Consider the following 72,089-nt stretch of genomic DNA (forward strand, 5'->3'; position numbering starts at 1 on the left):
CAATGTCAACATCAATACGGTTTTGGGTCGCTCAAAGCATGGCACATGCTCTTCTCCCAAGGCTTCCAACCAGGCCAAGGCTTGGGAAGTCAAGGGCAAGGCAGAACAGAGGCAATTTCTGAATCACTCCAAGCCAAAACTGAAAACGGGGATCGAAGAGGTATCGGGTGTTCTCTCACTTTATTTCAAAGCCGGATGAAGCCTTCATGCTATCTGGGCTTTGTATCTGGAAGCATTCAAAGCCTCGATCCTCTCGATGGTCGTCCTTCAAAATGATCAAAGATGATCCTTGATTCCCTAACGGTCAGGAATTCCTCTTCCATATCTCTGCACACATAAGAAATGGGAATTGAAGACCTTTTTTATGACCTGGATTTAAAGGTATGCACAATTGGCTCTAACACAACCAAGCGTGCTCATCCACCGATACAAACCCAGGAACGGAACTGGTCGATCATTCCTCTATCTCGAGAATCGCTGGAAGCATATCAGCGGCACCTTCAAGTCCCAGTGCCAAAAAATGGATAGGCACAGGATGGCCATCTAACCACCTTGCACGTCCAATCCCCAATATTTCTCTCGCGAGTCCCTTAAGGGACACCCCTTGCAATATTTCAAAATCCGTTGAAAATTCAAAACCTGATAAGACTGATAATAATGAAAAAGAATTTTAAAAAATGACGAACATTCAAGATAGCTAAATAATAGTGCACAATATTCAAGATGACGAATTGGACGACCAAGATGAAGATCAAGAGAGTCAAGAGTCTGATGAAATCCCTCAACCTAAGGAACTCACTTTCCATATTAAACAACTCAAGAAGAGGCTCGATGGTGACCCAACAACTATCATCAACGAGACAACCGACGTAAACCTAGGAACTGAGAAGAACCCAACGTTAACCAAGATTTGAACCTCCCTATCTCCTGAGGAACGTCTAAAAATAGACCCACTCAAGTACCTATTGGAAAGACCTGTCCTTAACGGACGTTTGGCAAAGTGGAGAATGCTATTGAGCAAGTTTGAGACCAACTATGTCACTCAAAAATCGATCAAAGGATAAGTCATTGCTGACCACTTAACTAAACACGCATTGTAAGATAATACTCCCATCAACACGGATCTCCTTGATGAGAATCTCTCACAACTGAGGACTCAATTTAGGAGCTATACTTCGACGGTGCAAATAATGAATAGGGGTCTAGTATAGGTATCATACTATGTTCACTCGAGAATATTTTATTGCCAACAGCCATTAGATTGAATTCCCATGTACCAATAACATTGTTGAATATGAAGCCTTGATAGCCGGGCTCAAGAGCGCCATGAGAATGAAAAGCTAGCAAATACGAGTGATTGATGACTCCTTACTCATCATAAACCAAGGTTAAGGGATTTGGAAGGTGAAAGAAGTAAAACTCAAACCCTATCAAGCAAAGGTAGAAAACATGATCTCATATTTTAAGAACATCATCTTTCAACATGTAACTAGGGAAAATACTCAGTTCATCGACACCCTTGCGACCCTTGCGTCAATGGTTGATATTCCTCCAGAATTCACCACATTACCATTCTACATCAAGAACAAACATGACCCTTCCCCTCCAAGTATCGAAGAAGAAATAGAACAAGAAAATGAGAACGATGGGAAAGTGTCTATTCGTGGCTTCAGATGTACTAGTTAAGGAAAAACCATGGTTCCACGATGTTCTGTCCCAGCTAAAAGATAGGTTATATCCCGAATGAGCCACTAAAAAGGATAAAGAAGCCCTTCGAAGGTTTTCTATGGGATTCTTAGTAAGAGGTGATCTCCTGTTCAAGAAATCCTTCGATGACATCATTCTAAGGTGTCTCGATCAGTCAAAAATCAACTAAGTACTGATAGAATTGCATAATGAAGGAGGTCATTCTGTAGCAGCCGCCTTAGCTCAGAAAATCAGGCGTCAAAGCTATTATTGGACCACCATGACCGAAGAATATTGGAAGTTCATTAAGAGGTGTCCCAAATGTCAACTTTATGGAGACCTCATCCATGCACCGTCCGTACCACTCAACTTAACACTGCCCGTATGGCCCTTTGCCATGTGGGGTCTTGATATCATCGGACTGATCTCACCGAAAGCCTGAAACGGCCACCGTTTTATATTATCAGCTACAGAATATTTCACCAAATGGGTAGAGGTCTCAGCACTTGTCAAAATTGAAGGAGAAGATGTTGCCCGTTTCATAAAGAACAACATAGTATTCAGATTTGGTGTTCCTGAGTCAATCATTACTGACAATGGAACCAACTTTAAAAATGGAAGGGCCACTAAGGTGTGCAAAAAGTTCAGGATAACACAAAAATTCTCCACACCTTACTATCCTCAAAGAAACGGACAAGCAGAGGCCACAAACAAAGGATTTCTCAAAATTATAGACAGAATAATAGAAGGTGGCAAAGATTGGCTCGAAAAGCTAAATGACACGTTATGGGCCTATCGGACAACTGAGAAGACTCCTATTAACATGACCCTATATTCATTAGTGCATGGTATGGATGCAGTGCTACCCATTGAAGTAGAGATACCATCTCTCCAAGTGCTTATTCACAAAAATTCAGATGAGGAACAATTCAAAGAAAGGGACATGGTACTCAAGAAAATCTTCCACACTCTTACAAATCCACACCCTTTAGGTAAGTTCAAAACTAATTGGGAGGGGCCATTCGTGGTTACCCGAGTTCACACAGGCAATTCTTACAAGATAAAAAATCTCAAAAAATATCTCAGGGGTACGAACTCAACGACCCCATTAATGCAATGTAACTCAGAAAATACTACTTATAACAGGCTAAAAAACGTGGTGAAAATCTTAAAAGGCGTCACAAAAAAAAAAAAATGGATGTGGTGAAAACCTGAAACGGCATCACGGGTAAAAAAAAGAAAAAGAATAAAAAATCTCCAAGAAGGAGCTTCCGATTCAAAACACTCAAGTACAAACAAGTACTTGCAAGTTCCAATAATACTGCACAAGCAGACCCTGAGGACGAAGACTCCTCCTGAACCCTACAGGTTCCCAACAGAAGCAACTTAGAAAGATGTGGGAGGGTGACATGAATGAAAAATCGAAGTGACTTCGACTAGCCCGGGAAGAGCGTCAAGACTTCTCCAAGTTAGAAGCCCAACAATAATCTAGAAAACTCTTCATGGACCCACAAAACATAGGATGAAAGCTCCAAAGGTAGAAAGATAACTTCGAAACTTTTGAGTTCTCATGATCCCACAAGGAAATCCTTTCATCATCTTTGGGTAAAACATAATAAAGAAAATGACCACCAAAGGGGCCACAAGTGGCAAAATTGTAAGGCCCATCCCTTTTGAAAATGCTTTTAAATTGACTTTTAAATCATCCATTTTCAAAAGTTTAGAAAGGACTTCCTCCATCACTACAAGAGGTTCAACTGTTAAGTCATCTGGCCTTGTTCTCAAAGCCAACTTCCTATGCCTGTTATAAAGGCTTGAAACTAGCCAGACACTCCATGGTTGTATGAGTACAACTACCAATTACCACATATCAGAGATGAGTGAACCTTGCTAATGACGAAATTGGCTAGTCTAGGAGAACTTTTCTCTCGACTAGATCCCCTAAGGCAAAATGGGGCAAGCTCATACCTATGTGTGCATATGATGACCCAATAGCTGGGAATCCGGGATTAAAACCCTACAACTAAGGGTTGAGTTTGTAAAAATTCAGTTTGAAAAGTGTGTGCAAAGAAACTGTTCTATTATGCTGCTATGAATCAAATATACATGTAGAGATGAACAAGAACCCCCCAACAAGAGCAGCAACAGGAGAAAACATAAAAAAAATGAAAGGATTCCACAATCCCAGAAGACCAATCAAATGGGAAATAAAATTCCGATTTTATTCATCCATTGACAATAGGATTATTACATGCATTTACACAATCAACTATGGTCCCGAGACCGAAATTTCTACTGTCTTAACAGACGTCAACGAAAATAAAACTCTTGTAAAGTAATGGTGATTATGAGATCAACTAATTCATACCAAAAAAAAATAAAGAAAAAGAAAATATTTGGCTATTCAGTCTTCGGCTTTGAATCAACATCCTTCTCCTTGAGTTCTACTACGAGGGCCATCCATCGAGCCAATTCAACTTCAGTCTCTTCCAAGCTGATGTCAGACATGTCCTCATTGGATTTGATTCGTTTATTTGAGGAAGAGGCATTGTCTTCTCGAGAAAGCAAGGAATCCTAAGTAGGAGCAGAAAGTTCGCCATGAAGTCTCAAAGATCTGGGGCATAGTGGAAGAGGGTAGGCACGTACCCACCAAGTATCATAGTTGGAAGTAGTCGTGGGCTTGTATTGCTTGACCAACCCCTCACTAGAAGAAGACTTCTTCCCCTTCCATGACAAACCTGCCTTAATAAGAAGCGTGGAAGAGTGTCGTCGAAGCAGAAAGATAGGGCGATGATCGATCACTGCCCTAGGAGAAGTATAATTCTAAATATGACGAAACTGGCGAAGCACCCTCTGAGGGAAATACCCCTCTGTGAAGAATTGCCCTGCTAAAATGAGATGTGAACATCCCATAGCATGCAGAAACAGAGGCGCTTTCTCAAGACCCTTGATCACCCAATCGAATGATGATAACTCATCAACAATCCTGCGATACTGGTTAACGTCACGACACCTGGTGGTATCATTGACATATGTCAGTCCCAGAGCAGCAGATGTAGATGTCGTTGATCGAGGTGGATGGACAACAACGATAGGTTCATAGGCCCAAATCTATAGAAAACATGAACCAAAATCACCCCAACGGGTCAAGCAACAGAAACCCTGGACCCCGGAACCATTCGGGGCAGATTGACCTGGGTGACACTGGTGGTGCCACCTAGCCTATGTGGGCGACACTGGCGGTGACACTGTCGGTGTCACCCAAACCAACTCTCGGTTCAGTCCGAGCCTTTTTCGATGACTTCTTATGGTAAAAATATGAGATCCATGGGAAAAAACCAGATCAAAAAAACTGAGTTGAAAGGGCACAATAAAATAAAATTGAGTTTGAAAATATACCTACAAAATCAGGATATTGCCCTCAATGAATCGATCACCTCAGGTGACCCGGTCGTAAAGACCTAGGTAAATGCCTGCCAACATGACCGTAACAATGGTGTAACCCGCTCTCTCCCAAAAGGCAAGGGATAAAGGAATAAGGGAACTTCGAACCGTCTTACGACCGCTTGGAAAAAGAGTATATCCCAATAGAACGAAAAGGATAATGTGGATCTGTTCGGCGACTCGAGACTGTTCTCGATTCCTGACCAGCAACTCCATATCGATCCACTGACCATGTGAAGAGTAGGTAGGGCCCAACAGTCGTGCACCCATAATGGAATGATCGTCGGTGGTAGCAGAAGGTTGATACGCAATCTCGGCTAAGCTCAAGCCAGAAACCCTAGCAATTCGTCCAAAGTTGGCGTTGTCTTGCCCATAGGAATGAAGAAGGTGTTCGTCTGATAGTTGAACCTCTCAGCAAGAGTGGAAAGTTCACATGGCAACAGGCCATGTTCCAGATGCCTTTCATCGAAACTGAAGCCAAAAAGGCCATGAGCTCGGGCCATTGCCGAGTAGAAAGAAACCAATCCTGAACCAGGGCCCGATAACAAGAAAGTCGTTAACACGTCGAGGAACTTTACCCGATCGACGACCCTGTGAGATATGAGAGGGCAGACCTTCAGGGAATGCTTAACCCTAGAAAACAGAGGAAGAACCTCCTCCTCCCTTCCATTGTCGCCCGCTGAGTAACCTTCCCCTTGCCCTTGGAGATCACGTTGTCCTTTCTAGGAGCCATGAAAACCTAAGGATGAGTGCTAGAAAAACTAGTAAGATTAGATGGAAGATGACAAAGAAGGGAGAAGATGAAGATGGGAGGAAGAAAAAAGAGATTGAAAGATGAGAGAAGAATGAGCAAGGGGATGGTTTTTATAGAAAAAAAAAGAATCTGACCTAAAACTCTTTTTGATGCTATCCACTTCGGCCAACAGAGGGTTTAGATAACTCTAAAACCTTCCAAACTGATAAATATCACTTTTGGAGGTCGGTGGTCTGGGCGACACGCCTGGTGTCGCCCAATTCCATACTTAAGCTAGGCAACACTGCTAGTGTCGCCCACAAAATATTTGAAAAACAACCCCTTCTTCATCCCAGCATGTTCAAAATAAAAAAAATAAAAATAAAAAATTACCTGGGGGCCTAATGTCGCCCAGCCTGTGAGAGCGCCACTAGATGTGTCACCCGAGTGACACCACTGGTGTCGCCCAAATATATTTGTCCAAACCTTCTTTTTCTCAATTCCCAGCATTTCCATTAAAAAAAAAAAACAAATTTGTATGGGCGACCCCAGGCGTGTCGCCCAATTCTCTTTTACAAAAACGTTTTTTTTTAATCCTCATCAACACACATATAAAAAAACAAACAAACAAACAAACAAAAAAAAGGTGGGCGACACCACAAGTGCCGTCCGGGAGACATGGCTAGTGCCGCCCGAGAGACACGGCTAGTGTCGCCCAAAACGTTTTTGTCCAAAAGTGCCCCAGCTCATTTTTTAGGTCTTTTGGGGATTAAATTTGGTTTTATCATGCGTTTTATGACTGTTTTCAAACTTTTATTAATTTTCAAAAAATTTCACACGCTCTTTGTGGTATTAATGTAAACTGCCAAGCAATTTTCCAAAAAATAAAAAATTCAAAAAATTCAAAAAGAAAACGCTCCTCGGTCGCACGAGCCTAACTACCAACCAATTTTCCAAAAATAATAATTTTCTAAAATAAAAAATAATAATAAAAAAGAAAATGCTCCTCGGTGGCATGAGCCTAAACTGCCAACCAAAGCCAATTCAAAAAACGTCAAACCCGTGTGACATAAAAGAGCCGAGATAGGAAAAATGTCAAACTTGTGCGACGTAAAAGAGTGGAGACAAGAAAAAAAAAAAAGTGAAACTCGTGTGACATACAAGAGCCTAGACAGGTACCGTCTAGCCCTCTATGATGCATAAGGTTGGGTGTATCCAGGGTACAACCACCCTGTTCAATGGAAAAAAATCAAATTGAGCCAAGACATGTACTGTCTAGCCCGATATGATGCAAAACGTCGAGTATATCCAAGGCACAACCACCCTGTTCAATAGAAAAATGTCAAACTCGTACGACATAAAAGAGCCTAGACAGGTACCGTCCAACCCCGTATGACGCAAAAGGTCGGGTATATCTAGGGCGCAACCACCCTATTCAATAGAAAAACGTCAAAATTGTGTGACATAAAAGAGCCGAGACAGGTACCGTCTAGCCCCATATGATGCAAAAGGTCGGGTGTATCCAGGGCATAACCCGCCTGTTCAATGGAAAAACATCAAACTCTTGCGATGTAAAAGAGCAAAGGCAGGTACCATCTAGCCCCGTATGACGTGAAACGTCGGGTGTATTTTATGTAGCCCTTTATGTCATGAAAGGTCAGGTGTATTTCGTCTATCCCCGTATGACGTGAAAGGTCGGGTGTATTTTGTCTATCTCTATATGACGTAAAAGGGTGGGTCAAGTGTATTCTGTTTATCCCCGTATTGATGTAAAATGGTCGGGTGTATGGTCCATCACTACATGACACTAAACTGCTTAGAAGGCTCTACGGTTGCAGGAGTTAAAACTTCTTACCAACCTTGTTTTGTGAAATATCTTCCTCTTTTAAAAATTTTAGCTATATGTCTTGTGTTTTAAAAAACTTTAATTTCTTTGTTAAAATCAGTGTTTGTAAAATCGAACCGGAACTATTAATCGGTCATGAGGCTGGGAGCGGTTCGAATCGAATTTGGACTAACCGGATTGCTACATCGGACTAATCGGTCAAGTAGATTTTTCTAAAAAAAAAATGGGTCAAAACCCCCCAAAAAATATTTAACAAAAATATAGAAAAGCTTAGATTAAGTATACACTATCATATTACATACATTTATCTTATAAAAAATATTTTGAAACAACTTTGTATATAATTTAATATTTGAATATTATGGAGATATGCAAGACAATTTATAATTTCATATAAATTCAATTGATGAAGTTTCAAAGTCCAACTAACAATGGATGATAACAATATATGCTTCTATATTGTTTTAATGTTGATGTTGAAAAATGTTGTTTTAATGTTGAAAAACCCTTTAATACGGTTTAGAATTGGGTTTGAGAGCGTGTTTTTTTGTAGCATGATGATCCCAGTTTTTCGAAGGGTTGTGAGTCAAGGTAGTAAGTGTTGCTTCAAATGGCCAAATCACATATTTTAAAAAAATATAGCCAAGTCGATTTTGAAATGGCCAAACCTCATTTACTCAGTAACCTTTTCAGTTGGGTTTTAACATGAAAACAAAATATATTATATAAGATGGAAACTTTAAAATGTCGAATTAAGATGCATATTAAAAAACAAAAAAAACAGTTTAATTTTTTATCCATTTCAACATGTGGAAACATGAGAGATGAGTAAAACACTTTTTTGGTTTCTACCTCTTTTCTTCGTAGAGGCTAATAAACAAATTGAAGGAGTATGAAGTTGCAACAAATGATAGATTGTAACAAATAAAAAAAGAAATTAGAAGAAAATGTCACAACTAATAAGAAGTTGAGAACACAGACAACAGTAATATGCACCAAAAAGCCTTAAAAAGAAATAAATTTTTTTCTCATATTCATCACAAAAAAAAACATTTTTATAACAATATATATATATAAAATTAAATCAATCCAACAAGCTCACCAAAAATATATAACATTAAAAAGGAAGAAATATTTTTTTCTCATATTCATCACAAAAAAACATATTTTTGTAAATAAATAAACTAATATCATAAAAAATGATCCAAAAAGATCACAAAAAATATATAAAAATTTTAAAAAATTTATATATTCTTTTTTTCTCATATTCATCACAAATAACATATTTTTATAAAAACAAAATGTAATTTTATTAAAAAACAAATTTTTTTTACGAACCCTAAAATCGAGGCAAGAACAAAGAAACTTTAAAGTAAAAATCAACCCCAAATCTTTCATTTTTTGAGCAAATTGACATGGGGATATAATAGATACTTTAATTAAGATTCAAATGCCCCAAATTTCATGAAGATTCATTCACTATTGAGATCTTTATTCAAAAAATTATGGATTTTTCACTTCACAAAAATTTCATGAAAAAAACGCAACAAAAAAAAATCAATATAAAAATATTTAATCAATAATAAATAAAAATAACTAGTTTATTTGATACATGAGGCCTTTATGAACAAACTTCAGTGATGAATTTGACAAAAATCAATCAATTGATCGATCAGAAGTCAATTTGTTTGGATAAAAAACAGTTCTCCAAGCAGCAGTACTTCGGGCCCAAAAAAACCTCAAATCTTCATCGTTTTGGAAATTTTGAAATATGTGAAAGTTGAATTCTTCAACAATGAATCAAAGCCCTCCATTTTTAGGAAAATCTATGGGGTATTGAAGCTACAATTGATAGAATGGCAGAAATTTCTAATTTTCAAAAATCCCCATTTCAATCTGCCAAGAACTCTTTGTTTTTGGAATTTTGATTAAATAATCGACTATTTATAGAAACTTTCTAGTGTATAACATCAATAGTTGACCGAAAAAAACAAAAAATTTACAAAAAAAAGCTGTAAAATCTTTTTCTGTGAAAAATAACGAGCCTGTATCAAATAACGGTCGTTATTTTATGCATTGAAAATGCCGTTATATCGGGTGTTAAAACGGTAAACCAGCCTAGTTAGGAAAAACTGGCCGGTTTAGACTAAAAGACCACCGGTTTGATCTCAAACCGGTTGGTTTTATTGCCAATTGTTTTTGGAGAGTGTCGTCTTATGAGGTGTGCCATAAAACCGGCCCTAACTGGACTCGCCACCCCACCGGTAGCAATCTAATCGGCCTGTTTCGGTTCTAACCGACCTGTTTTGTGAACACTAGTTAACATCGTAACCTGTCCCTGCTCCAGGTTCTATTTCAAATCTCTCCCTACTTTCAAAATTTCTAAAACGACTTTTAAAACAAACGATCTTGGACCCCCGTATGTGATGATTACCACGTTGCCGTGATTGCTGTGTTGCTGCCTCGTCTCTCTCTTGGGAATCGAACAGACAAGTCTCTTCCTATAGAAATCATTTTCTTATAGACAGCCTTAGGAAACCCTAAGAAAATCAAAGCAGATGTCAAGCTTAAAAAATTTCAAATCGTGAAACCCTTGAAGTTAAGTGGCATGGCCAGAAAATCCAACTCGAGTTTCAAGCTTATGTAACTCACCGACATCTCAAGCCAAAAACCCTAGGAGGAAAAATACCCTAGGTAAGTGAGCTTGGTGAGCGCAATGACTTAGAGGGATTAGTTGGTGTACCCTCTAACCACGTGACCTTAGGAAGAAATTTAAAATGTTTGTTTTATCTTTTGACGTTCACCTGCCCTTTGAAGGACATAGAATGCCAAATTGTTTAGTTCTTTGCTACTCACCTATCCCTCGAAGGACAGGGATTGCCAAAGAGGGGCAACTGTAGACACCCCATTTTAAATCTAGCAAATTCTATGGTTTTCTAAACCCTTAGGACCACATTATCTTAGTAAACCCAAATTCATAGTTCACACAGCCTACCCTATGGCCCAGAACAAGTTCGCTTACCCGGAACCCTACAGAAGTCCTGTTGTGACTCAGAATCCTGCATACACCCTGTTTTACCAAACAAATCATTAAAAATAGTAAAAAAATCTTTTTTGACCCAAATGTTCTCTGAAAGCTTCACAAGAGGCTGAGGAACACACCCAAAGTGCGAAAACTCAATTTCGACCAAATTTTATTTGGGCGACACTACCATTGCCGCCTGGGCGACACCACTGGTGTCGCTCAAACCCTTTTGGCCCAAGTTAGACTTTTTCTTCCCAGAATGGTTTTCTTGTCTTTTTGGAGGTTTTCATCAAATGTTTTTGGGCGACACCACCAATGTCACCCAAATCCGTACCCCCAAAATTGACTTTTTTTTAGATAGGGATTGGTTGGTTACGAGAGTATATCCTTTCTAACAGATCCTTGGCCTTCTAAAGTCTCTTTTTCATGGCATTCAAAGGGATCTCTAGACGGCTTCAGAAGATTACAACCCTAGGAAAGAGTTAGCTGAGAAAACCCTAACCCTAACCCTAAGCTTGAGAAAACCTAACCCTAACCCTAAGTCTGAGAAACCTAGACTTAGGGCACAACAACCCTAGATCTAAACTATCTTTAGGGCACAACAGCCCTTCTACACTAGAGATCTGCTTGTCAACATCCGAATCAGAGAGGCAAAGAGGACGTTGGTGCTAATACGAGTGAGCCCTCAAAGGCCCAGGAGTCCCGAGCCGTCCAGCCCGGTTTGGTATCGTTATTTAATCACTTATTGCTTTTCTTTCGTACTGTTTGGTTTAGTTTTATTTTATTTTAATTTGTTCATTTGTTTTAAAATCGTATTTTAGTATCTTGGATCATGTTGGCTCTGCCACAGATTTGAGAGCAGATATGCTCGTTTCCTGGCAGATATGGCCTCATATCTAAATTCGATTCGTCTCACTTTCTCTACTACTGCATTTTCATCAGTTTAAGGTGTCAAGATCCCACAGATGTTCGTCGGAAGTTTGTTAGATTTTGCATCGTAAACAATTATGAATCAACAATTTGTGCACATAAAAGATTTAAATAAAGTAAATTAAAGATGAAAAAGTAAATTGTAGATGTACGTATTCCTTGGAGATAGGCCATTACCAACAGGTTCTGCCGTTCGAAATTTCATAGATCTCTGTTCAGGCTCTATTGCAGAGGTAATGTATACAACAATACTCGAAGACTCCCCTCCCAATATGAAAGATACATCTATATCATCACTTACATCAATCAATTCAAGGCTACTAGATAGGCTTGTGTTGTAGCACATAATAATCAATTTATTTGGATCACACAATTCCAAAATAACTTTTTAGTTCCTCCAAAGAACTATTTCCATTATACTTTGTAACCTTCAATTTTCCCCTTTTATAAACAACACATCCGTCCTTTAGATTCATCTCAAATGACTCCTCATATCGAAATACTAGTTGCACTCCCTCGGTAACCATCGTCAATGCTACTATACTCATGTTATAAAATATCAATACAACGAGGAATACAAAAAAATTGCATATATCTAACTAATTTAGGGTTCATAAAATGTGAGTTTTACATAATAGATCAAAATAGTGTACTACTGAAAAAGTCAATTACTCAATAAACAACAAAAAACAACAATTATTAATATAAACACAAAAGAAACAACACATATTAAGACAAACACAATTTAAACAACAAATATTAATACAAACAAATAAGTTGAACAATATTTACCCAAAACATCAAATACAATATAGTGTACTACTATATATATCAACATAAAGTTTATAAATAGATTGTTCAATAAACTACCCAAAACAACAATATTAATACGAACAACTTATAATTATGCAAATAAACGACTTCAACAATATTTACCAAAAAATATTAATTAATCAACAATAAACAATAAATAGTAATACAAAAAATATAATAGTAATACAAATAGTCATTTTGGAAATAAATATAATACATACAAAAATATAATATTGTATTAATTGTGACAAAATTCATCAACAGTATTAGGCAAGAGTAAGAAAGGAACCAATCATGACCAGATAGAGAGCCAAACTCTTCAACTTTGTGAGATGTTGTATTGTATTGGGGGACAAAAACGTTTGTAGGATAGTGTATTAGGGGGACACGAGTTTTTAATAACCCTAAAATGTCAACAAAGAGCCTCCTTTATGTTTTTATGTTTTGTTTATTCGCTGGAAAATTATCGTTTTTTCAAAAAACCTAAATTTTAAAATTTTTGGTTATTGAACAACCTAAATTCTAGCTATTTCGGTCGTTAAAAAACCGAAAACTTTAAATTTTCCATCGAATTCAGTTGTTTAACAACCAAAAAATTGTAAAACTCTTTTTTAAAAAGATTTCTTTATGAAGTAAACAAAAATGGATATTCTAGTAATAACGAAAAATATTTGGTATTTTGATAATAACGAAAGTATAACGGATATATATGTAATTTTTTCCTTTCTTTTAATTGTGAATGGATCCTTTTTTTTGCACAATATTTTTAAGCAAGTGACCGAACTTCTATTAAATAGTGAAGGGACCATTTTCTTTGCGCTACTTTTTTGGGTACAGTGGCCAACTACTTTTAAAGGTAGTGATGGACAATATCTTTATCTGTAATTCAAAAAAAAAAGAGGAAGGAAAGATTGTGACCTCCTCTACAATTTAGAAATAAATTTGGTTTAATTTGAGTTATTTTTGAAGAGTCTACTAGACTAGGACTTTAAGGTGTCCGTTTTAGGTTTCTGAGTATCAAATTGGTATTCGGTTCAGTTCATTAGGCTCAAGGGTATCTAGCATGGCTATCTAATGGATAGGTTTTGGGTGACTTGGAACAATTCTAAGTGTCAAGAGTCACTATGGCTCACTGGACATAGCGTGGTCCTTAGATCTTAAAACCAAGTATTTATTGGTCCCGTAAGACTAGTTTATATATCTCTTTCTATGAAACAATGAATGGATTTGTTTGAACCTAAAATTCTCGTACTACCATCTAACATCAATCAATCATAATAAAAATGATTTAGAACACAAAAAAAATGTTACAAATTAGTTCCGGAGACTTTAGATCATACATTTAACAAAGGGCTATATCAAAATCAATTTCTTTGTCTTTTAGAAAATTGATAAACGTTGAATCAAGGCTATTTTCAAAATTTTCATCACTTAAGGAGTTTCTCTACCGGACCAATTTGGTCCTGAAGGGCCACCACATATTCCCCTTCCAAGGGAAAAGATTTCGGTGGACCCACAAGACTAAATCATACATTAGGTCTAGCGACCAGATGCTTGGTTGCTTTCTTTGGGGAATCTCAAGCTTTGTTCGTCTCAAATATCAAATTCGAAAAGGAAAAGGAAATTGATTTGGAGCTCAACAAATACTCCAGATTCTACATTTAATGGAGGATTAAGTCGAAGGATATAAGAAAAAATTAGTTTTCTTTTTGACGTTGATCAGAGAGTAAATCAAAGATGTTCTAAAAAAATTCAAAATAATAGAAAATCCTTTGAATAAGGTTTTTGCCTCAAAGAAAAAATGTACGTTTTTGTGATTCATCATTACTTCGACTCAGAAGTCCCTAAGGTGCTTTGCCCCTGAGACAATATGCATAATTGTTGTAGTTGATCTTTATTTCTACTCGGAAGGGGCTCTTAAAAATCTCCGGTCTGAACTCGAATTGGAAATTTTGAATTGGATTTCGTGGGTAAGCGTTTCGGTTTTATAAAACCCAATTAATCAGTTGGTTTCCATCAGATTTATTTATGTAATTTTATTTGTTTCGTTGTTATTTGACTCAGAGGATAAACCAATCCTGATCAGTTCAATGGAGGGCTGATCCACGACAGATGCTAATTCAAGGTTTTAAAAGAATGCTCCTATTATTAATACATGGGAACTTAGGTGGAACTCAGCAGCCGGGACATAGAGAGAGAGAGGTGGCAATGGACCCAAACCAGATCCAGAACCAGAGGGGTAGACCCGATCCGGGTGCAGTTATGGGTCCAAAAATTGGACGTGGCGGGTCGAGTCCGGGTCCGGTAATATTTTTTGGGCCCCAATACATGAAATACATTTAAATATATAGATATTTTAAGTTTTGGATCGGGTTCCACACTATAATTTGGGTCTGGGACCAGGTCAGGTGAATTTGGGTTGAACCCTAGTTTTAGGAATGATGTTGAGAACTCATTCAAGAAAGGAAAAGTGTTTGGTAAGTCGGCCGACTCACTCTATGCTTATGCGGTCTCCCTAGAAAATATATCTCAAAGATGTATTTTCGATTCAAAATTTTAGAGTTTAATAATCTCAACCATGACAATGATCTAAATTTAAAATTTTTTTTCAAAAATATAAATGTTATTTTTTTAATTCCTTTTTTCACCGTCCATTTTAACTTCTAGTGGATGTAAAATTTTGGGAAAATTTATAGATGGATTGGAAAAAAGGTCGTTAGTAACGGTTCCGACAAAATATGGGCTGATATTACCAAGAAGGACGGAGTCCCCGATTGTTTTTTGACATCTTTTCCCCGGTTTGATGTTTCTAACATTGGACCTCAATTAACTCCTTCCCCTTAAAAGCCCCGAGATCCTGTTAAGTTGTCTTCGTTTATTTATTTATTTTTATTTTTATTTTTTTATGTTTTAGCCTCAGTCTGATATTTGAAACATCAGACCGATATTGGAGTTAAAAACCCCTAAATCTTCCCACCTTTCTCGCTCAAGGTAAATTTCATTCTCTCTATGAGAAATCCTTTCGTGTCTCTCTCTCTGAAAACTTCCCTCTCTCTCTCTCTATCCCTACAACATCTTCATCTCTCTCTCCATCAGATTGGATTGTACCCCCCGTCACGACAGGATCGTTATTACTCATATAAATTAGGTACATTTACAATCCGTTTTTTATTTTTTCTATTTTTTTTTGCATGAACGTACCATATATTTTAGGGTTTTGCCATTTCAGTCTATTCTTCCTCAAATTTGTATCAAAGGTACATATTTTTATATGAATGTGCAACAAAAATTGATTAAGGGTTTTTTTATTTTTCATTCTCTTAAATTTTCGATCTTTATTGATTACTAGAAATGAAGGTCTTAACGATTATTTTGTCTGTTTATTATGTTCCATTAATTTTGTTGGGAGTTGCCATTGTTATCCTATAGAATAGGTTGAGTTTCACAAAAAAGGAAATCTGACGATAAAGAAAAGTTTGTTCATCTGATTCTTTTTTTTTTCATTGCATTTGGTTTGTAGATTAAAGTGTTAATTCTTTATATAATGAACATACATGGTCAAGTAGAAAACTAGAGCTCTATAGGGTTTCTATCTGTGTTTGCTCAATCTTTTTATTTAATACAAATCAATTGAATCAATATCATTGTGTTTCATGTGCATATGAGAATTGGGAGTTGCTAAAAGTTTCTATCTTTAGTTTTGTTCCTCATTGAATCAATGATATGATGTTTCTTAGATTTTTTGACATTTGTGTGCTCTATGTATAGAATCATCGAAAATTGTAATATTGATCAGTGGTTCACTAGATTTATCAGCTCTATCATTTCCTTTGAGTATTTTAACTCTATAAGGTCATCATTTGACCCATCGCAATGGCTACAAGTGGAGTGAGGTTGTTATGTCGTTACGGCGGCTTCTTCGATAGAAGGTTAAATGATGGATGAATGTTCTACAAGGGCAAGAATGTGAAAGCTATTTTGTATACTGGGAGTTACTCATTGGAGCAGTTAAAGATGAATATGGCGTCTATTGCGTGTTGCGACCCTAGCAATTTGACAATTATGTATGTATATTAGTAGAAGTAAATGAAGATGCAGATGTAATATGTATGTTGTTGGTGGCTTCCTATGTTCATGTATGTGTTGCGAACCAACTATCCAAAGCAACACAGAGGGAACATCAACCAGTGGTATCGGGCATAGCTCCATCATGTGGGCCATCAACAAGGATTTGGTAATATTCATGGCATATATGTTAAAAAAGAACTTCCTTTTTCAACTGCCCCATTCAACCAGTGCCCGTCCCCATTGTCGAAAATGTAATGCATGCAAGTGATGCAGACTCTGAGAGTGAGAGACACATCAGACCTATTCCCAATGATATACATCTATCGGAATCTCCATGCAGTTCAGTCCACTCGCATATTCAACTTTATGTAGGACAAGAATTCAAGGATGTCAAGCTACTCCGTAATCATTTAGTAGATTAATGCATATATAAAAATTTTATTATGAGGTACTTGAATAATGACCAAGATCGTTTAGTTGTGATTTGTATCGGGAAGGAGTGCAAATGGAAAGTACAATGCTTTAGAATTTCCACCAAAAACTATTTTAAGGTGAGAGAGTTGATAGATAACCACACTTGTATGGGTCCAATGGGAAGGGTTCACCAGCCATTAGCTCGAAGCTAGTGGGTAATGAGGAAAAGTAAACCCTAGTTAACTGACTAGATAAATATGAGACCTAAAGATATTATGAATGACGTTCAACGAGAATATGGTGTGTTGTTGTCATATATGCAAGTGTGGAGAGGGAAAGAGGTTGTGACGTAAATGATTCTGAGGTCACATAAGCAGTCATATACAGAGCTACCCCTATATATGGAGAAGCTACAAGTCACCAACCTCCAAACTGTAAGCTACATATCTACATATCATGACCATAAATTCCAACATATGTTTTTGTGTTTTAATCCTTGCTTCCATTGATTTTTGTATGGTTGTAGGCCTCTCATTGGTTTGAATGGGACGTTTCTGAAGGGAACATATAAGAGGACTCTGTTGAGCGCTATTGGTGCAGATGCTGATGGTGGCATGTTCCCAACAGCATTCATTGTGCTAGATAATGAGGGCAAAAATACTTTGATATGGTTTCTTAAATGCCTGAAAGAGTTGCTCAATACACTACAAGACTTGCATCGTTTGACTATTGTTTCAGATCACATAAAGGGCTATTACAAGCATTAGAATGCATCTTCCTTGACTTTTATCCAAGGTTGTGTGCGTCATTTGTCACAGAACTTCCTGAATAGATTTAAGAACATTACGTTAGTGACGATCTTATGAAAGACAGCCCGTGCACTAAGGGTAGAAGAGTTCGAGGAAGAGATGTTAAGAATGCAAAAAGCTGATCCTCAAGCATATGCGTAGTTAAATGCACAACCACGTCAATGTTGGACGAACATATATTTCGCTGAGGACAGATACAATCACATCAGGTCCAAGATTGCTGAGAATTTCAATGCTTTGATATTACCTTTCCATGATAAGCCGATTATTGCATTGTTTGAGGTAGTGGTTTAAAAAAGGGATTGGGCACCTCAAAAACCCATACTGATCGGTGAATCAGCGATCCGGATCGGGAATCGGCCTAATCGGTCAGATTAAAACTTAAAACAAATTCCAAAAAATTATTAAAATTCATTATAAATGTTGTTTTTCAGGAATCCCATAAGAAATGGGGGTACTCCATTAAGAATTTTCATTTTTTTACGTGAATATGATAATATTGATATGTTCTTTCCCTGCATGAACAACATAGAATTTAATTTACATCACCCAAATGGATAAGCATAGAATTATCATGGATTAAGTATATCATCATACATGGACTACAATAAAGCATACAATTCGTAACATACAACCTAAAAATAAAATGACAGACGACGTCGTTCTTCATCATAGTCATGCTGGTGCCATTGATTGAATTCGCGTGACAATTCATTGACTCGTTCTAAAAACGAATAAGAAACACTTGTTGTATAACCTTTTTTTTTACAAGAAACTTATATTTTTTTACAATAAAATTTTGTTTTTGACAAGAAAAAGAAATTTTGATGTATTAAATTCTTCCTTTTTTTTTTTTAACAAGAACCTTATGTTTTTTTTACAATAAGCTTTCATTTTTTGACAAGAAAAAAAAAATTTGTTGTATTACCTTTTTCTTTTTTTTTTGACAAGAGCCTTTTTTTTTTTTTTTACAAGAAATATATTTTTAAAAAAAAAAATTTTATATTTTTGTAAAAGGAATTTATTTTGCAAAAAGGAAAAACATTTATTTGTTGGTGAAGGAATGCTAGCACATGGGCAGAAATTGATATCGTGACGTCCATCGCACTAAAACAACATGCTAACCACCACATCAAACGTTAAGTTATGATTCAAAGAGGCCACTTAATAATTATATCATATTTTTTTTTGAGCTATTATATTAGCGCAATTGTTCCACTACGAACCCATGTACAAATTTGGTAAGGATAAATAGTATTCTGCTACCAAAGCCAGTCGCTCGTGAAACATACAAAGCAATGTGGGTCGGTTCGTGATAGAGGAGCACGTGCGTTTGACAATGGATGCCCATTGTAACTCGAAAAGTTACAAAAATGCCCCTTGTCACTCATGATGTCATGCGTGTGCACAAAATCGAGCGAGTCATTACGTCATCTGGCCACTGAACCGGGTGAGTCGTTACGTCATCCGATGATTCACTGTACAGAATCATCGGTTCTTCTCTAGAACCGGGGGATTCTCGATTTTACAAAAGAATCGACACCGGATGATTGATTCGAAGAATCGAACGAGTTATTACGTCATCCGGCCACAGAACCGGGCGAGTCATTATGTCATCCAACGCTTCACTGTACATAATCGTCGGTTCTTCTCTAGAACCGTGGGATTCCTGATTTTACAAAAGAATCGACACCGGATGACCGATTCCCGGTTCGAATTGGTCGATTTCGTACCGACTAGACGATTTTTAAAACATTGGTATGAGGGCATTAAGATGAAGCTAATAAAGACTTTTACAGAGAGATTGATGGCAATAGAAAAATAGAATGGCATTTTAGTGCCGACTACACAAAAAGAGGTAGATATGCGAATTAGAAAGTACGAGGTGGTTGAGGAAAGGAGGTATGCTGTAGATCTCAATCAGTGGACTTGTACATGCATGGAGTGGAAGATTAGTGGCTTACCTTGCAGTCATGCAATTTGTGCTATCAACCACTACCACCTTCTAGTAACTGCATTTTGCCAGTCATTTTTCTCTGTAGTTTCTTACAAGATTGCTTATTCAGGCGTGTTCCTATCGGTACCAAACGATGTTCCTTTGTCTGGAGTTATTGATAGGATGGTGCTCTCCCTAAGACAATGTGACCCCCTGGTAGACCAAAGAAGCAACGAATCATGATAGAAGAAATATTTATCAAAGCTTACTTCTGCAACTATTGTGGTGCTAAGGGCCACAATAGGAGGTCATGCAAAGAACCAATTGATGATTGTATACCTCCTACATCTGAGCAAGCCACTGAGCATGGCAATAACTTCCTTGATATACCTGAGGAAGAGAGACACTTCATTGGTACACCTGAACAAGAATGAGGGTAGTGATATACCTAAGGAAGAGCGAGAATTTTCTGATGCCCCTGAAGAACAAATAGACTTCACTGATACATCGGATAATGACAGCGACTTTTCTGATAATGCAATTGAGCTCGGGAACTTTTGATCGAAGCTTTTTTTGTATCAACAAATAATCTTCTTGAACATCATGTTCGAATTTCATTTCTCCATAGATGAATGTAATGAGGTTGAACTATTTGAACATGAATGAATACAAATAAATCTTGTTTCAAGCCAAACATTCATGCTCTTCGTAACACTAGACGTATATATTACTTGCAATATATATATATATATATATATATATATATATATATATATATATCTATTTTGAACAGGATGTAGGTTCGATGTTAGAAACATCAGACCAACTTCTGTTCTAAAAAAAAATGAAAAGAAAGTGGTCCTATGTTTCTAACATTGGACTGTGTTCTGTTAAAAAAAACTTTAACTTTTTTTAACAGAATACAGTCCAATGTTTGAACATCAAACATCGTTCTATTAAAAAAAACTTCAAAATTTCTTTGAACAAAATGTGTTCCGATGTTAGAAACATCAGACCGACTTCTGCACTAAAAAAATGAAAAGAAAGCAATAAGATGTTTGTTACATCGGACTGCGTAAGTAAAAAAAAAAAATCAAACTTTTTTGAAGAGAACACGGTCCATTATTTGTAACATCGAGTCGACTTCTATTCTTAAAAAAATGAGTAGAATGCGGTTTGATTTTTGTAACATCGGACCGGCTTCTATTCAAATAAAACTTCAATTATTTTTTTTATAGAATGTTGTTTGATATTTTTAACATCTGACCCGCTTCTGTTATAAAAAGAAATGAACAAAATGTAGTCAGATGTTTGTAACATTGGATCGGCTTCTGTTCTAAAAAACATGAACAAAATGCGGTCCACATTTTGTTAAACAAAAAAAAAAAAAAAAAAAATTTGTAGTTGTGAAATCACATATTACTGGCCATTGATTTATTGCTCCTTCTACATTGGTGAAATGCCATCATATTTTTTATACCCATCCAAAAATCGTATATTGAATATTTATTCTGTAGAAATGCAAAACGATAGCAGCATGCTATTATTATGCATTGCATTATAAGAACATGCAAACAAATATTCCATTAATTTTAAACTTTAGATGATTTTCATCATCGCTTGAACATAATAGAATATTTCAAATTTACAACATTTTTTGTACAGGCCCAAACAAAAGCAGACAACATAAAGAGTCCTATGATAGTCCATGCCTCGTCTTGCACTGTTTCTGATACCCAGCCAAAAATCGTATATTGAATATTTATTATGTAGAAATGCAAAATGATAGTAGCATGCTAGTTTTATATATTGCAATATAAGAACATGCAAACAAATACTCCATTAATTTTAAACTTTAGATGATTTTCATCATCACTTTAACATAATAGAATATTTCAAATTTACAGCATTTTTTGTACAGGCCCAAACAAAAACAGAAAATATAAAGAGTCCTATGATCGTCCACGCCTCGTCTTGTACTGTTTAGCCCCTTGTCCTGTTCTCTAATTGTAATGCCTTAACAAGGTCGTGATCGCAGGTTGAATCGTCGCTCAGGTAAGGGGGACCACCTCTACTACCTCTATAAGCCCAAGCAAGGGGACCTCGTCCTCCAGCTCCTCTGCCTATTCGTCTGCCTCCTTCTCCCTATTCGCCTCCTTGGCCCCTGCTTCCTCGTCTGCCTCCGCATCCTCGTCTGACTTCTAGTTTGCCTTCTCCTCGTCCGCCTCTTCATCCTTCTCAACAACTTGCACCTTCGGGTTAGACAGCTCTCGACATGCAACTATTACATGCTCTCGAGCGATGGGCCCCATATTAGTAGAATCCAATGTAGAACTAAGGTGTTGCAATGTGCAGTGCACCTTGCTAATCTGCAAAGAAGGCAAATATTGTAAAATGCTTGTCACATGACAAAAAATTTTAACTGTGAAATAATTAAAAATAAATAAACAACTTATACTTACCATGTTCAAGTTGTCAGCATATCCTCTTGGGGTATATATTACACCCCTTGGAATTGTAGGGTTCCAAATAGTCGGCCTAAACACCCTCGAGTACATTACCTATACTCTGTGGAGGGCACCCCATCCTCAATATCAGCATCAATATTATTACCCCCAGCCCAGCATTCATAACGATCCTCCCATAGTTGGATTTTAAGGGCTAACTCCTGTGCCCATGAATCCACTAACGCACCATGCTTCTCTCCTTGTCCCCATTTCTTTGGATTTGGAGGAATTCCCTGCTTCAAACCAAACTGTCGTAGAACTCGCTCTGGTAGATAGCACTCCGCAATGTTATAAAAAATAAGGTAAGAATTGCACATTGCGGAGGTGAAAGTACCCACTCATCCTGAACCATTTGGCCATTATTTGGTTCCATGTTATATGGTTGCCATAGAACCTACAATTTGAGAAAAATAATATGAAACCCACAAATAATCACACAAATAGTTAAAGTTTTACATTAGGTTATTCAATGTAATTAAAATTTGTAATGAAATAATTGTGATTGTGCTAACCTTTGACGAATCAAGGACATCGATCTCCTGACGGTAGTAGACTTTAATGTTTGAAGGGTTTTTCTTTGGAGCGGGAGGTCTTCATTGCTTCGCTTGTGCCTCGCCAACTCTAACCTTTTGTACCTCATCACTAGGTCGCAAAGTGGGAAAATATTCAAATGTCCAACTCTGCAAAATGAAATAATGACAAAAATATATTAAAGTTTATCGACCTATCAGGTTTTGGAAATTGAAATCACATAAAAACATTATCATACAAACTCACAACTAACCATAAACAATTACCTGAAAAAGCGTTGCCGACCCACTGAAGTGGGCTTTTTTTTTATAACGAACTTATAAAAACAGCATAATAAATAGGTTAGAGTCACAGTACCCCATGCATATCACCCTGCTATGTCAAAATCCTCGAAAAGCTTTAGATACCTTGTGGGCACCTCATTGCCCTTCGCGTTAAAAAAAATTGTGCTCCCAACAAAATACAACAAATAAGTGAGCATGTGCCACTCAACCACCTCATCAGTAGCATTTAGTAGCAATATCATAAATCTCTCCTTCAATCAACAGAATTTGATAGTCACTAACTTATCAAAGGAACCTCCTAGAGAAGCTCCAAACCATCTATGCAAATATGAGTGATAGGGAAGGTAATCTTCTATAATGATGAGGTCCCCAATCACATTAAGCCGAAATATCATCCAAATATCGTGGAGCGTAAGCCTCTTCTCACCGACATGATCATTAAAGTATATTGAATTGGTATCGGGCCACCATCTTTCAGCCATTGTAATAATTAGGCTGTGGTCGACCCTCTATGGCCGTAGATTTACAAGGGACAATATCCTTGCTCTAGCAACAAGGGCCCTTTGTGCCGGTGTCAACAACCTAGACCAAGTCTGGACGTTACTCCATCTCTCGTCAACAAATTTTTTTTTTTCTCTCTGGTTAAAATTTAAAAAAGTCCTTGAATTGTCATTTATCAAGATAGTGTTGATCAAGTAGGTAGGCATTCTCAAGTTATTATAAATATATTTACCTCTCTTTTCCAAACATCGTTGGAGACGTGCTGCCTTTGCAAGTATAGGAGCCGAGGCTGAGCTCCTTGGTCTACTACTTGGTGCGGCATAATATATATTCCTATATCAAACTTTCTTTTTAGTAAGCATATTTCGTGAAGGAACTTAAATTGAACAACTGAACAAGTATTCAAATAATCATCTGGGAATTTAAATAAATAAACATATGTCAAAATTCAGCTTAGCTTGGAATTCATAACTAACAATTTATTCAATTTGAATCATAAATCCATCCAAATTGCAACTGAAAACAATTTCATTCATCAACATATTTCTATCAAAAAAAGCTTTCTCTAAATAGAATTTACTTTCATAAATTCATCAAAGAATCACAGAGAAGAGTACATAACAGTGCTTCTGATGAATGAATTGCTTTACAATCATATTTGGAGAATCAGTTTTATGGGATAACAATGCTTCTGATGAATGAATTGCTTTACAATCATATTTGGAGAATCAGTTTTATGGGATTCTCTTTATATAGAGAGACATATATTAGGATGCTATGTCTATGAAAGAAAATGGGATGCTATATGTAAAATTGGTTTACAATAACTATGTGTTAAATTCCAAAAGAAAAATTTTCAAATATTAAGACAGATCTCAAGATGTTAGATTTCACATTTGATGGTTAAGGGTTATTGTAGCCTTCTTGCATCTTGCACCAAAAGTAAGTGGCCTTATAATATACAATCCCAAATAATTCAATGTAAGGTTTTGGTTCATCATAATTTAAAGAAAGGTATTTAAAGGAAATTTTCCAGACTGATAATTGGCTTGCGTGGTTGAGATTATTTTTAATAAAGCATCTAAAATTCATGATGAATCGCCCAAGTTCTCTTCATAATGCTCTTAGCGACAATTATCTTCAGTAATTACCCCAAAAAAAATCTTCAGATCATGATAAATTTAATGTCGATGATAGCTTTGATGATATCTTTAAATGCATGTATCACAATATCACCTATTATAATGATAAGAACCTTTCCCAATAATAATATATGCAATCTAAAAGCTAATTCACAACTTGAATTTGAAAAGAAACCTAAAAAATCTTAACAAAAAAAATGAGCAGCAATTTGTTAGGAGCTGACAATTAATATGCAAGCTGAAGCTATTATGTTGGATAGCAATTATATGATTGATTTCCAAATTAAAAGAGATGACAATATCCTGATAAAACTCCACACCAATAATGATAATTGTCACTAAGATAATGCTTTCTGAATAAGCTGACAAAAATTTCATTTAGTTTTCAGTTTTACAAGATACAATAACATACTAGAATCTTAAAGAAAACCCTAAACCTTCAATCCTTAAACCCTAAACATTCAATCCTTAAACCTTCAATCAACAACGAATGCCGGCGAGAGTCTTAGGTTGAAAAGGAGGGAGAGGCTTGAGAGCAAGGTGGATTCACAGAGGGAAAGAGAGGGAGAGAGAGTTTTAGAAAGAGAATGAAATTTAAGCGAGAAAGATGGGAAGATTAAGGGGTTTTTAACCTCAATATCGGTCTGATATTTCAAACATCGTACTGAGACTAAAACAATACAAAAAGTTGAAGACGATTTAATGGGATCATGGGGGTTTTAACGGGAAGGGGTTAAGGGGTAAAGTTGTTAAAAAAAATTGAGGATTCCATTCTTCTTAGTAATATCAGCTCAGGCCAAACCATTATAACGGACGTTTTTCTGGTCCCTATGTAAATTTTCCTAAAAAAATTTGTCATCCATCTTAAAGCACGGTAATAAGTGAACTAACCAAAACCGTGTCAAGAAAGAAAATTGGGAAAGATGAAAATGTCATGTTTTGGTTGATGCAGTTAGTTAAGCAAGCCTTGTCCTACCTTTGATTTAAATATTCTACCAAATTTCTCTTGCCAAAAGTTGGGCACAAAGTACGGGACCTTCTCCCCTATTCCTTAATTCCATATAAACTCTAAACAAATAACTTATAAATAAATAACTATAAAATGACCAAACAATCTCCGAGAATTTCGGCTTCGAGTCCGGATCAAAATTTCGTCGCGTTTCCCACTCCCTTCGATTTCTATTGACATTACATTTCGGCACAACTCCGGAAGGAACCCGAAATTTCGGTCCCCGAAACCGTGCGCCGGACAGAAAGGTGATGATCGTATCCGATTTAACTATTCGTGGGATCATGACTCTGCCCTTAGTGGATGCGCAATAAATAAATACAAAGCACCTATGGGGTGCTCCCGTGGGAGCACAGAATTTTTTGCCATGAATAAAAGGCGCACCTTTCAAGTCTTCAGGCATTCTGTAATTCCAGGAAGTTGCGGCAAAAATGGGGGACTCCATTCAAAATTTCGTTCGCTTCCTAGTTTTAATTTGGGGGACAAGAGCTTTTTCTCTCTCTCTAAAAACCGAATCTTTAGAGAGAGTTTTCAGTCAGGAAGGGGGTATTTGTGGTACATTTATTTGAGGTCAAGGCTTTCAGCACCATGAGTTTGTAGTAATGAACGATTCTTCTTTTCCTTACTCCCTTTTTTTGACTTGGAAATGGCATTTGTATTTTTGGAGAGAGAGATGTGTTATTTAGTGATGGTGGCTGAAATTGCAGGTTAACAAAGGATGGTTATCTTCTGTCAATGCATAGAGTGAGGAGAGAGCGTTCAAATGCGCCCAACAAGTTGCCTGTGCTTCTTTACCACGGGATTTTGCAGGTTATTTCTCCCTCTCTCTAAATTGTGAATCCATTGTATCCGACTCGACTAATTTCCTCGGCCGCCTATGGGCAAGGCTAGTTTTGTCTTATGCAGATTTATTTGATTATATGGAATAATGTATCATTTTCAATTTAAACATATCCGAGGGCTATGTCAGGTAGTATGCATCTCATCAATGTCTTTTATGTAGTATGCGTCTAATCAATGTCTTTTTTGTAGTAACTTTTTTTGTTTAGAGGTATTTTAAGTAATTAAATATGGATAAAATTGAAATTCTCAATAGAAAGATAAAAACATTTTATTTACTGGAATACTCGTATATATGAGTACCTTAACATAGTCCTATAAAAGAAGTGCTGGGATCAAACCCAAGACCCCTCGTGAAGAGGCATTTTAAGATTGGAGATGCAACTCCTACATGCCATTCTAGAAACAAAGTAAAGGCTACACTCTATCAATTAATTTTTTACTTTACTTTTTTTTAAAATAAAAAAGCTAGGGCTGGACTTTGGAGAGTTACTAAGACTTGCCCCAATAACTTAGCTCGACCAGGTCTGCGTGCCTTGAATCAATGCCTTGAATCAATTTTCAAAATACTGTGAAACCATAAAGTTTGCCTTGGTTAGTTGATCTGCTAAAGGGATTTGTTAGGGGAGGAAATACGAATTTGTTAACACGACGAAAGTGTCTTCTGCACACAAAAACAAGAAATTTATGTATATAACCCGTTATGTCATAAGATATACTAAAAAAATGTTGTAACGTATTATTTATTAAAGGGATTATATACAATGAGATTCTTTACTTTAGAGAAAATTACATGTATATCCGTTATACTTTACATTATTACGGTTACATGTAATAGTTTCCGTTATTACTCATCTGTCCGTTTTTTATCCTTCATAACGTTTTTTTAAAAAACAAACATTTTTACCTTTTTTCGGATGTTCAACATCCGAATTTATGAAAATTTCGGATGTTCAAATGCAAAAACAACCAGCTAGAATTGTCACTTACAAATTTCGGATGTTGAACATCCAAAATTTTGCGTGCCAAGACTTCTCGCACACGGGCGGAAACTTATATATGTTTATTTTTATAATGTTGTGAAAAATCAATCATTAAAAGAACATACCCCTTTTTACTGTCCGTAATGCAGTAACCCACAAAGTTGAAGAGATTGACTCACTATTTGGACGTGATTGATACCGTTTTTACTCTTTCTTTATACGGTTGATTAATTAAAGTTTATTTATGTATTATTATTTAGAATATTTAATTTTGTTAATAGCATTTGTTGTGTATTTGAGATTGACATATGGAATTTGTTTAATATTTATGAAGTTGTTTTTTTATATAATTATTTGTTGTTTGTATCATGTTGATACATTGTATTCTTTGTTTTGGCGAAATAATTGTTGAACTTGTTTGTTTGTAATAAAATTTGTTGTTTATTTTGTGTTTATGTGAGTATTACTCACACACTATTTCAATCTATTATGTAATACTCAGATTTTATGAACCCTAAAGTACTTAAAAATATCTCAATTTTTGGTAATTTTTTTATAACACTAATTTTGCTATTCATTTAATGCATGAGTATTGACGATCGCTACTGACAATTTTAGTAGTACACTATTTCAATGTATTATGGAATACTCAGATTTTATGAACCCTAAAGTAGAAATATACCAATTTTTGGTAATTTTTTTGTATTGATTTTTTATAACCGTAACTTTGCTATTCATTTAATACAATAGTATTGACGATGGCCACTGAGGGAGTGCAACTGGTATTCTGATATGGAAGGTCATTTAAAACGAATGCCGGACGTGTTATTTATAAAGGAGGAAAATTGAAGGTCGCCAAGTATATTGAGAATAATTCCTTGAAGGAACTAAAAAGTCATTTTGCAAATGTAACCAAGTGTGATCCAAACAAATTAGCTATTATGTACCACAACACAAGTCTATCTAGTGGGCTTGATTTGATTGATATTAGTAATGATATAGATGTATCTTTTATGTTGGGAGGGGAATCTTCAAGATTGTACTATATATTGTCGAGGCACAACAAGAATTTGTTGTTGAGGGCCCATCTTCAAGGACTATGTATATCTACAATTTATTTTTTCATCTGTAAATTGCTTTATTTTAATCTTATATGTATAAAATTGTTGCTTCATCTTACACTCTATCTTTTGTCAACAGTCAACGTAACACTTTACCTGCTCAAGATCAAAACATTGGAGTGGTGTCCAACCCTGAGCTCGTACCAGAGCATGATATGGAGGACATTGAACCACTAAATGTCCATGTAGAAGAGTTGGTAACGAGGTTCAATTGAATGTTGGGCAATTTTTTGAAAATATTAATGAATGTTGGCATCATCTAGTTGATTTTGCAATCCACAACAATTTTGTTTTGAAGTTTGACAAAAGTGAATTAGGACGGGTATGGGCAAGTTGCAAGGCAGATGGATGCACATGGCAAGTGCGGTGCTTACGAGTTGGTAGCACCGCATACTTTAAAGTGAAGTCTATGGTTAAGGAGCACACATGTAGTGGTCCAATGGGGAGGGTCCATCAGCCACTAGCTCGTAGTGATTGGGTGGCAAAAAGGATTAAAAGCCTCCTTCTTGACCAACCAAAAATTAAAATAAAAGACATTGTAAAGGATGTTCAACATGATCACGGGGTCAAGCTTTCCTACATGCAAGCTTGGTGGGGAAAAGAGATTGCTAGAGAGATAATAAATGGATCACATGAACAACAATACCATGATCTCCCTCTGTATATTGAGAAGATCGGAAGAACTAACCTGGGAATCGAAGTTCGCATCCACACAGATGAAGGCAGGTTCAAACGACTATTCATTGCCTATCGTCCATACATTATGGGGTTTGTCAATGGATGCAGGCTACTAATTGGTATTGATGAAACATTCCTAAAAGGAAAATATCAAGGCATTTTATTGTGCGTTATCACGGTAGATGCAAATAATGGGCTCTTCCCATTGGAATTTGCAGTGGTTGAGAAGGAGAATTACCAGAGTTGGTATTGGTTCTTATGTATATTGAGTGAGCTCTTAAATGGGTACCCTAATTTGCCTATCTTAATCATTATATCAGATCGACAGAAAACCTGCCAGAAGCAATAGAGAAATGCTTTTAAACATGTTTTCCATCATTTTGCATGCGACATATGGGAGAGAACTTCAAGGGCTTTATAAAAAGGTCAGCAAATACTGAAGCATTGCTAATGCTGTTTTGGAAGGCTGCTCGTAAAGCGATCATTGGTGGGTTAAAAAAAATAATGTTTGATATACAGTGTGCCGACCTAGAAGCATATGATTGGATTAAGAATATTCCACCAAAATTTTGGGCAGGTGCCTATTTTCCAAGGTCTAGATGCAATCATCTTACATCAAACATGGCCGAGTCTTTCAATGTTTGGATTTTATAGGCTCGAGAGAAGCCGATCATTAAAATGCGTGAAGAAATAAGGATACAATTGATGACCAGGTTTGAAAATTAGGTAATACTTGGAGCGACGTGTTAGTACCGAAAGCCCAAGAATTACTTGACATGCGAAAGATATAGACTCGATTTTTGCACCGCCATGGACACGCTTTTTTACATCCACTATCTTGGGAAGAAGTACGCTATTGATTTAATGCAGTGGACATGTAGTTGTAGAAAATGGCAACTCAGTGGCATTCCTTGTGCCCATGCTATTCCAGCCATTAACCATATGCATATGGATCCCACTATGTACTGCCTTAAGTATTTTATAGTGAATATTTTAGAAGGGCATTTGAAACTCCCTTTGCACCTGTCCTGGATGATATTGAGCTGACAGGTATTTACAACCGAACAGTGTTGCCACCAAGGACTACACGCTTTTTCGGTAGGCCAACAAAGCAACGAAGAATATCCGAGACGGAACATCCTATCATCAGGCCTTTGAAGTGCAAACGATGTGGCTCTGAGGATCATAATAAGAGGACATACAGAGAACTGATAGAGTGAACTTGATGTAAATATTGTATTCTTGTATGGAATTATGATTTTCATGAATTAATGAATTGAGTGAATATTGTGTTTTTGTTGTCAAATTTGTGTCAGCGCAATCAAAATTCTTTATTGTCATAAATCTTCTAATGGATGAGTTTGTCAATCTTTGTGTAGACATAGATGATTGAATATTGGAAATCTTTGTGATAGCCTTAAAATAAGAAAAATGAAATTCATATCCATACATCTAGAAATGAATTATTCTCATATCCATGCATCCAGAAATGATGTCCATTTTTTATCATGATAATGCATCTTGATGTCCATGATCAATGTGATGTCTAAACAATTTCGAATGTTCAACATCCGAAATTGACATATTTTCAGATTTTCAACATCCGAAAATGGAACTGTGAAAATCTCACAGTGAGTTTTCAGATGTTGAACATCCGAAAATATGATATTTTCGGATGTTGAACATCCGAAAACTCACTATGAATGTGAATTTCCAGGAGCTTCCTGGATTTTCACAGTGTATTTTCAACATTCGAAAATGTAATATTTTCGGATCTTGAACATCCGAAAAGACACTGTGAAAATCTAAGAGGCTCCTGGATATTCAAAGTGAGTTTTCGAATGTTCAAGATCCAAAAACTCATTGTGAAGATCTCACAGTAAGTTTTCGAATATTCAACATTCGAAAACTCATTGTGAAAATCCAGGAACTAAGTTTTCGGATGTTCAACTTCCGAAAATATTTCTTTTTCGGATGTTGAAAATTCAAAAACTCATTGTGAAAATTCAGGAGCTTCCTGGATTTTCACAGTACCATTTTCGGATGTTGAACATTCGAAAACTCATTGTGAAAATTCAGGAGCTTCTTGGATTTTCACAGTACCATTTTCGGATGTTGAACATCCGAAAACTTACTTCATGGACTGTCACCGTGAGTTTTCGGATGTTAAACATCAGAAAATATGAGATTTTCGAATGTTGAACATCTAAAAACTCACTATGAATATGCAGGAGCTTCCTGGATATTCACAGTGAACATCCGAAATTGTTTAGACATCACATTGATCATGGACATCAAGTTGCATTGACATGACAAAAAAATGGACATCATTTCTGGATGCATGGACATGAGAATAACTCATTTCTGGATGTATGGATATGAATTTTATTTTCTTATTTTAAGGCTATCACAGTTGTTTTCCTTGCTGGTTTTATGATTTGGATGCACAATTGCTGTTATTTTCTCCAACATCTATCACAAGAAGGTAAATAATGTTAAATTAATAAATCCCATTAATCTTATATCGAATGTATACTGGATAGATCTAGGCAGTGATATGATGCTAAACTCAATATACATATGCAACCACTAACAATCAAATTTCACCAAGACTCCAAGTCTTCTCAAGATGGCCAATAAGCACAACAACACACATTGATATCAAGAGTGATATTCTGCAATATATTTAGTGAGCAGTAATAATACAAATGCTATAGCTTTTCATAAAAAATATGCTAACTCATTACAAACTTAGGATCCTCAAAATGACCCATTACAAAATGACCCATTACATGTCTCGCCTTCTCTTAGGTTGATACTATTTATTTCGTGTGTTGTATCTTCTGGGTTCCTCAACTGCAGGTTGTGTGGAGGGAGCCAGGTCTTCTACAACCCGACTACTTTGACCCACTTCATCATCTCTGGCGTCGTCAGGTACAGTTTAGTCATTATATTGACATTGTAAATGCTCCATCCTGGCTTCTACGTCACCCATATCGACAGGCACAAACTTAGACAACATTTCAAACGTGTCGTTAACGCGATTAAGAACTTCAGGGTACCACTTCTGTCTAAGTGTAAATGCCTCTACTAACATGACTGTAGATGCCTTAACTACACTAACCTGCACAACAAGGTTACATAATTAGTATGTTTAAACAATTGAATATAACTAATAGGTAAATAAAATACTATAAGAATTTATAAGTCAATATAAACGTACCAACTGGTCCTCATAACCTCGACGCCTCATTATATATTGTGGTTCATGAGCAGGAACCACTTCTTCTTCTTCATGGATATGAGGTTGCAATATGTCTTTGGGTGGGTTAGCGACATTATGTATCAAAAGATGGGACACCAAGTTGTACCAGGTCTTGTACTCCTCTGTGGGCAACCCATTATCAGTATCTTATTGAATATCAGGCATGATGCGGTCATGGCAAGACAACCAGTTAGCGATTTTATCTGCATTGACATTTTGCCAGTATCGTTGTCCAACTTGTCTGCTTGCCTCTTACCAACAACCAAGGGATTCCTAGGAATGCCTTGTTTTACTCCAAATTGCCAGCATACTCGCTCTGGCATGTACGGCTCGACAATATCGTCAAATATCAAAGTTGTAGGGTACATCGCAGTTTGAAATGCCTGCTGCCTATCATATGAAATGACCTCATCAGGGTTGAAATAGGGATTCCAAATTACATGTTATATGATCTATAATCAGTCAAAAAAATAATTACAATTACTTAAATACTATTGAAAGAAATCAATATCAAGTTTAACACTAACCTCATTAGGTTGGAGGTTATCAATTTCTTGTCTGATGGGAGGCATTAAGTATGTGGATTGCCATGATATTTCTTCGGTGGCTCCCATCTTTTGGCCCGAGGAATATTTGGAGGGATACTATGAGGTATGGGCCTCATACGTATAATATGCTCATATGACCAGCACTGCAATAAATTGAGTATGATAAATATTTAATATATTAACAAAGCAGTCTAAACTATTACGCTTATGTCATATACCAAAACAAATGGTTACATGCATGAGAGTGGCTAAACCACTAAAATGTCTTCACTTGAAAGTGCAAGCTTTTCCAAGTGAGCGATAGAGGAATGCAAGGGCTGCAGCACCCCAAGCATATGTGCTGACACCCTCAATATCTTCAAAAAACTGCAAGTACCTTGTTGGCACTATTGAAACTAATGCATCAGCGACTATGGTTACACTAATGAGGAAGAGCATATATGCTCGAGTATATCTATAAACTTGAACTGGGGTTGCATCAAGTGGCAATTCCCTAAAATTCATCTTCAACCATGTATGCCTCAGGCTTACCAAGTTTCCATCAGGGACTCTACCCAAATTATCTTCTATAAACTTTTGTAGGTCCTTGATAGGACGACATGTAACTGGGTCGCCATCCACAGTCAATCCTAATATCTCGTATACATCAAAAAGTGTTGGTGTCATCTCACCAATATGAATATTGAAATGAAAGGTATTGGTCTCAGAACACCACCTCTCTATATTAGCTACAACCAAAGGATGATCAAGTCGGCTAGGCCGAATGATAGCCAACGTACCCGACCCAGAAGCATGAACTAACTGAACTTGTTCTCTTGTTAATTTCCATTCATTTAATTGATAATTCTTCTCATCAATTCTAATTTTTTCTTTCTCCTGAAACACAACAAATAGACAACATATTAGAATCAATATATATACATGTACTTTCCATAGGATGTTTGAACCAGATTACCATATATTGAAAATTAACAAATAAATAGAATGGGCAGATGAATATATACATATACTTGTCCTTACCATATGAAATATGAGCAATGTTCTGGATGAAGTTGCAACAAACTAGGGTCCTGAGGACCTTTTGGATATCCTCCATCAGGATGTAAACGATGCATATTCACTGAAATCCCATATGGTCACCATGTTAATCATGAGGCTATACATGTAGAAATTAGTTGGATAACAAAAAAATAATAATGACATAATATTGATGAAGAAGAACATCTCTACAATCCATTGATGAAAGAAGAACAGTGCTAAAATGAAATTGCTATGCTAGTCCAACTAAGGATCGTATACTTGAAAATATAAATCAATCAGTGAATATGGTGGCCAAATAAATAATTGATTCTTTGAATCAAACTGACAACTAAAACAAATTCAAAGAGTTATTCAAAAACCACTTAACAACTTCTATAATTAGCTACAACGAAAAAACGGTCCCATATCTAGCTCTTAAATCCAATTTAATATCTCTACTTGAAGAACTACTATACAGACCCCTTAATTAACCAGATATGCACAATCCTCATCCACTTCTTTTATCAGTAATAATTTTAAAACAACGTGAAATACTACACTAAGTCCAATTCAATGGACGTTTGCTAAACAATAACCAAACCCTAGATGGATAAACAAAAAAAAAATACAATAGTCCCCTTTCAAGTAACCATCCTCTACTAAAAACTAAAGAATTCAACTTTAATGAGTATCAAATTTTTATTGAATTAGTCTTTTTATTTACAGCCAAATCTGAGAGGATTTTGGATGAAAACCCCTCTCTGATCTAGATCTGAAGAGATCAAGGTTCTTTGAGAACTGTTAGTAGAACTAGCTTGAGATCAATTAAAATCTTTCAAAAAACCATAAATTTGAAAAAGAAACTAAAATTCAACTAATAATAAAAGAAACTAAAATTAAATAAAATAAATAAAACAGCTTATCTTTCCTGGCAACCCCCCCCCCGAAGTTGGTATCCATATCAAAACCACCGGTTGTTTACACTGTGCTATTTCACTTTTCTTCTTAAAGAATTCCTAAGTTTAGGTTTAGCAATGAAAATTAGGATTTCACTATAGAAAATTTAAGTTGGTAAGATTATGATTTCCTAGATCTAGGTTTTATGTTCTAGTTTCTAGGGTTTTTGCTAGCCTATGGTTTCTCTCTTTGGGGTTTTCTCTATCTAAGTTAAGTATATGATTGGGATTCCTAAAAGTCTCAGATCTATGAGTTTAGTACGTTTTGTGCCTATTTATAAACTTTTCCACACATTTTCATGTGTTTTTTAGAAGTTTCCAATGTGTTTCTCATTTATATGTCGATTTCATTGGGTTTAAGTTGGTTTGGACGAGACCCTCAGCGGATGGGTCAATTTTTGGGTGGACATTAGAGTTCTAACATCTGAATAGATTTAGACGCCAGACCTCTCAGTGTTTTGGGATTTATTTTACTCTGGATGCTTAACCCCTAAGCATCTAGAAATTTTATGTCTGACCTAAATAGAATTTCTACCGAACAATTTTTCAGGCTGTAACTTTCAAACCGTATATTGAATTTAGGTGAGACATAGACCAGTGGAAAAACCTTGATCTATTCTTCAATTTAGAGTAAGATTTAGCCTAATTTAGGTGAGTTTTAAGGGGTTTAGATGGCTAGAAATTTTGGTGTTGCTTTCAATTGTCGGGGTGCTAGATTGGTGTATGTGTTAGGTTCTTATGTTTATAAGTATAAGGGCTATATAGGATGACTCTTTTGGTCTTGGATAAGTTCAAAGGTTGGGTTTCAGGTATAAAAAGCTAACTAGGCTCTACTAGGTTTATGGCAGTCCCTAGGTTTTAGGAACTCAGGAAAAATTGCTAATTTTGAAATTAGGTGTCTATAATTATCCCTATTTGGCACACCTTGTTCTTCGATGAATAGGTAGGCAACAAAGAAGTAGACACCTACAGACAATCTCTCTTATACATTTCTACCCCATCCCTAACAACCAACCTTGATGCAGCATCTAGGTAGTTCTCATCAGGAGCTATTGTAATGAAGTAGGTAGACTATTTAGCATGTGGCCTCCCAATGCTTGAAAACCCTATTGTTGTTCTTTCTTCACCGTCTTCCCGGTCAGATGCTTTAAAAATCGGTTTTGGTGACTATTATGTACGATTGGAGAATCATTCTTTGGAAAATTATATGAACTATCTTCCCCACCGCCCAGGCTTTGATTCTTCCCTCTCGTGCTATGGGCTTTGATGCTTATGCGCGCCTTAGCACGCGCAATATTACCTTCCTAACTAAGCTAAGCGGAGCTCTTGCCCTATCATGTTGTTCGGTCCTCTCATCAGTGAACCGGAACATCGTAACATAGGTACTCTTCTATGCAGCGGGGACGAGACGACGTGACATACTACGATCACATAAAGAAATGCTTCTCTAACACTGCACTAATAAAGCACGGAGCTATTAAGATGTAGAATATGTCCCCTATACTCTTTCAATCTCTTAAGATTTGGAATCTCATCCATGCTGCCCATCCTCCATTGAATTGGGTCTATCTTTTGATTTTGGTCTACCTCGAGAGATAAAGTAGCCCGTACCTCTCCTATTCATTTTGGTAACCTATCCCGTATCTATTGATGACTAAAACCTCCCTTCACTCGTGGGACATGGTTCTTCTTACTATTCTGATTTGGAATGAAATAACTTCCCCACCACACTACTCAACCGTAGCTTTCTACCTTTTGATTATGGTTATTTAGTCTTCATCATACAGCACCCGTGCCACTTTCACCTATAGTTGCAGCAACCAAGCAACGGGAGAGAGCACTAGCGCGAAAGCCGTTGCGCGGTGGCGCATACGTTTTCTTGCTCTAATCCGCCTTTTCAAGCTTCCCATCTGCTGATTAGGTGAGTCAGGTCGAAAGACTTCCCAAGTCGGGGGATTTATCCGGACATCTAATCCATGCAGGTATGCCAAATGACTTTCTCTTTCTAATGAGGAAGGGAAATGGAGTTGAGAAAACGATGTATAATAAGAAGCGGCTTTTGAACGAGGAATGGAAATTGAAAAATCAGGGCAAGAATACGCCTTCTGGAGCTCTTCTTTTTACTCTCAACTAATACTTAAAAAGAGAGGAAAACACACTAATAGTACTACTAAATAGAGGGTTGAAGGAGAACAGAAAGACAACTTAAGTAAGGGAGACTTTATGACACTGCCGCTTGACAACTAGAATGGAAAGCCAAGTTGGCCTTTCTCCAAAACTCTTGGTATGGATTCTGATAAGAAAAGAAAAAACCTAAACTCGACTCTAAAAACTTTGTCGGCTAGTCTGCATTTTTAGTCCGCCTACCACCCTGATTCACTATCCCCTGCTACATATGAGCGTGACAGCTGCTCAGGTTCAGAGCGGTCTTTTAAGTGCAAAATTAAAAACTTAGTTACGGTAGAGGAACCTATCTATTAAAAGACCACGCAGTTCAATAAAAAACTAAAGAAATCCATTTATAGATAGACGAACAGCTCCATCAAAAAAAGAAAAAATTCAATTTTATGTCAAGCAACAATTTTGATCAAATAACAGAGAACAATGCTACTTATAATACAAGCAACAGATTAAATCCAAAATATTCAAATAAATGTAGTCATTATTACTTGAATCATAAATCATAAATCATAATTCAAATAAATTTACTCATTAAATACTTTGCAAAATATTCAAAGTAAATATGTACTTGAATCATAAATCACATACAGGTTTTATTTTTTAAGCTACTCAATCTATCAACTACAAAAATCAACAGTTTACTAAAATATCAATAAATGTAACACAAATCTATGCTTAAGACTATCTAAGAGTATAAATCCCCAAATTTAAGTAATTTATAGTTATACAAAGGCCACAAAATTCCAAGTTCTCAAAACCCCCATTTAATGGAGCTGCAAATTAATTCAATCTATATCAAAATCACAACAAATAATTAGTATGCTTGAGTATAAACCCTAACCAAAATTCAGGTGGCAATCTAAATAAAAAATTGACCTACATACCTTCACAATGTGAAATTGCTTCAAAATCCAAAAAATGCCGCCTGCCAAAGACGAACACTGTTGAAAATCAAAATAAAAAAACTAACTACTATTCTTTACCAATAAAGCAAGCAATATCAATCACACTCTCAAAGAATGAGAAAAACTTAGATGCATTATGAAAGAATGAAGAAAATGCAGAAAATAAGGCGGACGAAGTTTACTCACTGTCTCGCTCTTTTCGGATGTTCAACATCCGAAAATTGAAAAGTGAACGTCGTTTTTTTAAATCATGTTTTTGGATGTTGAACATCCGAAAAAGGGCAAAAGTGTCTTTTTTTTAAAAAAAAAAAGGCGTTATGAAAGATAAAAAACAGACATATGAATAATAACGGAAACTATTAGGTTTAACCCGTAATAATGTAAGTATAACAGATATATATGTAATTTTCTCTTTACCTTATAACATGCAAATGCCTTTTTTTTTCTTATCACAAATTATCCTAGTTTAGACACCCGGTGTTTGAACCATAATCTTTTGCCTTTAAGTGGGTTGGGCCGCTACTAACATTTTTTTTGGGTAAGTGGACCAAATAAGACATCCAATATCTGAGTTTGTCTTTACTTAAAAATTCGTAAATAGATGGACTTTGGATTTTGGGTGTTCAAACTCACTCACTCAAGATTATTTTCCAATGGGAGAGGTTATCCAAATTAAAGGTAATTTGGAAATAAAAAATGAAAAGACAAAAAAAAAAAAAACCCTCACATACAAGATCTTTTTTTGAACACCTTATACGCATCTTGTAAGGAGATTTCTATGTAAATTTCTCAAAAAGAAATGACCAGTTGTATTTTGATAAATTAATTTCCTGATTATGATTAAGCTAGGTCTCATGCTATACATAACCTAACATCACCATATGATTACTTTTAACAAATTAATCTTAATTTTCAAATTTTTATTCACTTGAATATGGAATCATTCTAGTTCATCGCTTTGAATCATTCGTAATTCATCGCTTTTTCGGGTATATACAGGTGTATTTCAAATTATTTTTTAATTCTTTTTGAAGTTGTCATCTTAGGGTTTACGTCCCTCTAAGTGTAGCTAAAATTGTTTTTTACCCAAGGAAGTTCATGGCAGAAGAACTCCCGCAAGAGCACTTGTATTTATTTTTTTGACAAATATTCTTTACTTTATTTATAAAATCTGCTCAAAAGAAATTACATTAGAGGAAATAGCTAGAGAAGACAAAGAGGCCACTCCTTAAGCAAAAGAGTCTGCCAAAGAATTCGCCTTGCGATAGACATGACAAAAAGAAATTGAAAGTGGAGCCGCCAGACCCATAATCTGAAGCCAACTAAACCTCAGTTCCCATGGAATACACTGCTCCTCTTGAACCAATTAATTGTGTTCATAGAGTATCCTTCAATAATACTGCTAATCCTGATGTTTTTAGAGATACATTTTTTTAACCCTTGCAACAAAGCCATTAACTCTGTTTGGTTAGCTGTAGCTAAACCAATAGGGCCAACATATGAGAAGATGACCTCTCCAAAACAGTCTCACACCACACCCCCAATGCCTGCCAAACTTGGATTACTCAGAGAGCTCCCATCAAAATTTAACTTAAATCCCCCACCCTCTGGTGCCACCCAAACATTCATTGGTCTCATCTTTACTCTACCCATCAAAACAAATTTGGCAAATTCAACATAACATCTGGTTGTGAAATCCCTCAACCCTCCTTAGTAACTGAGAGCCATGAAAAAATAGACAGTTTGACTTTATTCAACAGTTGATCAAAAGATAAGCTCTCTCCTTCAAAAGTCTGTCAATTTATTTCTTTCCATAGTTTCCATAGAGTAGCCTCTCTCGCTATTTGTCACACTAAAATACCCGTGGAAGGTAAATGATTAAAGGCTAACTGTGACACTAAACCCATCACAGATTGGGGCAGAAAAGCATGAAACCAAGTAGCCCAAATAACCAATACCAAATTCTTGAGGCAACATGGCAATGGATGAGAAGATGCTCCCCAGATTCCTCATCAGCTCTATACATCAAATATATGTTAGGTAAAACTTTACCCCTCTTAATCAAATTATCCACTGTCATAATCTTATTTTGGATAGTTAACTATAAAAACACCTACACCTTATGTGGAACAGGCCATTTCCACACTTTGGTTGCAGCAAGTAAAGACCATCTCCATCTATCGTGAAAAAAGAGCTTATAACAAGACTTGATCGAAAATATCCCATCGCACTCAACTTCTCAAATCACTTCTTCTATTGCCCCCAAGGAATTATAAACCTAATCCAAGATACCCATCAAATCGTTCCATTGAAGATAAATATCTTCACTCAACCTATTATACGGGAAATTAATACTCTAAGTAACACAATTACCTCTCACTTCAATCATATTAGAAACCTTAGCAAAAAGTTTCAGATAAGTAAGTTTCAGAGAGGCATCACCTATCCACTTATGATGTCAGCAAGAGATGTTGTCACCACAACCAACATTCCAACAAAAATAACTCGTAAGCATTGGTCTACATCTGTAAATAGATGTCCACAGAGAAGACATCTCTCTATTTCTACCCCCTCCTAACCACATTCCCTGCCTATCCAAGCCATATTTCGAAGAAAAGACCTGAAACCAAAGTTGATCGGTATACTAAAAACTTCTCCACCACCATGTACAAAGCAATGCTTCATTTATATATTTTATCTTTCTAATGCAAAGACCACATTCACTCTTAGAGGTACAAACACGATCCCACCTAAGTAAGTGATACTTCCTTTCTTCCCCAAAAGAACCCCACATAAAATTATACATCATTCTTTCAATTTTCTTTATCATTGAGACATCAAGTAGATTGGCAAATTAGCTAAACAATAACTTAGCAATGTAACCCTATCAATCATAGACAGGTATTTCGGTTTTCAAATGTCCAACTTCACTTGGACTCTCTCTACTACCTTATCTCAAATCGCTATAGCGTGCCTAGAATCTGAGATTGGTATTCCCAGATAAGAAAAGGGGAAAGAGCCCACCAAGAAACCCAAAATATTTGCCAAATATTGAATCAAGGCTGGAGAACAATTATCACCTATCATTGAGGTCTTATGGAAATTAACCTTCAAACCCAAAGCCACCTCACAACAACCTAAAAATCGAGCAATGTTTTTCACTTGCGTCTCATTTGTTTCACAAAACATAAACGTATCATCTGCATATTGCAAATGAGAACTATTGGACCCATCTTAGCCACTTTAAAACTAAAGAAATTCCTACAACCTCTTTATGAGTCATCATAGTAAAGCATTTTGATAGATGGAAAAAACAAATGGTGACATGGGGTCCCCTTGGCGAAGACCCCTGAAAGCCTTAAAGAAACCAATAGGGCTTCCCGTAAAAAGTATTGAAAAATTGGCAAAGGATAAACATCCAAAGATCCAACTCTTCTATTTAGCCCCAAAACCCATATTCTTAAGAATTTTTATAAGCACCCCCCATTCAACTCTATCATAATTTTTTCCATATCAAGTTTAATAATGAATCTAGGAATTTGACTTCTCACTCTAGAATGAATACACTCTTGAGCTACCAAAATACTATCAGTGATTTGACGATTCTGAATGAAAGCAGATTGAGTGTTAAAGATAAGAAAATGTAAGACTGACTTCAATCTTTCAGCCAAGACCTTTGCCACAATCTTATAAAGACTGGTCAGAATACTGATGGGCCTAATATCTAATAACTCTTATATCACTGATTTTTTAAGGGTAGAATAAGAGCTATATAAGTGGCATTAACCCTTTTGAATATCTCACCCCTAGTCATAAAAGCTATAACCATATCTAATAATTCAGACTTAATCAAATTCTAAAATCTATAGAAAAAAAAAAGAGGAAAACCATATGAGCCTGGAGCCTTATCACCAGGTAAAGCAAAAACGGCCTCCTTTAGTTCTTCTATAGATATGTTGCACTCCAAATTAAAATTCATCTCTACTGTCAAAACTTTAAAATCCACCCTTTCCAGTTTTGGAGTAAACTTCACATCCATTGACAAAGCCTTCTTAAAGTGATCAATAATAGCCCATTCCATTGCAACACTATCCTCTACCTCAACACCAGGAAAAGTCAAACCTGAAATATCATTGTGCTTCTTCTCACGCTTGCAATGGAATGAAAGAACTTGGTATTCATATCACCCTCCTTTAACCACTTTATCCTTTATTTTTTCTTTCAATATAACTCCTCAACTCTATGAAGGTCAAGAAGAGATTTCAATTTCGAACTCTTTTCTCCCATCAACCCCTTGGTTAACATACCTAGAGATTGAATGTGTTGGTCCAAAGCTTCAATTTCACATAAGACCTCATCGATTTTGGACTGAACATTGAAATTATTCTCTTTCTTCCAAACGATGAGCTTATAGTTTTAGTAACCGCCAATGCAGGAACAAAATAACAAATTGGACCACTGTTGAAATTCAACCCCATAATATTGGCCCCAATTGTTTTTTCAAAATGATATAAATTAATTATGGTCCATATAAGTATGTAAAATATAAGGTCATGTATTGAGGTTTTCATGCGCTCAAGATAAATGTTTTTTCCCTGAGATTAATGCAAAATATTTTTTCCCTGAGATTAATGCAAGTACTTTTCAAAGAAAAGTATACAACGAGAGCACAAGGATGTCATAATCACTCTTTTTCTTTAGATTAAATTGGATATTTTTTTGGCATGTCATTGACTTGACTAAAAGTACTGAATTTTTTTTTCCGAACTTCATGACACACTCCAGGCCATCCAATTTGATATCTAATAGCTAGAAGTAATTGTTACGGCCATGTAAGAAAGATAAATGGTTTCATAGTATACAATCCCATTTTTTAATTTTGTAAAGTGGTTTATGTGGCGGGGGACAAAGAACTACATATGCAACCTTGGAGGCGTCCCACAACCATCTTGAAGATGGATGTAGAGTTGTGGTCTCTCCAAAAAAAAAAAAAGATAAATCAATGGTTTGAAAATCTTTTCAAAAAATTATTATTTTTAGTTTTCAAATTTTAGTTTCTTAATACATCCATGTTCTTCATGTTAGAGATTTTATATTCCTAAAAATTTAGGTCCAAGATCTATCTCATAAATGATCATAAAGAGGTGACGCATATCTATGTATGAGTCGTAGGACTCATAAAAACCGTGTCCATTACATTTTGGTGGTATTTAATCAATGTCCCCAATTCTTTATATTTTGCACTCATGTCCATTCTTTTATGGATCTTATCTTTTTCTAAATATTCCGAACTGGTGTCTATTTATTTTTTATTTATTTGTAACTGACATGTCGATTGGCATTGAAATTTTTAATGGACAGTTTTGAAAATTAACTGGTTCAAACTGCTTAATGTTTAAATATTCAGTTTATAACTTCACTTCCAAACCAAGATATCTATCATGAACAAAAGGAAAAAAAAAGAAAAGAACAAGTTCAGAACTTGGATATTTGACTCAAAGCTATGTTGGCAAAAACAAACAAATAAAAAAGGCATGAACGGAAAAGTGAGGGATTTTTTTTAATATCATAAAATTAAGGGGATATTTGTATTAAGGAAAGGTGTTACATGACTCTGACTTACAAACATCCATCCTAAAAATGGACATTGTATGAAGCATACCGTCCATAACTACCATATAGACCATCCTAAAAATGGACATTGTATGAAGCATACCGTTCATAACTACCATATAGACAGTGTACGAAAAAATTAAAAAATTATATTTTAAAATTTTAAAATTTATTTTTCTTTTCATATTCATGATCATCTTGATCAAGATGATGAATCTACAAAACAAAGATAAAAAACTATCTATAAAATAGATTTTAGAGGGGAACCGCATATGTTAATATGAGTTGGCCGACTCATAGAAGCCTATCCTTAAGTCAATTTTCTTTTCTTCAAGTTAACTTAAGACCTTCTAAAAACGAATTTCTAGACTGACCTTGTAGCACCCAGCTAGGGCGTGCAATGGGCCTACCCCCGCCATAGTAGCCATTGCCCGGGCAAAAACTTTTGCCTGAGGCCAAGGCCCTGGCCGGGCAACCCCGACCTGGACCAGCCAAGGCTAGTTGTCCCGACCAGTTGGCGGCCTTACATCCACTACCCTGAACTTCTGGCCTGCCCAAAATAAATCTCACTCCTCTCTCTCTCTCCATTTTCAATATTCATCATAGAGAACACAATCATAAGTGCTAAATTTGGGAAATAATAAAACATGAGGGAAAAGTGTGGTTATTGAACAAGGGCAAGGAATCGTTGGCATTGATGTTAGCAGAGGCAGGGTATGAGGCGTGGATTGGCAATACTCGCTCCTCCAGCTTTAGCCACGGTCACCTCCACTACACCACATCTCAAAGGGCACAACCTTTTACTATCTCTCCCTTTCTCAGGAGTTGATTGTAGACACAAGCTTTATTCACTTCATAGAAGATGATGCTTTTGCCTTTAGGGACCATCTTAAATGATGGTGGGTGCAGTGCTTGATTGCACGAATCGGCCTCGGAACCCAAACATGGGCGGGGTCTGAGTAACTTGGAATCGGTTGGGAACCTGCCGGGCAAGTCTTAACAGGGCTAAAAAGGTTTGAACAAAATTTTAAAAAAATTTAAAACTCCCAAAAAACATGGAAAGTTTATTAAAGTATAATTAATTAAAAAGTAATGATCGTATGAGACCCTCCCACAGCTATGTGCGTAGGATTCTAAAGATCACCATTAAATTTGGTACACATGTAATAATTTTTCTAGACATCTGTGCCAAATTTAATGGTGATTATTTGGGGTCCTATACATATGGGTGTGGGAGTGTCTCATAGGATCATTACTCTTAATTAAAATACATCCAAATAAGATTAAAAAAGTAGTCTAAAATGAATTTTGAAAAATCAATTTGAGTCTATGTGTGGTTTGCATAGGTTGCAACCTTAAACAATCAAATTAAGGTGCCCCTCCAAATTTTATTGTAAATGTAATTTTTGCGTCAACAATTCTTAAGATGACTTGAGAATCTATTTTAATCACTAATTATAAAATTTTGAACTTCAAAAATGGTTCAAATCAAGTAGATCTATAAAAACAAGAAAGTCTTGAAAATGGACGGTTCAGATAATGTATTGCAAGATACACTATTTTTAAGACATCAAATCCTTTTCTATTTTCATAGTCATACAGCTCAACATTGAGATGATCAATTAGAGAGTTTTCCAACATCAAAATAACTTTTAAAGGTGGATTTTTGAGATGCACCTTAATTCTACATTTTAAGGTTGCGACGTTATTTAAAAAATTTTCATAAATGAATGTAACTTATATTATGTGATCACTATATTTTAATATTAAAAATATGGTTGTTTTATAGTGAGTCGTGTTTGATACTATTTAAATAGTTTGACTTCTCTCCTTTAATAAGTTCATGATAGTTTTAATTAGTGCTAGAAAGCGCCTATAGGCGAAAATGAACAGTGATTTTGCCAACCTTTATCACTATCCAAATTTCATCGTACGGTCACAGTTGTCCGGTAGTGTTTTAATTTTCATTTTCTTTACTAATCGGAATGATATAAAATTTGGAGCGTGTGTACATCTTAGTGAGGGGCACCTAATAAAAATATGAAAAAAAATAATTCGCAGAATATAAATTGACTAAAACACCCCCAAAATTTATGGGGGTATTTTGGTCAATTTATATTTTACGAATTATTTTGTTCATATTTTTATTAGGTGCGTCTCACTAAGATGTACACAGTATCCAAATTTCAAGTAATTTTATATGTAGAAAAACAATAAAAATTAAAACACTATCGGATAATTGTAACCGTACGATGAAGTTTAGATGGTGATGAGGGTAGGCGCAATTACTGTTCATTTTTCACCTATAAGCGTTGGGAAGAGTTTGCCTATATATATATATATATATATATATATATATAGGGAAAAGTTTATATAGAGCCGAGGCTCAATACAATCAAATTTGAGCTTACCTCAAATATATATATATATATATATATATATATATATATATAGGGAAAACTTTATATAGAGCCGAGGCTCAATACAATCAAATTTGAGCTTACCTCAAAAAGTTCACTAGAAGAGGTTGTTTTGATGCCCAAATATCCTTAAATTGATCATCTCGATATCAAGATACATGGACATAAGAAAAAATGGATTTCAAGTTGTGGAAATAGTATATTTTGTAACGCATTTTTCGACCGTCAATTTTTAAGATTTTCAACTTTTCATAGATCTACTAATCGACACTATTGTTTGAAGCTTTAAACTTTATAAATAAAGATAAAAATATATATTAAGGCTATCACAAAGATTTTCGATATTGAAACCACATTTCTCAACACCATTTGAAGGTAGGATCTAATTTGACTGTTTAGAGCCTAGGCTCTATACAAACCACACCCATATATATATATATATATATATATATATATATAAAGAGAGAGAGAGAGGGAGAGAGAGAGAAATGATCTTATAGGACCCTCTCCTACCCATGTGTGTAGGACCTCAAAAGATCACCATTAAATTTAACACGGATCCTTAGAAAAGTTATCACATGGGTGTAGGACTTGACTTTTTTAGATATATGTACCAAATTTAATGGTGATCCATTTGAAATGCTATTTTTAAAGAATAATAGTTTATTTTAAAAATAAAAATGTATGTGAATAATAAAAATAGTTTAAAATAAAAATTAATATTTTTATTTTCTATTGAGGTTGCTGATGGTGTGATCAAATTATTTTAGATGAATACATTAGGCCCTATTCAACTATTATGCAATAAGGGCGTTTCATCTTGAATTAATAATTAGCTAACAATTTTGAGTTTTTCCTTATTGTTGTAACATAAACTTGCATTGGAGTATAAGAAAATTTCGATAAATAAAATTCAAATTTACAAAGCCACTTTTTTTAGACCAATAATTTAATTTGTTTTTACTATGATGCATTACTATTATTATAGATATAAAAATCATTTATATATCCAAGTGTTAATTGTACATAAATTTCAATAAATGTATATATAGACATGTAGATATACATACACACCCATATGTTGCGTCCAAATGTCATTTTTTTGGGGCCCACATTTCCAACACTCGCATCTATGTCACGAATAGACATACATATCCGTTTCTATATAACACAGAGTATTCATGCAGGAGCAGAAAAGACACTTTTCTTGGCAAAAGGCCTTTTAAGCGGAGTTCTTGTTATAAATTTATTTTAGAAGTACTACATGATATTCAAGAATCCAAAATTGGATTTGAATTCCTATATGCTCAGATTGGACCATTTCAGGAATTTGATGGTCACTGTTCAATTTTGGAAGTTATTTCTTTGAAGCATATATAGAGTTTTATGGTTATTTTGTTTTTAGTTTGATGACCGCTAGTTTTAAGAGTTGATAATCTTGACTATCACGATCATGAATATAACAAAATAGACTTGAACCTTAAAGATATATTATTTTTAACTTTTTTCAGCTTCATAACCTTGGAGGTAAAGAAAAAATGCATAAAAAATAACTTAGGATGGGTTTTCAATCCTAATTCCATATGTGGACTTTGGCAAGGGATCATATATGAATAGGACTTTGGGTGGTTTTAAAGAAAAAGTATACAAGGAGACCATTTATTTTGGTACAAGGTCATTATAATTACTCTTCATCATTGGATGTGAAATTAGATGACTACATTAATTCCATTGACCGAGCTCAAATTTCAAAAAAAACTTTTTTGAACTTTGTGATACACTCATGCTATCATATTTCACATTGGATGGTTGTAAGTAATTATAACTTCATTGTACCAAATTTAAATGGTCTCATTGTATAGTGTCATTTATCATACGCAGTTTCAAAAAAGAAAATTCTTATTTTTCGTGACTCACCCCAAGCCATCCAATTTGATATCAAATGAGTGAGAATAGTTATAACCTCTTTGTACAAAAAGTAAATGTAGATGGCCTCTTTATAGATTATCCCATGACATATACAACAATTCATCACTGTACTTTATTTACCATATTTCTAAAATTGATTTACATGGACAATTATTTCCTTTTCGAAATAAGTCTATTGGACTAAATCTATGTTTTAAAACTTTTATCATGCGTTACAACAGTTCCATGAAAGTTTGATGGCCATATGTCTTCTCTCTGACCCCACTTTAACTTCGTTCCCAGCTCGACTTGGCTTTATGTGTGAATGAATTCACTTTATCAGAGTCTCTCTCTCTCTCTCTCTCTATTTCAATACCAAAAAAACTTCTAGATGTACTCATTTCAATTCCAGAAAAACTTCTAGCTGTACTCATTTGTCAAATGCAGTGTACCGGGCCTTAAATGCAGTGTACCGGGCCTTGGATGAGTGCACTCGGACCCAAGCGAGTTACTCAGCCTCACCCTATGGCCAACCGAGTAGTCCCGAGTTGCGTGACAATTCGGAGTATTTTAAAAAATAAAATATAAACATAAGCTTACATTACATTTTTTTTTGTATTTTTTAAAATATCCCAAACTGTAAATTGGTTTTTTTTTAAAATCCATATTTTCTTTACATTTTTAATCTTGTTTTAGATTTTTAATTGTGTTTTAGGGGTGAATTTAGTTTTAATACACATTTTTTACTTTTATCATATTTTTTTCAATTTTTATTATTTTTTCATATTTTACAACTCACCTAAGAGAGGAGGCAAGTTTCCTGGCGGAGGTGAGTTTTGTGTATGGGTCAACTGCGATGTTTCAAAGATCGCCAAGTCAGATTGGAATTTTTTGATCTAACCTAGAATGGGGCTATCTTAGCTCCTTAAATATTCTTGGAATTGGGTGGTTCCACTATGAATTGACCTGTTCTTTGATAGAAGTGGCTAGTTCAATCAAAGAACCAACAGAACATGCCCCATATTTTATTTTATTTTTTATTTTTCAATTTTTTATTCTATTCTCATTTTTCTATTGGCCTATTCTCTCCGCCAGATCGTCGATTTGGTGATCCGCTCACTCACACCGCTATCTTAGATGCCCGTTCACCCTACCAATATGTAAACGCCATGTCGAACATGAGTGGTTTTATTTATTTATTTATGGGTAAAACTTTATCTTTTCCGTTTTTGTTTTTTTTGGCTTTGGGCAGTGTAGTGTACTTTGCAAAAGTAGGGTTGAGTTTAGGCCAGTCTCATGCAAGTGCACCCATGAGTAGTATACGCCTATGCATACACATGATAATTTGTTTCCAATTTCCCAAAGATAAAAGTACGAATGAAACTGGTATCATTTTCTGTGCTCTTATCTTTAGAGATGTATGTGAATTAATCATTGAAACCCCCTTGGAGAGAGAGAGTGTATGTATGTGTGACGTATTATGTGGTGAATTTGCAGACAGCTGGTGAGGAGAACGTTAGATAGTGCCTGTCGGACCACGAGATCTAATTGTTACACTGGCCTCTTTAGTCTCATTGGAGGTAAAAACTCCGCCTCACGTTTTCGATGGACATTTTACTTCGGAGAGAGTAATCAATGAGATAGTTTACGTTTGGCACAGAATGGTGAAAAGCACCCAAACCATTAGATATGAAATCAAATGGCCAAGGATCTTGATGTGATTAAGGCTTTGTAAGGGGATTGACATCTGATTTCACATCTAAAATGTTCGTTACCCTTCTGTTGCAGTGCTAAACATTCTCATTTTATGGTAAGTAAAGATGCCCCTTTGAAGCTTCTCTCTATGTTGTCTACCCTTCCTCTTTTCTTTTTTTTTCTCTTTTTTTTTTTTAAGTTTACCTGCGGCACAAATAGGGGTGACAATGGGTCAGGTCCAACTGGACCCAGACCTAGATCCAGATCCAGACCTGTTTGGGACCCAGACAAAAGTTGGACCCATACCCAGACTCAGACCTGTTTTGGACCCGGACAAAAGTTGGACCCATACCCATACCCATTGGGTCCTGGGTCTATCTCATTGTGTCCCAGATCTGGTCGGGTCCATTGCCAACCTTACAATGAGCTTATTTTTATTTCCCTCTTTTTTTACCGTTATATATCATATTATTGGCAACAAGGTCACAATCATTTGGCATTAAATTTCAAGCCATCTGATTTGTTATTTAACGACCAAAGATTACTACGATTTCTTATTATATACAATCCCTAATACACCTGGACGAATAGAGCTTGAAGTATTTTACTTCCAACAGTTTACGGGTACGGGTAAGGTCCAATCGGACCTCGACTCGAATAATGTTCGGATCAAGGTTTTGGACCCGGACCTGACCCGCTAGATCCAAATGTTGGATCCATACCTGGACTCATGTGGGGTACACCTAGTGGGTCCCAAGTCCATTGCCGCTCCTTCCCGCAAGGAATACATCATCTAAGCATATCAAGCTCCTACCCGCAAGGAATACATCATCTAAGCATAGCAACTATTGGTCCTAATTGAATTCTTAATATTGTAAGTTATTTGTAAGGAAGAGAAAAAGAGAGAGCACATTTACCACGGGATATATGTCCTAGGTAGGGCTGGCAATGGGCCGGGCTCCACCCTATCGGCTCTGTTTGGCCCTATAAACATAGGGATTGTGCTACAAACTGTGGCCCGAGGATCAGGTAGGTACGGCTAGTACTGACTGCTTTTTTGTTTTTTCTTTTAATTTTTTCATTTATTTTTGGCCCGGCCTGACCCTAATAGGGCTAGAGCCAAGCCTAGGTCAACTCTATAAGGTCAAGGCCGAGGCCCACCTCATATCAATCCACCTCCATGAGGAACGTTGGCCAACTGGCTCAAAGTGTTTTTTTTTTATCTCTACCGGCTACAACATTGTTTTCTTAAGCCCTGTAACTTTTATCTTTTACTTTTTTTTTTTTTTTTTGATGATTAAGAGAGAGGGCTTCTACTTTTGATAAAAATTAAGCTTAGGATGTAACAATGCAAATCATCAAACGTTAACCAATTAAATTCGGGCTCTTAATATTCTTTTTAACTCTCGACGTACTATGTTTGCTCCTTTTTCTCTCCTCTCTCTCTACACTGGTAAGATCAGGTAGATTGTGCAAATACGACCATGGTATTGTTGACAAGGTCATTAAGTATCGCTCCATTTTCCCCCCTTATTACAACATGCGCAACCAACCTCCCAAAGAATCTCCCTTTCTTGTTAGTCTATGGAGGCAACGATTTCTTAGCTGACGGTCAGGATATGAGGCACGTGCGGAGAGAGATTCCAGGAAATGTGGCTGCCCTCTTATGCCCAACTACTCGCACACGGACTTTGTCCTAGGCACGTGTGCACATGCAGATGTGTACCCAGCCATTCTAAACTTCTTCAATGCCCCGCTTAAGTAAAAACTTATTGTGCCTATGGAATTTAGGTCTCATGTTGCGCAAATTTGTAGCACGTTTTTGAAGAAAGCAATGACTATGGGCAATTAGCTTAAACGCTCTCTCTCTCTCCTTTTTCTTTTTCTTCTTCTACCATTATTATTATTTTTTGACAGAAAGTAAAACTTTTATTAATGACTCGAGTACAAATTACATCAATTATATCTGACAAGTGCCCAATACATCTTACATCAATATAAAAATCAAAACAACTCAAAAATAAAGAAACAATATTATACAATTGTTAGAGCAATGATTTCATTCAACCGTTGTATAGTAATATGATGTAACAACTTTAAAAAATCATTTTATGGCCATTTGTTGGATCCAAATTTTGAAATATACACTCTTTTCATTCTAATGAACAATAAAAATAAAAAAATAAAAAAAAATAAATTGAAAACACGACCTATAAAATATTTTTTTTAGCCCAATTAACATAGGCCATTTATTTTGGTGAGATGCTTAGATCTAAGCAGTAGAAATCTTTATTATCATTAGATGAACAATGTTAATAGTAATAATAATAATAATTAATTTTGAATTTGTAAAGACTGATATTGAAATTCACAAAATGAATGGTCTAAATTCGTACCTAGATGAAAAAACTACTTAATGCTTACAATTGCCTTTATAATATCTTAGAATTGCCTCTTCCCACCCACTTATATCACCCTCCATTAGTCCTGGAATTTTCACCCTCCATTAGTCCTGGGATTTTCAGGCCTTCAGTGCTATTAATGTGTCTTCTAGCATTTGCGTAAACACGCTCTATCTCTATTTGTTCATACACGTCTACAATTTTCATACTCTAAACAAGCCACTCTCTCTCTCGATTTCTAAATGCACATTTATCTACAATTTTCATATTCCAAACCAGGCTAGTAGCTTGGATTAGCCCGAGTATCCCTGAGCTCTCTCGATTTCTAAATGCACAGTTATCTACAATTTTCATACTCCAAACCAGGCTAGTAGCATGGATTAGCCCTAGTATCCTTGAGTTGGGAGTTCAACTCAGAGATCTTAAAAGAAATTAAAAAATAATTACAAAAAATTCAAAAAACATATTTTTAACATGTTTTTATGTATTCGATTATTTTGTATTCGATTATTTTGGTAAAGATTGGAAAGTATTTTGGTCATAAATATTTATTTTTACATATATATATTTTTAATTATTTTAAAAATATCTTCGATCACAAATTGGTCTTTTCAAAATCTATTTTTTTACTGCTTTTTAACCTTATCTGGAATTTGTTTTAAAAAAATAGTTTCTAATTTTTTTTAGATGTTTTTTTTAACTTTTTAACATTTTTTAGTTTAAATGGTACTCAGCCCAAATCAGGCCGAGTTACTCGGTCGTTCAATCGAACACTGCTACAAGCAATAAATTCTTGGGCATAGCAGTGGCCTCTGGAAAATAATGTGCGCTCTCTCTCGCTCTTTCCAATTAGTATGATAAAGAACTTTCAAATTGATGCGCTCTCTTCTCCGTCCAAAGTAGAACCAACAATTTAACTTAACGCCCTATGTATCTTCCATGTCATCCAAAATATGCATAGGACATAATGAAAGTGAGAGAGAAAGGGGTTTAGTCATTTATTGAATTCTCAACAGCTTTTAACTGCTTTTGTTATTTGTTCGCAACACTAATTGGAGTGTTTCAAGCAATGGTTTAAAAAACGGTTCAGTGACCCGGATCGGGCTTCCAAAAAACAGATCCAGATCGACGAATCGGCGATCCGGATCGGGAATCGGGTGAATCAGTCAGAATAAAGCTTAAAAAAAATTCGAAAAAATTATTAATATTCATTATAAATATTGTTTTTTAGGAATTCAATAAAAAATGAGGGTACTCCATTAAGAATTTTCATGTTTTTGAATGAATATGCGAATATTGATATGTTCTTTCCCTGCATGAACCGCCATTCAGCATTTAATTTACAGTATTTCGTGCTCATCCCTATACTGTTGCTGTTGGGACTCGATATGTGAATAATATGGCTGGGATAGGGTGGCCTCAGAATTATCATCTCTCTCATTTTCTCTTTGAATAATATGGATTAAAAAAAAATAATAACAAATTTTCAAAAAAATCGATCATGGATTAAAAAAAAAATCACAAATTTTCAAAAAATTCTATCACGGATTACAAAAAAAAAATTCGATCATGGATTAAAAAAAAAAAATCACAAATTTTCAAAAAATTCAATCATGGATTACATAAAATTCGATCAAGGATTACATAAAATTCGATCATGGATTACATAAAATTCGATCATGGATTACAAAAAAAAACAAACAAAAAAAAACTAACAAAAAAAAACAAAAAATTCAATCGTGGATTACAAAAAAAGAAAAAAACAGTTGGATCATGGATTACAAAAAATTCAATCATGGATTACAAAAAACTCTATCACGGGTTACAAAAAAAGCAAAAAACAAAAAATTCAATCATGGATTACAAAAAAAAAAACAAACATTTCGATCATGGATTACAAAAAAAAAACAAACATTTCGATCATGTATTACAAAACATTCGATCATGGATTACAAAAAATTCTATCATGGGTTACAAAAAAAAAAAAAAAAAAACAAAAAAATCGATCATGGATTACAAGAAAAGAAAACAAACATTTCGATCATGGATTACAAAAAATTCTATTATGGGTTACAAAAAACCAAAAAATTCGATCATGGATTACAAAAAAACAAAAACAATTCGATCATGGATTACAAAAAAATCGATCAAGTATTACAAAAAAATCTATCATGGATTACAAAAAAAAAAAATTCCGTACGGACTCGCCGATTCCCTACAGTAATCTGCGATTCATTGTACATAATCGTCCGGTTCTCGGACGATTTCCGATTTTTTAGGCGATCCGGTTCCCTTTCACGATTTCCGAGTCGAACCGGACTCGTCCGGTTCGACTCGGTGTTTTTTAAAACGCTGGTTTCAAGTGTGCTACATGCAAAATTAAGGTGTTAATGCAATTCATAAGTCCTTCAGTTTCGAGGTACGCAAACTTAATAATTTTTTTGGGACTTAAAGTTCCATACTAAAACTCATAGACCTAGTCATCCAGTGACAGACTACCTTGAAAGTTATTTGGTGAATCCCGTTTACCTTCTATTTCTATTTTGCTATCATTTCTCAATCTTTTTTGAAGGGTTAACCTTTTTTTTTATAGAGAACACATTTATTTTGTAACTCTCACATTCATGGTCTATAAAAGTTGATATCCAAATTTAACTCCTGCTTTAATTCTTTTTAGTGTAGCTAATTAAGATTAATAAGTTGTCACTAAACTGTTAATCTTATGTAATGAGTTAAACCTCGCATTAGTCACTCATATAATAGGGTGTCATCCTAATATTCTCACAATATACAAGGAATCCAAACATACCACTAGGTTTTTTCTCTAGTGATTTTGAGTTTTTCCCTCCAGTGATAGATCCTATTAAAGCTAACAAATAAATCCATGTATATGGCATAGCATCATGTTAACTATATGAAATTTCACATATGTTTTTGTAGCATTATTGAAAAAATGAATTTTCGAGAGAAAAAAAATCACATTTACAAAAAGGAGCCCATCCATGACTTGGTGTGATAGTAAAAAGCTCAGTTAGCCATAATAAAGCACTGAGTTTTAAGAGCTCTGCGTTTGAAGGGAGCGATTATTTTGTGCGTGACCTAAAAATTAAGATTGTTTTCGACCCACCCTTCTCAAAATCGTGTTTAGGCGGTACCAACACCACCGAGTTCTTGTCGAGAGAGGTGAAACCTGAAAGGGCATTTTAAGAGAGAGAGATGTTGGCTACTTAAGAGGCAATTTTGGAGAGTGAAAGAGCCGTGAAAGGCTCAAGGGCATTTTAGGCAGTGCATGGAGATCAACCATAGTCAGGGAGAATCAACCGTACAAGGTACGGCTAACATCACACGTAAGTTTTAGAGAGAGAGAGGGACATGGTGGGCTGGAAACGGCTTTGAGTTGAAGGGAGGTGATTTGACAGTCACTCCTTTCACCTCAGACCAGTCCTGCAACTCTCTGTCTCCAAGGCAATGGGTTTCTTTATTAGAGCGGCGCTGTTGTTTTTTGAGGGACTGGGATTGCTGATGGCGACCATAGCCATGGTTACAGTCGTTTTGTTGTTGATGGGGGGCTCGTTTGTGGTCCTCGCAATCGTTTTTCAGTGGATCGTTGGCCTTGTGAAACTTGGACGCCACGTTGAGGTGCCTTCTGCCCATGGCAATGGCGATCAACCAGGAGACTTGGAGGCTCAGACCCCTGACCCAAAGCCCCAGAACCCAAACCATGCTTGATCTCTCTCTCTCTCCAATCTCATTTCTCTTCTTCCTTTCTCTCTATCCCTCTCTTCTTTATTGTGTTTCTCCTTCTTCTGTGGCACAATTTTCCTTTAAAGACACCTTATCAGTGTTGTTTTTCCCTCCTCTTTGAATTTTTTATTAATTACTGCTAAGTGTTCGTTGGGTTAGTTTCTCATGAGTAGTAGTTGTCTTGGCTCGAGATTTTTGTGATTCAATGAAGTTGGGTTTCCCATATCTTATTATTGTGTTTACATTTGTTTGATAATTGATAATTGATGAATGATGAAGAGACTGCTCACCATATTCATCTTTCTCTTTCAATTTGTTTCTTTGCTGTTGAGGGTTCTTCCGCTTCTCTCTCTCAATTTCCAATTTATAATAAAAAGCTAAACTGGGTTGATGAGGTTGCCTTCCAATGATCAATACCAGAAGTAGTTTTCCAATTCATTTAGTAAACATTTCGCTGTTAATTTAAATTTTTTTTATCGTTTTCATGGTTTCCAATTAGTGGTGTACAAAGGGGAACTAGTGCTCTAGAACAGAAAATACTTAAAATTGTCCCATTTCATATTTTATTTATTTATTTTTAATATCTGTACGCAAATTACTCTTTGTTTTAAATTACTCCTGCGGGGTTTCAGATACCTTGCAGAAACGTCCCTTAAAATTCTCTTTCCGGCAAATTAATGGATTTATCCCATTCATTTTAGTTTGACAAGACTGCCCTTGGACAATGTGCAATTCAGCATTGAACTATTTTTCCATTGGGATTGTATGGCCATTTATTTTTTTATATAAAAGGGTTCAAATTAATTTTATCTCGATATCAAATTAGATTGTTTAAGATGAAACACAAAGTTTAAAATTTTTTTTTTTTTTAACTTTAAATCTATGGCACTACTACCATCATCAAATTTAAAATTTAAAAAACATGAGGAATTGTGAATTCCTTATACAAAACATCAATGTTTGAGTGAACAACGATCGGCTACAATGGTTGGAGATTAAAATTAATTTGTCTCCATCCATATAAATATAAGATTTTTAAGTGAATTAAAAAGGATTGAGAATTAGCCTAAATGGATGGTTTTGAATCGAATTAAAGAGGATCACATGGGTTAGTAGCCAAGACGATTCACAATGGTCGTAAAATCAGAATTAGTAAACATGTGGGAACCAGATTGGCACACTATTATCCAACATTACAAAGTGCGTCTCGAGGACTATGTAAAGCATGTCATCGGCAATCTGACGGCCTAAATCTAGCCACCTCCCCTCTGGATGGTTACACCATCATTTCCCAATAAAACTACCCATTTCCAGCTGCCCTAGGGTCGAAATTCTAAGCTTATGAGATCTATCCTACCCCCTTAACTTTTAACCTTGAAAATTGGTGAGCTTACGCTCCCCAACCCGAACCTTGACCCACTAAACTTGAGTAGTCAAGACCATTTCTTGACCCTCAAGTCCAAATACAATCTTTAGATCCCCTAGTTAAGCTATTGCCCTTATATTCCCATCAACTTGACATTAGGCCTATGATGTTCGAAAGCCTTTGACATAGGAAATTTTAGGATTTTTGGAAACTTCAGCAAACTATTCAAGAAAATCCAAAACCTTCAAGTTCCAGCCAAAAAAGATTGATCCACTCAACTAGAAATCTGGATAGCAAAACTCGCACATCCGATCTAGGCCCCAGTCCGAGAGCTGGGCCTATGGGCCCGGTTTGAACAAGTGAGTGATTTTCGTTGTTCGCTTTATGTTTAATTGCAATGCTAGTTAGTTCTATTTCATTTCATTTACAGGTACTTTCAAAACTGTTTTATTTTTTTATTTTTTATTTTTATTTTAGTGAGTTGTTAGCTGGCACAACTGGTGGGCCATAGGAAGTTGGTCGTGAGGTCCACTTTCAATGGTCCGTATGTTGATGAAGCCCTAAGTATTACTGAATGGTATCTTATCGATCATGTAGGCAAAAATTTGAGTGTAGTGTTCTCAAGTTTTTCACTCTCAATTTCTGCCATTAACAAGAGAGAGAGAGAGTAGTGTTCTCAATATTTTCACTCTCAATTTCAGCCATTAACAAGAGAGACATGTGTGCGGAAGCTCTAAACCCGATGGGTTGATTTTTGGGCAAATAAACTATGAGAAATAAAGCATGAAACACATACTTCAAGAACACAAAAGATTTACGTGGTTTATCCTAGAAGAGTTACATCCACGGGCACAGCAAACTGAAATCCACTATACCAATGAAATTTACATCAAAGATTTTGGAGCAAACCTCAATAAAAACATAGTCGAGCAAACCCTTTTATACCACTCACAATCCCTTTTATACCACTCACAATTCTTTCTTTCTTTACTTCTGGCAACCATTGCCGACAATATCATAAAGAGATGAGAGAGCAACGAGAAACTGACTTTCTCTGTAACTAAAAGGAGAAATAACCCAAAATCTCTATGAGAAACGTTTCTCTACAAGAAACTATCCTTTCAATCTTCGAGGGTCTATAAGAGGCACCATCACAATGTTTCTTTCTCTTCATAAGAAGCTCTCTTCTCTTTAAGAGGAAACCTTGCATCTTATACACAGGAGGCCCTGCCCCCCTCTCTCTCTAGAGGAAACTACCATTTCCATATGGTGACCCAAATGGAGCACACGATTTCATCCCATATATATAAGACTAGAAGTTCATACTAAATAGGAAACTTCCTATAAATCTTACATATATCTCAAAACCAAGACATATATCCCAAAGTCCTAATCCTTTTGTATTTCTCTTTCTATTAGGAAACTTATTAATATCAATTTCATTCTCATATAATATGAGATTGCCTTATGTTGGTGATTGTGGATAGCACCAAATCCAACAAGAGAGAGAGAGAGAGATTACCTTTATGTAAAACGAGTTTATTCAATCAAATCTTTGTAATACCATTATTTTTAGTGGATTATTTGTTTCTCTACCATGGATGTCTTAGGAAAGTGTATATTGTTTATAAAGGTTGTATTAAAGGTGCTATATAAATATGTATGTGCAATATTCTATATTTTATGGTGAGTGTTGATTATTATAGGTGTTTATGATTTCTTTCTATTGGTATCATATATTATTTGTCTATAAAAGATGAGTTTGCATATTCATACATTAATAGATATATTGAGTTTTATTCAAAGAAACTTGAGACTCTAACATGGTATCATAGCCCTGTCCTGGGCCATCAGATCTGATCAGCCTCGCTCTGTTTTTTTGTTTTCGAGGAAGGAATTTTCCAACAAAAAATCATGGTTTGCTTTTGACGACCTCTAGGGTTCACTTCTTCAGTTGGCTATTGGCCTTTCAAACTCGGGTTTCTCATATCGGGTTTGTTCTCTCTCACACACACCTCTCTCTCTCTCTTTGGATTGTCTGCCGACCCTTTTGCTTCACTCCACAACTGAACATTCAATGTTAACAATAAGACAAAATTAGAGCAATGAAATCATGTTGCCTTTTTACCATGCCTAATTGGATTAAAGGACGGACAAAAAATCATACGATGTGTGATTTTAGATTGAGGCTATGACAAAGCTCGATGAGCTTCCAAATCCAGGAGCTTAAATACCAGTCACGGTGATGTGGTCTGGTTGAACAAGCCCGAAGTTTTTGTATTCGTTTCATGTAGAACTTTCGAGTGTGGTGCTCACATACAAGAGTGTGGCAATATTTTGTATGAGGGACTACTTTTGTAAATAGAGACAGACTATTTTTCTCTTATATAAAAAAAAAATCCTTGTTCCTATTGTTCACCTTAGTACTTCTCTTTGTTTTCTATCCAACGAAAGCCTCATATAAGGGCTGAGATCATCATTGCCGTCTCATGTTCTTATGTGATCGAGTCAGATGCTCCGCTGTTGCTTGATCATGTCTGTTTGTATTTATGAGCTGTTGAATAAAACGAGTTTTGTTGGCTATTTCAAGCGATATTTGGTTCTTTCAGTTGTCTCGATTGTTTTTCTACTACTTGCGAAGATATGAAGTTTGTTGTCCATTGCTGAAGTCAAATGATTTGTTGTTGCTCGAGTGTGATCTATTGTTGCTTGAGCCTGCCATGCGTTTGTGTTCTATTTTTGAGACTTGTTGATCTACCATCGCGTAAGCCCATTTGTTCTTGCCTTATTTTCTTGAGGCTTGTTGATTAATCTTGGATCTTACTGTTCTGAGCTTCAATTGTATTGACCATCGCAAGATCAAAGCCACACAAATCTATTGATTTTCATTTCCCAGTTTCAACCTGATCTTTCATTGTATACAAGGTTGGTATGGAAGGTAAATATTGTCTACATAATTAGAATAGAAGGTGTATAATATAATCAATATGTATGAGAATGGTAGATTCAATATCCTGTATTTTATGATAAGTGTGAGTGTAGTATAGGTGTCTATGATTTCTTTCTATTCTTAGTATCTTTTATTTGTCTATATAGGACAAGTTTGTATACTCATACATTAATGGACATAGAGAGTTCTCTTCAGATAAACATGGGGCTCTAACAGGATGTCACCTAAAAAGATGAACCACATAAAATATTCTATTTAGTGGTTTTTCTTTACTTATTATTTTCCCACTTCTCACTCACACACACATGAAGTTGTAGACACCCCATTTTGGAATTGACATTTCTTCTTAATTCTAAATCTTAAGGCACAGATATACCCACAAAACCCAAAGGATAAACTTTAAATGAGCCATTTAACCCTAAGGACCACACTAGCCTAATACACGATAGCCTTCAGTAAACAATAATTATATTTGAATCATAATCCAGCGAACAATATTCTATAATGAGCCTAAATCTTATAAAATTCAACTTTAAGAAACCCAAATCCAAAAATAGGAATGTTAGTAATAAGAAAAGAAGTGAGAAATTAAGAAAATCGACAAATAGGATAATGTTAAGTGGAAATAGAAAGAAAATATCACATAGATTGTAATGCCAAGAAAATCGATGTTAATTAGAGCTGGTTAGCAGGCTGCACCAGGCATTGTGGCGTAGAGGTCCCAAAAATTGTACCATATAGGGTGTGGCATGGCTAGTTGTTAGTTCTTGATTTATTGTGGGTAATCACCTTCTAATTTCTCATGAATAATTATTATTTTAGTTCTCATTTTCAATCCGCTAAGGTTCGACAAGTCGGTAAATCAGTTGTCCCCTGAAACCCCTAAATCACTTGGTCAGTAGAAACCCTAGAAGCCTTAGCCCATAAACCCAAGTTTCCGACCCAACTATATGCACTGCAAACCCTAGATTTGTAGAACCATGATACCTTACTCCATCAAAAAAAAACCTACATTTCATCCATCTCAAATATCTTAAAACCCAAGATTTTTAGGAACCTCTCAATCCAAACCACTCAAAATCATTAATGATTACCTATTTTAGAAAAAAAAAGAGATTTAATCATCAAAAAAAGCTCCGATCGAGGCTCCTACATTGGGTGTCAGGCCGTGAGGCCTAAGCCATTCGTAGGTGCTGGGGCAATATTTGGAGTGCAGTGCATGGATAGGCAAATGTTAATCAAGAAATGCACAAACACCCCACCTTGTTTAGGTGATTTGCCTTAAACAGGGCCTTTTTTTATCCATTTCTGGGTAAAAGATTCCAAGGTTCCTTGGATACCTTGCTAGTTACATTCACACCTCAACAAAGGGAGGGGAAAAACACCTTCATGTAATGGATTGCAAATGGCAGTAGTTTGAAAGAAAAGATATAAGATACTTCCTTCACATACGAAGGGCCATTAGCCTTGCTGAATTTAGTGATTTTCCTGTGAATATATGAATTTTCGTGTCTCTACGTATCTCTAAATTATAGTATTTTCATCCCTCTTGCCCTCCTTTTCGTCTTGGACATGGCTAGCCTTTATATAGATTTTGTACTAGGTAGTTACCTTAACATGCCAAAGAAATAAGTAGTGCTGATCATGGGATACGATCCATTAGTTTTATGAGATTTTTGTATGCTGACACGTGTCAGATATCTCCTCTTATGGAGTATATGGTATTCCAAATAAGTCTATAATAATTATTTCATGCAATATTCTACCAATTATAAGGAACTGCTGCCAGGGTATGTATATTGTACTTACCAGTAGAGAGTTTGTGGTTTAAACGGAGTTTTTTTGGAACGTACTAAAGCCTTCAATTTGATTTCTCCAAAATATATTTGAAATATATTTTAAAAAGAGAGTGCAATAGTAGCAGGAACCATTAGCATAAATGAAGGCAGAGTACGGATGAGAATTTATCCAATCCAGATTCGAAATTCAAAATTTGGATCTTATCCCGATCCAGAAGACTTGGATCCAAAATTAGGATCCAAATCCAAAATCTAGATCTGAATAGTAATTTGGGTCAAATCCAGGTATAGTGGATCTGATCTGGATCTGACTTGATTTTTTAAAATAATATATATATATATATAAAATATATAATTTTATATATTATAATATATATAATTTTACATATAATATATGTAATTCTTTTAACTTTTGTAATGATATTTTAACATTATATTATACAAAATTATTCAAATAGTTTGGGTCTGATCGAATTCAGATCCAATGTATACTTTTCGGATTTAGATCCAGATCTGGGTGGATCCAGACCCGATCCAAAAAAATTTGAAGCCTAGGGCAGCGGTCATAACAACATTCATAGGATTATGATACCATATATGAAAGATGCTTTGAAAAGGACGAGGATAGGAAAAGCATTAGGACCAAATGGTATCCCAATAGAGGTTTGGAAGTGCATGGGGGAGATTGACATTTACTAGCTGACTAAGTTGTTCAACAAAATATTGAGAGCAAAGAAAATGCTAGATGAATGAAGGAAAAGTATTGCGACACTTTTTTACATGAACAAAGGAGACATACAAAATTGTCCGAACTATCAAAGGATCAAACTTATGAGGAACACTATGAAATTATAGGAGAGAATGATTGAGCAACGACTAAGGTATGAAACAAATGTATCAGAAAATCAATTTGGTTATATGTCAGGGATGCAAAAAATTGAGGCAATTTTCCTACATAGAAAACTGACTAAGAAGTTTAAGGAGAAGGGATAAGAACTCCAAATGGTCTTTAGTCATCTAAAGAAATATTATGACAAAGTACCTCAAGATTCAATTTGGTGGGTGTTGGAAACAAAATGAGTCTCTAGATACTACATCGACTTGGTGAGAGATATGTCTGAGGCAATGTTAACTAGTGTATAAACAACTATTGGGGAGATAAGTGAGTTTGTAGTTTAAATAGATCTACATCAAGGGTCAGTGAGCCCATACCTCGTTATCTTAGTTATATACGACTTAGCTAGGCAACTACAAGATGAGGTACCGTAATGTATATTATTCGCGGATAACACAGTTTTGATCGATGAGACTCGAAGTGGTATCAACACAAAGTTCGAACTTTGGATGGATGCTCAAGATCTAAAGATTTTAAAATTAGCCAGACTAAGACAGAGCATATGAAATGCAAGTTTAGTAATAATAGGAGTAGAAACGAGGAAGTAGTTAAGATTAACGATTAATAAATACGAAAAAGAGTGCATTTGTGATATATTAGATCGATAATCTAAAAAAACAGAGATATTGAGAAAGATGCCACACATCAAATTATAGCTGAGTAGACACAAATGAGATATGCAACCAGAGTATTATTTGATCGTCACATACCAATAAAAATAAATGGCAATTTCTATAGGTCAACTGTGAGACTAACTTCGCTTTATAGGGTACAATGTTAAGTGGTCAAGAAACAACATACCCATAGGATGAATGTAGCTGAGATGAGGATGTTGAGATGGATGAGTGGCAAGACTAGAATGGATATAATTTAAAATGAATACAATCAAGAAAACCTAGGTATGGCTCCAATAGGCGATAAGATGAGAGAAAGTAGATTTAGGTGGGCCAACAATATACAACATAGACATAGTTCAATACGTTTTAGTAGACGAGAGTTAGTTCAAGTGGAAGGCAAAAAAAAAAAAAGGGGTAAGCTCAAAAAGACATGTTTGGAAGTAGTGAAAAAAATATGGGGATTTATGGCCTTACTGAGGACATGGTCCTTGATAAAGCAGAAGGGCTGACTAGGATTTATGTAGCCAACTACAAATACTTAGGAAAAAGCCCTTAGTCGGACCTAATTTTTCTTGCGTGGGCGGTAGGAAAAATTCTTTCCCAAAGAACCACGGAAGGTGCGCACGGAGGCGTGTACTCTCCTACATGCGGATAGGAACCAACAATGAAAGAGTTTTTACGACAAGGGATGTTTCAGCGCTTATCTCGTCGTTTTGGGGTTCGAGATACACCCGGGCAATTTTCCATCTTAGAACAATTACGAAGCCCTCCGGCTGTCTGCCAGCACAGTTTGATCACAGACTCTCCTCAAGATTTTCAACTCGTTGTTTTGTTCTCTCTCACTGGAAGCTGCAATGTGGACTCGGCTATACTCCTCTTTAGTGGCTCGCTCGAATGAGGGTTGGTTGACGAAAGGAAGGGATAAGAGAGAGAGGTGATGAAGATTCCCCTTTCTGCGTGAACGCTGTACTCTCAAGTGATCAAAGTAATTGAAGGATTAGAACCCTCTTAACTCATCGACTCAGGAACACTCCTCCCGAGTGACTGAGGGAGAGAACACATGTGTCTCTCACAAGTCAACTTGACTGTACGGAGAGGAAGTTAGAGCTATGATCTGAGGGTTGGAATTCTTAGGTTGACTCAGAGAAATATAGGGTTGAGCATATGTTGGATAGTAGGGTGCTATATAGTATCACATGCTTGCTACGTCTATGCTAGAGATGTGAGGGGAGAGAGACGCGACCATGCGTTCTCCGCTGGCGGTTACTGTGCGAAGTAAGTAACAAGTGAAGAGAGAGAAGAAAGAAAGAAGAGAGAGAGAGTTTTGACTTATAGAAGTAGTTTCTCTCTTTGAAAATTTTTCTCTCTCTTTAGTGCTAGATCCAAGAGTTAGGAGCAAAAGACAAGTAGAAGCGAGCTTAATGCCTCTATTTCATTAATTTTTGATTCGACCTTTTTACAATTGCCCTAGGTTTATATTTATAGAGGATCCACAAAACAAGGGTGGATGCTCAAAACTAAACCTAATTACAATTACAAGAAATTGCAATAAATCCGAATTTAGGAATAAATACCAAAATGCCCCTTAAACCTTTTGTGCTAATGACGAAACTATCCCTCTCTGAGAAGCCTTTCGCCATTACCAGATCTTGGAAGCTTTTTTGGATGATTGTGACGGTGTTTGAGACGATCGGTCATCATAGTCCTGATGCTTGTGTGATTCTGAAGATTTTGACGTCTTTTGATCGTCTTGCGGCAAACTCTTTCTTGGCCGGCGAAAACCTGGTTAGGTCGTGAACTTTTGGCCGTCACTGCAATGCAATCTATGGTGTTTTGAGTCTTTATTTTGATTGCAAATTAAAGAGGAGACTTCCACAGTTGTTTTGAACTAATTTTTATCTGTTTTAGTCTTTGCTTGGAGTACTTTCTGTTTTCAGGAGATCAACGAAAAAAGGGATTTCGGCTGTCTTGTTTTCTTCTTCCTTGGAGCTTTCGGTTTATCTGACCTTGGATTGAACGCAACAGTTATTCCAGTTTGTAGCCCTTCTTGATACAGCCGCATTGAGCATATCTTTTTGATGATCTCGAGATGATCTCAAGTTTTATTGCTTCACGCAGTTGGAGATGCCTTTTCCTTCAAAAGCTCTAATTTCCATGGTTTCGAGCTAATCTTCTCTCTAGAAAAACTTTGATTCTGGGTCATATCACGATGCGTGCCATATGTCAAAATGACCGGGTCATCGAGGCCTATCTTATGCCTAAATTTGAGCTTAAACCGACTTCAATAGAGCGACGTGTATATGTTTGCACGTCATCTCGAGAGGTGAAGATCACGGTTCCCAGGATTGGGGACTAGTTTTGGTGAGGCCCCAGCGCAATAGTGTACGAGGTAATTTGGGCCCAAAATGTTCTTGGGAGGTCCGATTGAGCCCAAATTTGGTTCTTATGGGTTTTTCATCGTTCTGGATGCAACAACGGTGGTCTGGTACTGTTTTAAAGCCCCTAGAGTAGGGCTGTAGTTGTAAAGTCTCTTTGCGACGTGATGATACTTTTCTCCAAGGTTGCCTAGTGTTAGGCTTATTCTGCAGTGTTCCCTTAGTTTGGCAGTGGCTTGGGCACCAACAGGACTAGGTTGTCACTGGCTTTCTTTTTATTTATGTCAGGGATGTAGGTACGTCAAAAATGACGGACAACAATGATGCTGATGATGGTGATGATGATATTTGAAATATATTGTAGGCCTATTATGCTATTTTATCTGTAGTGGACCGTGTCAAAAGAGGCACCACCCCATGTACCCCTAATGGATTGTATACTTTAACAATATACGTGATCATTGCCTTGACTTCATTAGAGGAATTTGTTGTTTGAGACAAGCCGAGCCATGTGAATGGCACCCCCACAATAAACCAACAAAAAGAAATTTTGTGCCCATACCCCAAATGAGGGCATTGAGCCCTCAAAGGGCGGGGTGGACCAGCCACAATCCCCACCCCTTCTCCTCTCTCCCACTACTCTCTTAATGTCCATCGTCGGTCGCTATGCTCCTTGGCCTCCCTCTCTTCTCTCCTCTCTCTTCATGACTGGTGACTAAGCCGCCAACCTATCACCTCCCTCTACTCTTTCTTTCTCCATACGCAGTTATACTACCAGCCCTACTTCTCTCTCCTTCTACTCTCTTGCCCTCTCTCTCTTTCACCATATGTCAGTAACTAAGCTGCTGGCCTTATCACTCTCTCCAAATATCCATCGCTAGCGGCTATGCAGTTGGGGCCTCTTTCATTCTCTCTGTTCCCCCTCTCAAACTCATTTTCTCGAGCTCTCATTTCACCCACTCAATCCCAATCTCTCATCTGCTCAAACTTGTGTTCCCAATCACTTACCCCCAAACTCTCTTATCCACTCAATCTCAAACTCCCATCTCTCTCAATCTCAACTCACTACTCCCTCTCTCAAACTACCAAACCTACCCCATATCCAGTCTCAAACTCGCAACCCTCTCAAACCCAATCTCAAACTCTCCTAATCCCAAACACCCTCTCTTACCTCGCCTCACAAATAGGAGATTTTCCCCCTTCCTCTTTATATCTCCATGGGAAAACAAAAAAAATAAAGAAAAGGCAGACTTGGCCATGAAGCTACGGGTAAAAATACTGAAAAAACAAACAAACTAGGAGTGGTGGAAACTCAAAAGGGACACCAAAAGTAAAAATGAACACAAGGTAGACGTGACCACAAATCCACAGGTAAAAGAACTTAAAATAAAAGGACACTACCCCCACCATGTTCAAGTGGAAACTTGAAATGTGAGCCTAAACAAAATAGGTTGACGTGAAGCTCGTCTCTAAAGTAAGATCACATCAGGCAACTTCAACTAAAACCAAATTCAAACATTCCAATAGACCAGGTTTGTTACCCTTGAAGGCCCCCCTCAAAGGTCCCCCTCGAACATGAACCAAATCTAAACCATGGTAGACCGCGTCACCGAAGGGCTGCCGAACATAAACCAAATCTAAATCATGCTAGAGTCGAGTCACAAGCTCTCAAAGGGCTTTGAATTTCAACCAAACGCAAATTCTGGCCGAGCGGGTTACATGCCTCGAAAAGGCTCGTGACTGTCAAACCAATTCAAATTCTAACAAAGAGGGTCACACACCCTCAAAAAGGCCCATATCTGTCAAGCATGCCCAATAGAGTGGGGAACATGCCCAAGAAGGCCCTTAAATGTCAAATACGGGCTCTCGCAAAGCAGGTCACATGCCCCAAGGAGACCACTGACTATTAACCCAATTTGAATCCTCATAGAGTAGGTCACATGCCACAAGGAGGCCCTTCACAGTAAACCAACCTTGAATTTTGACATATCGGGGCACATGCCTCAAGAAGGCGTCTGAATGCCAACCAAACTTGAATTATGATAGAATACGTTACATGCCCCAAGAAGGCCCCCAACTATTGGACAAAAAATCTTGATTGCCCCTTGATAGGGTAGATGTGATCTTCCCTCTTCCAAAGGTCTTGTCGATGCTGGTAGCTTGAAATAAATGTGGAGGAAAAATCAAAGCCCTTCTAATGATATGAAAGAGAGCTTAGGTGAGTTTGTTACGAATGTCACCCTTCTCGCTCCTCTTAAAGCATGACATTGGAGGGGGCAGGGGAGAGGGGCTAAGCTTTTTGTATTTATTTTTTACTGACCAGCCCCCAGTACGAATAATATATGGGACGGTTGTAACCGTGGCTCTCAGACACAAGGTATGTTTGAAATTCCTCGGAAGCACATGCGTAATTATGTTCATAGTTTGGAGAGCCCCTATATGACATCATCTCGACCTTAGGAAAAGCACGAGATTGGCCCCTAATACATTGAATATATGCCCCAAATTTTAGCCTGATGGAGTGAGAATGTGAGTAGACGCAAGGAAAGTAAGATAAAGGAGTATTGTATGCCATAAGTGTATGGACAAATAATATAGTAAAACTTCTAGAAATCGATGTCAAATAGCCTCCAAACCATCACAAATGACTTCAAGTGGTCGAAAAGCCCCCAACCCCCAAATTTCAGGCTATACAGACCTTTTTAGACCCTATTTTCTAAAAATGGATTTTTTCTATACTATTCAGGATTTCACAACTTGAACCAATTTCCAAGCATACTAAAATCTTACAACACTTCTTAAAAATGGGATAACTTTACATCCTTGTGTTTCTCAATCCGCAAGGCAGATCGAGCTGAAATTTTGATATATCGTGCTCTTTGAGGAGCATGATCTTTTGGTACGGCAATGACACATGATAGTTTGCTGGATCAAAAGAAATCTTAGAGATAAGTCCATAATTTCTCAAGTTCTTGTGAAAAATAGTGTGCGTATCCTCTTCGTATGCCAACAATCATAATTCGATTCTGACCGTGATGGAGCTCAAGCTTCATGCATTTGGATCATGACTTTATTGTCTTCAATTTGACATACGAAAAGTCCCGATAGGGGTCTGGGTCGATGCCCATATGAGGCTCCAAATTGGGCACAATTTTCAAGGAAGCAGAAAATTCATTTTCCGATGACTTATCATAAGTATAACTTGGTCGATTGGAAGTCTCTTCAAGCGATTCTTGATGCAAAATGATCATGTCGGTTTTCCCTTTGATTTACCTACGAAAGTCCTACAGTAAACTTGGCATTTTTGGAGTAATCGATCGAAAAGCACAAGCAACATTTTCTTCGAGCATCCTACTCCATATACTAAGCTGTTGGCCTTATCTAACCATATACTATATTCCTCGAGCATCTTACTTCATGCTCTTAACTCCTCAAGCACCTTTTCTTGCCATCTATACCCCCTGGGGAGGTGCTGCCAAAATTCTATCGGATTCTGGTCGACTCTCTCCACAGCCATTCGCCTACTCCTAAACCGAGTCAATCCATCAGCTAGCCTTAGGCACCTTAGCCCATCCAACCCTCTTTAGCTCACATGCTCCATTCACCATAGCCTACTTGATCCATCTAACCAAGCTGAACTCATCTAGACAAAACTCTATATAAACTAAGGTACCCAAACCAAACCATATAAACACATGGGACTTATAAGCAACCGTAAGCACATGACTCTAAGACATTGACATGGTGAGAGGTGTGAGGGAGTGAGATCAAATCACATCCTCCAATGGATGCGTTATACGTAATTTTTGACGTGCTTGTATCCCCAGGGCAAATAATGAGAATCTAGTAGTAACTTGTCCCGCAGATGCCCAAGACGCCGCCAGACCACATGAACAATGTAGCAATAAGCCTAATATTGGGCGACCTCTAAAGAAATATCAAAATGGCCTCAAATTGCATGAGAGGGTATTTTTGGATACTCTAAGGACACTTGTATATTTTCGTCACGTTCTGACAAGTTTTGAGATGATCAAGACGAAACACAATTTGCAAATCCAGTTCCTTTCAAGATGAAAACAGACCCTATAACTAGCACCATAGTTTTTGGGTCTCAAAAGAGTATAATATCACCACCATTGGATCCAGCACGTCATAGAACTCCAAGATACCAAATTTTGGCTCAATCGGACCCTCCAAGACCATTCTGAGCTGAACTTACCATAAAATGGTGGGTTTTACACTATTGCAATGCAGCATTAGTGAACCAATTTTCATTTTTGGAAACTGTGTTTTCTTATTTCGGGATGATCTTCAAATGCTTATAACTTGTTCATTTTGGGTCCAATTAAGCTCCAATTCGGACACGAGCTAGATCTCAAAGATACCTCATTTTGAGACATGACATTTGTAATTGCGTGACCCGAAACGAGAGAATTCTTAGAGAGAATATAGGCTCGAAACATAAAAGTTTAGATTTTAAAAAGAAGAACATCCAATTATTTAAGAAGCCATAACTCAAGATCCCGATGTCGGATCGTCGCTAATATGGGTCCGTTGCGACCGTGATTCGAAGAGTTACAATTTGATATAATTTTTGTGAGTGATCGAAGGCAGGATGAAACCAAATTTTGAGGTTGAAGATGGCATACTTCTATGGTCGTTGGAATCCCATTTTTCAGCGACTTCCCAAAATTAGAACGTGCTCAAACATAGACCAAAATTGATGAAATTTATCACAAAATGATTGTGATAGTATCCTCTTCAATTTTCGATCAAAATGAAGTCTCAAAACATCATGGATCGCTCCAGTTCAGTGGTCGAAGAATCACAAGTTTATGGAACTTGGTCGGATTTTGGGTTCTTCCTTAAAAATAAGTTTCAAGACAATCAAAAGGTATCAAAATGTGCGTAATAATTTAAACCTCGATCCTACGACATTTGATCGCTCAAATTGCCATCGTAAACGTCCGAAAAAGCTCTTGTCATTTGTTGAAAAATGTTGAAAGGTATTTTGGTCATTTGGTCCAAAAACGGGATTAATATTTTAATCCATAAAATGTATATTTTTTTGATAATTTTTGTTGTTTTTAAGCAATCTACCCTTGTTTTGATGTTGCTCTATATGAGGAACTTAAGTCATTTGTAATTGATCTCTTGGAAACTCTTGAAATCTCTCTTTTGATATTCTTGTGAATTAGGCTTGTTCTTTTGCTTTGCTTTCAAATTCAAGACTCAAGATGGAAGGAGAGAGAAACATTTTCTAGGGAGAGAAAATACCCCTAAAAACCCTTCACTCCCTAAAACCCCAAATTTCCACTCCCTTAGGATTCCCAGCTCCCAATCCCATACACCCTAGAACTCCTAGTGTCCATACACCTTAGAACCCTTAGCTCCCAATCCTACTCCATACACCCTACACCCTACACCCTATATTAGCTAGCCTACACCCTACCCTACACCATGCACCATAGAACCCCATACACCACAACATCCTATGCTCCTTAGCTAGCCTATACCTTAGCCTATCCTATACACCTTAGCTAGCTTATACCTTAGCCCATCCCATACACCTTAGTTCCTATACACCATACCTCAACCCAATCCACCTAAGCTAGACACCTAGACCTTAGACCTTAACCTTGACCCAAGACTAAGATCTCTCTCTCTCTCTCTCTCTTTCTCTCTCTCTCTCAAGTGCATGCAAAGAGACCAATGAAAGTGCACCTAAGCTCAAGCCCATTCTAGGTCCACTTTCTCTCCTCTCTCTTCTCTCTCTCTCTCCTTCTTCTTTCTCTCTTTCTCTCTTCTTTCTTTCTTTCTTTACCCTCTCTCTTCTTTCTCTCTTTATCTCCCTTGGCTCTCTTCTTTCTCTATTCTTTCTCTCTTTTCTCTCGTCTCTCACTTCTTCTTATCTCTCTCTTTTTCTCTCTCTCTGCTCAGACCCAGAGCTGATCCGAGCCCCTTCTCTTTCTCTCTACCTGTCTCTCACTCTCTCTCTCCCCATCTCGTCCAAGCTCGAACCCCACCTAGGGTGGGCCTGACTACTCTCTCTCCCTATCTCTTTCGTCTCTCTCTTCCCTCTCACTCAGGTTATAGACTCGCACCTTAGGCAGATTCGCCCCCATCTCTC

The 72,089-nt window shown here is 36.4% G+C and overlaps 2 long non-coding RNA genes across 2 annotated transcripts; one reads left to right on the forward strand and one right to left on the reverse strand.

The window, feature by feature from the left end:
* Positions 1-21,542: 21,542 nt before the first annotated feature.
* On the reverse strand, positions 21,543-23,862 carry LOC110006736 (uncharacterized). Its single transcript, XR_002279961.2, has 4 exons — positions 23,009-23,862; positions 22,724-22,891; positions 22,167-22,605; positions 21,543-22,073 (listed from the first exon to the last, which is right to left on the reverse strand). It is a non-coding gene; the product is annotated as an uncharacterized LOC110006736 (long non-coding RNA).
* Positions 23,863-25,855: 1,993 nt separating this feature from the next.
* Positions 25,856-30,644, forward strand: LOC148779050 (uncharacterized). Its single transcript, XR_016046806.1, has 3 exons — positions 25,856-26,277; positions 26,386-26,488; positions 28,702-30,644. It is a non-coding gene; the product is annotated as an uncharacterized LOC148779050 (long non-coding RNA).
* The last annotated feature ends 41,445 nt before the right edge of the window (positions 30,645-72,089 follow it).

This window comes from Amborella trichopoda, chromosome 13 (genome assembly GCF_054954075.1).
Source record: "Amborella trichopoda isolate Santa Cruz 75 chromosome 13, AtrichopodaSantaCruz75HAP2 v2.0, whole genome shotgun sequence".
NCBI classification, from domain to species: domain Eukaryota; kingdom Viridiplantae; phylum Streptophyta; class Magnoliopsida; order Amborellales; family Amborellaceae; genus Amborella; species Amborella trichopoda.